We start from the raw sequence: 72089 nt of genomic DNA, 5'->3' as shown, positions 1-72089 counted from the left end.
ATTGCTAAAGAAATTTTGAAGAAAAATTTATCTGAGAGGCAACTAATGAAAAAGTACAACACAAGTAAAGGAACAATATCAAGAATAAAACGAAATATTGTACCTTTCTTGCAACACGGCAATACTATTTCTGAGGAATATGACACATTTAAAGCCGATAAAGATAAATTTGATGATCAAGTCTTTGAAATATTTCAAAGACTACGCGTAGATAAAATTCCGATTTCAGGCCCTATTTGAAAAAAATTGCCTTAGTTACAGCTTCAAAAATTGGATTTACTTCTTTTAAAGCTTCCAATGGGTGGCTTGATAGATTTAAATTGCGGCATGAACTTCAATTCAAGTCAATATGTGGTGAAAAAGCTTCATGTGATTTATCTTATGTGAAAAATTATTTTGAAAAATATGACCAGAAAGTATTAAAATATGGACCTGAGAATATATTTAATTGTGATGAAACTGCGCTTTTTAAAAAAGAACTCCTCAAAAATCATTTGTTGAACAAGGCGAACCGTGTTTTGGTTATAAACAAGGGAAAGAAAGACTCACTGTTCTTCTATGCTGCAGTTTAATCGGGAAAAACTTAATCCATTGATTATTGGAAAATATAAAAACCTCGGTGTCTAAAAAATTTTGATGTTCAAGATTTTGGTTATTGTATTCATCTTCTCAAAATGCATGGATGACTGGAAAGACTTTTATGAGTTGGCTTACACTTATAATGAATCGTTTTGCAAAAACAACAGAAAAATATTATTAATACTTGACAATGCGGGATGCCATAAAACTGCCGAATGTTCGAACATCGAATTTTTATTTTTGCCGAAAAATACAACGCCCTATTTACAACCTTTGGATATGGGAATAATCAAGATTTTTAAAGATTATTATTCCTCTTTCTTAATGGAATTTTTATGTTTTCAAGATTTCGAAAACGATTTTACACATTCTATTGGTAAATTAAATTTGCGTCAGGTTATGATGCTAATTTCAAAAGGATGGGAGAAAATAGATGCTAAAAGTATTGTTAATTGTTGGAAGAAAATCGACAGGAACCGTGATTCTTATGCAACAAAAAACTGTCTAACAGATGAACATTTAGATCAAGTTGTTAACGAAACAATTGATGGAGAATGCGAAGACATGAACAATAATGTTTATGATACATATTCAGAAACCGAAAATAGTGAAAATGTCGTAGCAAAAACAAAAGATCTGCTTAACAATTTAGAAGAAAAAATTTCTAATGTTGCACCAAGTATGCTCCGAGATTTTTTTGATTTTCGGCTGAAATTGACGAACAATATCAGACAAAACTCTACAAATAAAAAGAAAATAACTGAATATTTTAGTAAAAATGTTTTTTGATGTTTATTAATGGTTTAATTTTTAAAAAATAACAAACCCTGTTTTTGGGGCACCCCCGCATTTGGGGCACTTGGTGCCCCATTTGGGGGTCGGACTGTAACTTGTAAGTTAATCCGTAAACAAAAAATTGAGGCATACAATTTGATCAGTGACAATCAATTGGAGAGGAGGAGAATGTGCCTGTTTTTATGGACGACCTAAAAGTGTTTGCTCGGAAGAAAAACACTGTAATAAGATGATGGTCGAAGTTGATGAATTCTTTAAGCTGCCGGATTAGAGCAAAGTGCTGAAAAGTCCGTAAATTTTTTTGAAAATAGTCATACAATAAATTAGACCATGTTTAAATAATTTCCAAAGCTGTTTCTGATTTTATTATACACAAAACCAACATACCCTTCAAAAGTGCTTTTTAAATTTTAAATAACTAATTTTATATGATTTGTGTATAAAATATTAAAAAAAACATTATATTTTTATTTAATTAAAAATCAAATCTTGAAATAACTGGTCAATAAAAAACTTTCCTAACCCAAAATTTTAAAGGACTACTCACAAAATACAAAAATCAACAGAAATGGGCAAATATATTTACTGCTGATTGTAGAAGGAATGATGATGGTCTTATTGCATCATATAATATTGCTTTACCCATCGCTAAATCTGGTAAACCTCACACAATTGGCGAACTTCTAATTCCATCAATTCGCGAAGTACTGACAACGGTTATGCACCAACCACATCAGAATATCATTAAGTCGATTCCACTAAGTACCAACACGGTACAGAGACGTATCGATGACATGGCATTCGATGTAGAAAACAATTTGTGTTCGATATTGAAAAATACGCATTTTAGTCTACAGTTAGATGAGTCAATACTTCCTGGAAATGACTCTTTGTTACTTGCACATTTACGTTTTGTCAAAGATGGCCGGGTTATGCAGGAATTACTTTTTGCACAAATGCTAGAAACCGATAATAAAGGGAAATCAATGTTCTACACAGTTAACGAATTTTTGATTCTTAAAAATATACCAATAACGAATATAGTTGCCTGTGCAACTGATAGGGCACCTTCCATGATCGGTTGCTATCGTGGTTTTATGGTGTTCCCAAAACAACAAGTACCAACTGTACTGACTTTTCATTGTGTGATCCATCCGCAGCATTTAGTTGCTAAAAACACAACTGCTCAATTATATTCTTTTCTTAATACAGTTATTTCTTCTATTAACAAAATTAAATCAAATTCGCTAAATTCACGTTTTTTTACCAGCTTTGTGTCGATAATGAAGATTTTGTACGACTTTTAATGCATACAGAAGTAAAGTGGTTATCAAAGGGTGACAATTTGGGACGTATATTCTCTTTCTTCGACACTGTGGTTGAATTCTTCAAATCTTTGAACTCTCACTTTGGTCTAGAACTAGAATCTGTTAAACATGATGTTGCTTATTTAGCAGACATTTTTTGCTAAGTTTAATTTACTTAACGCACAACTACAATTCGCCGATACTAACTTAATAAAGGTATTCGTTAATTTTTCTCATATTATTCTAATTTATGCAAAGTCACTCATTACTGCTTTTATTTCAATATTATCCTTGTTTTGTAGAAATATTGGTAGAAATGAGTTAAGCAAATTCCCACGTCTTACAATCTTAAAAACCTACTTTCTGAAGACGATCTCGAAAATTATGTTGAACATTTAATCACTCTTGAAAATGATGTGAAGCAGCGTTTCAAAGATTTATGCAAACTAGAAGTTCCGGACTGGATCATAGATTTTTTTCAAGATATCGACGACGTCGAATCTTGTTGTCAACTGGAACTAATTGTATTGAAAAATGATTGGGAATTGAAACCAACATTTTAACAAGGGTTAGATTTAGGGTTTTTGGCTCCAGGCGGATATTCCTGGAAAATCCTGTATTATGGGAGAAAGCTAAATTATTTTTTTATTGCTTTTCCTGCTTCTTACTTGGTCGAGAGAAGCTTTAGAGTTGTATCTTAACTTGTTACCAAAAGTCGAAACGCTTAGACGTTACTGAGAGAGGAGATTTACGGCTTCGTCTTACGAACATAAAGCCAAATGCAGAAGAACTTGTTTCTAAATTCATAAAACGTTATTGTTCTCATTGATTGTTGTTATAAATTTATTTTTTTCTTTTTTTCCATGTAAATTTTCATGGTGGGCGATATTGTTAAAAAGTTTATTAAAGGGGGCAACAAAAAGAAAAAGTTTGGGAAACACTGGTCTACATTTTGGTCAAATTTCCTCTTTTTTGAATCAATTTTGTTGACTTTTGCTTGTTTAGGTCAACTTTGTGGTTGTCCTAGTTGTATGTATGTTGAATAGGGAATCAATGTGCGAATTTAGCGCTGCGAAGGATTCATCAATGTCAGTGATTGTCAAAATGATTCCTTTATTCTTCGATCGTAAACTCCGACAAAACGGAGTTTACGAACAAAAACTATCTCGAAAATACTGTAGAAGTTTGTTGAGACTGTAGTCGAGTGTTTGAATATTCTCAGAAAAAAAGTTTAGATCGTCCACATAAATTTCATAAGTGTTGCCAACGAGAGCACTAAACTCAATTAGTGCGCTTCAATAATAGATTTTTAAGATTGAAAACGGTGTCTTTACCCTTCCGAGTTTTTGTAATGGTATTAGCCATCTTTTTCAGATCCACTGAAGTGTCTTTCCGGAGAGACCGATTGAAAATATTGCAGCTAGCTCCTCTATGGCATGTTTTAAGAGTTCTGCTGGTATATTTTCTAGCCTTGCAGATTTTCCGGTGTTCAGTTTTATAATGGCTTACAGAATTTCCGAGACACTTATTGGGTTTGTTAATGTGGATTTGTCAGGTATCAAAGGTTTCAGTTTTTGGTCGATTTCAGTATGTATGTTGAATAGGGAATCAATGTGCGAATTTAGCATACTAGCTTTTTTGACGTTCTCAGTAACGGCCAAGATTATAGTGGAGTTCGGAGTTTTTTGATTTTTTAGGTAAACTTATTTTTTACATTGTAGTCTGGGCTTTTTTTATTAGAGATAGTAGACCAATTTTCTGGCTACTTTTTTGTGTTTCGATTTGTATGTGGAACGCATGCTGAGGGTCATTAATTCAAAAAAACACATATGGCTAATATCGCATAATTCTTATCTCGAAAGTACAATACTGGAAATCTAAATAAATTGACATTACCGAATTTGCTGAGCAGCAAGGGAAAGTATAAATCATCCCTTTCATTATGACCTGCAACGGAATTTTATCAAAATTCTGGAAGCGCTTGATGTGAAGAATAAGATGAATGCATATATCCGAACACTCGTGTTGCAAAAAACCTTAGTGAGCATGCAAGTTGAGACGAGGCACGGGTTATCGATGCATGTTAAGAGGAAGACTCCTGAATCTAGATCTACCTCCTCACCCGTGCAGTGAACGTACTGCTTAAGAAAAAAAATGATGTAACAAAATGCATCAAATTACAAAAACAGAAACTAAAAATAATTTATTTGGTATATTTTGAATCAATAAAATCTAGAATAAGGGGAAGTTAATATTAATATATATAATGCATATTCCGAGCCATATCAGCATACTTTAAAACAAGCCGACAAGATTTCATACAAAATAGCCTCATCATTGGAAATCTCAATAAATAACTCAACAATATATGATCCTGATCTTAAAAAAACAAGTTGACAAGTAAAATCCTCATGGGACTTTGTGCCATTTATTTCCTACAGATAGGTCAGAAATCCAAATACCAGATTAAGAGGCTTAGTCAATGACCCAATACATATAAAATCAGCCTTAAAGTCATCCGAAGAACTAATTGGTGTGACTATGAGCTTCCACATAGCCGAATATACTACAGCGGGAAATGATATGTCAAAAATATGAGCATCCGTGAAAAATATGTCATCAACAGGCATCACTAATTCCGAATCTATGAAGTATGGACCAACAAATTCACATCCTGGTGAATAAACTATAAAAACAAACTTAAATCACGAAATGGACGATAATAAGCTCCACTTAATTGTTTACTTGTCCACGGAAGCTCAAATATGTTATAAGGAATAGAGACACCATCAATTATAAAGTAGATAGCTAACTGAGACTGCAAATAAGCAATAACTGCTTTATTAGCCTCGCTCTCCTTCCAAGGCATTTCCATATAGTTCAAGCATTCGACTTTAACTACAAAACTGTAATCAAAGAGTTAAAATAAAACTTTTTATGTACATGCTTATCAAGCTCTACAGCAGAATCATTTTGAATAGAAATATTCACTTTTTCAACTGTGGTTACAACAGTAAAGAATACACATGAGTGTGAACTAATTTAATAACAACAAATGAAAACAAAGGTGGGCCACATGTTCGAATAAAATATTCTCGAACAAAGAAAGGAACACGCTTTTCCAACTCAATTTCCAACCGCAACAGTCGATAATATTCCATATTAGAAGAATACATAATTGAATGTTCAATTATGTGATGTGTAGAATGAGATACAGGACAGGAAACCGAAAATTCAACATGGAAGTTAGAATGTGGAATTATAGGTGGATTATTCACAGATGACATCTCAAATTTGAATTCACCAGGACTGAATGGTCTGGTGGTGTGTTCAATATATGTTATTGGGACATTCGAAGCATTGCTAAGACATATTGACATGTTGGTACTATTTGTTAAAGAAAGAACAAACGATGAAACAAGATCTAAATGTATTCGTCCAATATGATTTTCAAAATCGAATGAGACACTTTTGCTAGGAACCTCAAAATCTTGGATAAGAAATAAAATAGGAAGTTCGTCTACAACTTCCACAGCTGAGAATTGGTGAACTTTCAAAGTAACATCAATGCCAAAAATTAAAAAATTCAATCCTAAATTTGAGTTAAAATAAGGTATAACCATCAATCTGTAGCAAGCCTGTAGAAAGGGGAAGGACCCTTAGAGGAACAGAGTAATGAGAGTGGCCAATGATAGAAAATGACACGGATGGAATGAATACCTCTGGTCCACTGAAAGAAGGAATCTAAAAACTATAAAAATGCGTAATACCAAATTTGAAATATCAACAGTGAATGGACATGGGTTATATAACTCGACATTCACAACATTAACACATTGCTTCACCCACAACACATTAGACTTAACGTTGGGAGTATAAATAAAAGGAGATTGACCTATTTCTCTCTTGAAAGGATGAGGAGTTAAATTTGAAGGCAATTGATGGCAGTTTATGTTGCTTTTATAGACATTAAATTTTTACCGTATTTCTATGACGTGCTCAAGTGTAAGTGGGGAAATTGGATATCCCATAAAAATCTCAGACAATTCTTCACACTGTGATTGTGCTGGAAGCAGTTCAACAAATGTATTAAAGCATTCATTCGACTGGATTGCCCTGTGGTAAAAGAAATGGCACAATCCATTCTGAATATATCGTAATCTAGCCATTGAGGCCAATTGCGGACTAAGAAAACTGGAATGTTCAAGTTTATCAACAGATTGTATTAGCATGTCAGTTATATCCGCTGTAATTAGTGGCCAAACTATCATCACTACATATAGGTTTACCAATTTGAGTTTTTTCAAACATTCCAAACACATTCGCGGTCTTTAAAATCAAAAAATGTGCTCTTTCTGCATCCTCTTCATTAGAAATCATATGCAACATGTTCATTCTGTGGAAGAATGCTTCTTTTCGCCTACATTTCGCTAGTAGATAAAATTTTGCATGTTGTTGATAAAAATGGGTCTTTATAAATGAAGAAATATAAAAAAAACCTTGTCGACCCCTTTTGTTGATGTCAATATCCTGGCTGACCGACTTGCAAAATAAAGAGCCTTTTCAATATTCTGAAGCGGATAAACTATATTAATCTACTTTGGAAGAAATTGCGTAATTAAATCCAACAATCGCCGCCTCACATTCGACAATATATGACCATTCAGTCTGTATTATAATCAAATATTTGTACTTTCTCGTAAGCATCCAAAACTTGAATCAAATTGTCGAGAAAATTTCCTGTCAGCTGCAATTTTTTCGTAAGAACATTTCTATAATTTTGTTAAAATTGAAAAACTTTTTGGAAGAATAATTAGAAGCTACTACAATTCCCTCAAGAATTCCTATAGATTCAATATTTATTAGAAACCAGCAATCCAGTATATGAAATCAAAATCTTTTATCAGATCATAGGCAACTTGATATAAAAGCATTGCCCTGTCATAAGATCCAATCAATAGACTTAAATCAGCCACATATTTACGATTTCTAACCAATGTATATTTTTTTAGTTCTCTTGGTATAAAATTAGTATTTTAAAACTTTTTTGACAGATTAGACAAACACTCGGTATCAATTTCAAATGGAGTTGGTGAAAACGCTGTTTCACTGTCCAAGTCCATCCAATTGAACACTTTTTTGTACAAAACACAGCCAATTTGATAGCAAAATTGATCAACAAATAATTTGAGATCGTCTTCATATTTCATTGACAGCAATGACATAGTAGACTTTCTGTCTTTCAACGCTTCACAAAACCAAGTTTTGGAAAGATCTGGAATTGCCATGTCGTCCACAATTGGAGCAAAAGACATGTTTGTTGTACTATCTGTTGATTTGGCTCTTCTAAATAATGTTGTACTGCCTATTTTATTCTCAGAGTTCTCCAATGTGACAAAAAACAGATGATAGTTGATTAAGGTTTCAGAAAATTGTTTTTTAAGTTTGTTGAATTCACCGACAAATTTATTTAATTCGTGACTGGTTTTAGGTACCGACGCGAAACAAAGCAATCCAAAAATCTTTAAAATTACAAAGAAATTCAACTTGTCTGTGTGCTTGGAATCCTCCCCATAAAACACTGTCTTCGTTGCAATAACGGATGTAACAAGGTTGACAATGACCGACTTTAAGTTCGTAAGGTTTACTAAGTGAGAACACATGTTTATATAAAAGTCGATATTTTTTAGAACCAATAGATGAACCTTATATTAAGCTGAACAGCGTATACATATATTTTTAACAAGTATTTTTAAAGATATGTAGTCTTCTAGAGAAGCTTCAGAATTGGTTTTTATTTTATTTTCCTTTATAGAATTCATATACGGCGGTCTATTCAAAATAAATTACAAATTAGACTTTAGCTATAATTTCTTGCGGTATTTCACAGTAAAACACCACTAACTGGAATTCAAGATTGACTAATTTATTTTTATTGTTTAAAATATGAAAATTAATGATTAGTTATAAATTAAATCAAAATAAAATCTTAACAAGTCACATCAATAAAAAAGCTATTCAAAAAATTTGCTACTCTTTTAACATCGGATTTTGCTTCAGACTCACAAACTAGAAATTAGAGACCGTAATTTCTTTGATTTCGAATCAATGTGAATTCACGAGCTTTAGGAAAAAGATATCTAGATCTTGTGGACATGGTTAGCGAAGGCCATTTTATTTATTTAACCCCATTCCACTCTGAAATTGGGAGGAATGCGGCACAAAGAAAACTGAAAGACCTCTTAGGGTCACACCATAAGCGACGGCCATCTTCACTTTATCGTCGTGGCTGAGCATCGGTGCTAAATATTATACAAAATTTTGATTATATTAACTAAGTGAGTCTTGGCATTATTTCCAAAAAAGAAACGTGATTCTCGCGAGACTTCGTTGCGGACATCACCCCTGTTTTGGACACAATTACATGAGAATAAAAAACCAGAATGATGGCTAGATAAAAATTTCATCTTTATGAGCTTATTTCCTGACCTGTTCTTATCACTGATGATCTTAATATTGCAACGTGGAATGTAAGATGATTTAGTACCGGTAAATTGGATATTATTAAATCTGATAAGTAGAGATGGTGGTTGTGTCTTGGAAATCAATAAACGGTCGACCATGTGCAGAAGTACGATAATAAAATCTAATCGGATCTGAAGTAAAAAAGATGTCTGTCTCAGGACAAAGATAAGACTTGTCCACGCAATTGTACTCCGTCTTCTTTGATCGTTGTTAATTGTTGACATTGTTCTAGGACTGGATTCATTGAAATTATAGAGCTGGCGCAAACTTTTGAAAATAAATTGGTACGATAAAGTATCAAATAACAAAGTTCTTGTAAAAAATAAACCATCATTGTCGCTTGTGGCGAAAATATGGAAAAAACAATTTTCATACATGGGACACGTACTTTGGAGTGGGTGATATAAAAAGAAAATTTTGGTATCTGCGTTTACTGGAAAAAAACAAAGAAGACCATGATTAATTTGCTTATCACAAGTCGTTAAAATAGCCGGAAATCGTTTTTTGGAGATTGTAGAGCTGGTTAGGGACAGGGATTCGTGGATGAATTTGATCAATGGAATCGCCAATAGCCGGAATCAGCTAAATATGGCTTATGATCAAAATTCTCTTAATTAGACATTGGCGTTTCCACGGTCATGTGTCTATTCGTGTTGGGTCCCAAACCAGACACATTTTCTTATTGAACGGATAAGTAGTCATTTTATTCGATCTTCTGTATTCTACGATATATGCTCCAACTGAAGCCTGCTATTTTTAGAGACCGGAGGATGATCTGGCTTAGGCCGTCGTGACGTGAAAATACCCAGTTCCAATTTGGAATGATAGGGATAGCAATATATTTGATCATATGTACATCGAAAAGGATATCTGTTTATGGACAACAGCGGATGACAAAGTCAAAGGAAGACCCGAAGTCTGACATAAGCTTTTCGTTTAGTGTATGAAATCCCACGAGTTTCTTGTAATTGGCAGTGTAATAACATATAGACTTTTTTTGTTACTTGAAAAAAATATCTATGTTTAAGCTTACAAACATAAACGTCAACAAAAACAACGTCTGGGAGCTTGCCATCGCTCTGAAAAAGGTCAACTGGCTCTAGAGTGTAAGGGAAACCAGCCGACTCTAGAGCCATCCGACATAGTCATTGAGTTGAGTGTGGGAAGGGATTCTACCACCGCTCTTCTTATACGACAAAACGTGCAAGCAGTTTGACGAAATTGTAAACACTCACCGGCAAGGGTGGGGCTGACAGATGTTTAAACCCAGACGTAAGCACATATCAATCCAGTAGTAATCCCATGGTGGTGATTGTGAGTGGTTTGAGCCAGTCTTCCGTATGCGGCTGACATACGCAGTTTAGTAAGACCAGTTAAAGTTGCTTCAACTCTGAACGGAGTTTGCGTAAATTATTTAATCAGAAGATCTCGTCCCACCCCCTGTGGACTGAAGGAATCGCAGGGAAATCAAGGCCAAGTGAACAGCAAGCACGGCAGGCAGAGGAGTATTCCAAGAGCTCGTTAAGTTGGAGAAAGAAATGTAGAACTGAGCAAACGGAATTTCTGGAAGCCGACGTGGAATAAAGATACAAGGCAAAGCCAGGTTGCACAAGAGCGAATCCCAATCTCCCCGAAACGTGTAGGTAGGCTGGTACGGGTAAAACCGTTACCAGTGATCCTTGAATCGAGATGGAATGTTAAGGATTTGTGGACGAAATTGTCGATTCTGGATAATAAATCAGCGGCAACGAAATATGAGGGATCTGAAGAATGTAAGTCAGTCTTGGCACCAAAAGGAAATTTTTCAATAAGAAAAACGTCAGATGTGAGTCAAGCCCACTAATCCGATCAGTAAGCAGTTTAGTTTTGTTTCATTCAGACAATAAGGTTTTGCTATAGCATGGTCGGAAATTGGCGACTCCAGTATAATTAGATCGCTGTTAACAGTAAGCCTCAACCCATCAATTGGCCTGGAAAGAAAAGAAAATGTATTGGCGAGAGGACCAGGGGCGAGCGAAATATTGACAAGTTCACATTTGCCGCCGTTTAGAGATTGTTTGATCTTGGAGAAACTAAAAGTGATTCTGTTTACGTTCTCTATAACGACCTCTGTGTGTCCATGTATCGTCACGTCATCCAAATACCAGAAGTTAACATTGAACAGGGTTACGTGCAATATAGTCAACAGAAAGGGCAAACAGCAATTGGCCCAGTCAGTCACCCTGCTGAATACCGCATTCGGACATGATAATTTTGTCATAGATCAAAAGGAACCTAAAGAAAAAATACGCCAGCTTTACGATTTGAAAAAGCTTTGAGCAATTCACCAAGACCACATCGAGCAGATGGTCCCGACGAACGCAGTTGAAAGTGTTACTAACGTCTAGTTTTACAATGAACTTCCGTATTCGGGCTTTGACTAACACAATGGCAAGTCCTATGCTACGCTGACAACATATTGAAAAGGAAGGAACTACAGACTCAGAAAGGGGACCGCCCTGTGGGACATTATTTTTGCCAAGAGTTTCCTGAAAACGTTACCGACCGCAATGGGCCACACGCCACTCTCGGTCTTCGACAAGACAATGAGCCCAGCAGAGAAATGATCTCTGTCGACGGCTGAAACTGCGCCCGAGACAATGTGCGAATAAAGACGAGTGACGGAAGATGGCAAGTCCCTCCCGGGTTCTTGGGTTAGTGAGGATAGGAGATCGCGGAGATGGATAAATTTAAGGCGTTTATCCTGCCGCTGCTGTTAAACGCAAAAGACCTCAGAACGGCCAAGACCTCAGGTGATCTGGGTGGACGCAACCGGATCTAACGACGGTTAAAAATTCTAATTATTTTGATAATTATGAGAGCTATTAGAATATGAATAAAAAATATCGGTCAGAAAGAAATGATTAATGAAACCGCATTAAACAAACTAAATAAAACTTAACTAATCTTGTTATACCAAGTTGCAGAATTTTCGATTCTTCAGAGTACCTTTAATTCTTCCTTAAGCAATGCATATTCCTCAGTCAAAACGTCGCACTGTGCTCTTAAATCATCAAATTCAATCTTTTTAGCTCTCCTCTCTAACATAAAATAAAATATCTCCAAGCCTTCATTAATAATCTCCAACTCATTGCCCGATCTATTTTCTTTATCTGCCTCGTCACACAACAGATTAGCAGCGAATTCTGATGCATTCTTAGCTTGATTTATGAGAGCTTCATGATTGATTGACATGGTAGTGTATTGAGAAAGAATGCTAGAAAGTCGGCAGATGACCCTAAAAAAACATCACAATCAAATGACAACCAAAGAAGAAACATTGAGAAGAACAAAATATAGAGATTTCGTTGAGCACGAAATAATTTCATTTGCCCTATTGCATTAGCAACCAGGGAAGTTTTATTGTTTTCTTTGCTGTTTCTGGCAATTTGAAAAATCGAGTCAGAGAATTATGAAATAAAAATACCGGTCATAAGAATCAATAAGATGAAAAAAATTATTGACATATAATATTGCAGATAACTCAGTGGTTTTTGGACTATTTTACTCTTTACTATTTTTCTCCATCTAAATTGAGTGGTAACAAATACTAACCTAGCAGCGGATATTAAGTGAGATAATTGTAGAAAAACTATAATCATTTCAGTGTAGAGTAGACCAGTAATGCACATCCATTCCAAACTCCAACGAGAAGACATAACAAGATAAGTCAATAAGTTAAACTATTAATTATTAAAAATTATCAGTTCAAAAAGCTTATTATTTTAAATATTAAATAATATTCTTCTATGCAAATTTTTAAAGTTAATTAAGAATGTGGATATATCCTGTGCCTGTTTATAACTCAAAAAACTGGTATTTACGGAATCTTTGTTATTTCTAAGGGCTACTGTAGTTATAAATTCTTTTGTCGCAGTTGAAAAAAACTTGAAAATAAGTCTAATTCATAGAAAGTGTTACAAAAACAGCTTATTCATGTCGTATAGACATCCAGAATACAGAATTTTAATAAAAATCGGAGAATCCTTTTATGGTTTGCTTTATTGTGCCTATTTCTTGTAATCTGTAAAGAGAATTGCGAGTTAAAAACTGTCGAATCTTTGTTGTGGTTAGAAAACAGCATTTGTCGTGAAATGAGTCATTTTTTAATTTAAGTACTTTTTAGTAACAATTTCCGACCACACAAAATTATTCCAATTTATTTTTAACAAACTTAAAAATATGGTCCATCTAGAACCTTCACGATGTATGGTGCTTATTAATTTTATTTTTATTAATTGGACATAATGCCATTAATTAAATTTCCATTTTTATTTAAAAAATATAATTTAAATTATTGTTTTATTTTTAGCAAGCACGGTATACCGGAAAAAAGATTTGGACTATGTTATACGAAGTATTTTAAAAATACTATAAATAATAATTAGGCCATTCAGCCTTATTATGGGACAAATGCATGCCCATTGGAGGAACAGCATATCTTATGCTGACGTCGTTTGGATATATTTCAGATGACGAACATTTCCAGATTTTTATTCCTTGGATTGCAATTAATGTAATCAAAATAGTATTCAATTTATTAGAATGTTCAATTCGTTATGGATAAAAAACTTCCTTATGTTATCTCTTTTGAGTTCAATAGACAAACTGTAACATTTCTGAATATTATCGGCAGTACCGTTTTTCTATCCTTACTGATCGACGCGATTTTCGGGATATTGCATATTTTATGTTAAAATGGTAAGATTTGTAAGATTTTGATTTTCAGCGGAGAAAATACCATATCAGAAGAAGGACTTAATTCCCTGTTTTATTGGCAGGAAAATAGGTAATTATAAAATGGATAGTTGACAGGCGGTCTTTACATTTACCAGATGATGAAGAGCTGCTATCTAAGACTAACTGCTGTATCAGTAAGGACCTTAGAGGCGAGTTGTTGGTTACAGAAAATTTTTTGATATTTGATGGAAACGTACTATTTTAGAATTTTTTTTAATTTTATATAGGAATCAGAAGTCACTTTTGTCATACCTACTAAAATTATTAAACGGGTTATCTATAAAGGAAATAATTTTTTCACTTTGACATACAAGAATGATACGGTTCTTCATGATTGTAAATATTGTTAGCTTGAACTACATTTTTGGCTTGAAAGTGATCATATCATGTCATTTCTGAACCTCAGTGACGACATTACGATAAAAGTTGATTCCAACAAAGGATTCCTTCAAGATTTAGAAGGAAAATACTACAGATTTTTCGATACTGAGACAACGCACATAATGTCTAATCGCGAACTTACTAATCAATTATTCTGTCATTTCTACGTTTTAAGTTGGTCTGATCATCTTTCAAAAAATAAATTGTCATATATTATTAATATTGCTTAGATGTCATAATTACCTGTACATTCTGCCAGAAACACGTAATATGGCACTTGACGGAGTTCCTGACATTCACAGAGAAAATGTTTGGATGGTCTATTCCGGGGCTGTCAACAGATTTGCTGTCAGCAATGGATATTACCGAATGGCTGTCGACAGAGCTAAACAGCATGTCTCCTCGTATGTAGTCGAAGAAATTGAGAAAGATTTAATAAGGCTAATTGTTGATTACGTTAGTTATTTCTAGGACTCTGCCCGAGTTTCACATATTTTCAGCGGACGGTCCTGGAATCCAATCGCTGAGAAGAATTTTGTTGGCATATGCCTACCACAACCCGTCTATTGGCTACTGTCAGTCTATGAACTCTCTTGCGGCTATGCTTTTGATTTACTGTAGCGAGGAGAGTGCTTTTTGGCTATTTGTGCAGTTATGTGAGTTTTATGGCCTAAACGAATATTATAGCGAAAATGTCAGGGGCGCTGTCGTTGATTGTGGTTATTTTTGAATGTTTCATATCTAGAGGTTCTAAAGGATTTAATTTACTCACATATTCCAGAATTAGAAAATTTTGGTTGTACAACTACAATTGTTGCAATATCTTTGTCTTGGTTCCTTACACTTTTTTTAAGCGTTTTTCCTCCAAAATTGGCAGCTTTGATCTTAGATTATTATTTTTGCCTGGACGGCCCACTAGTGAGTGTTAAGTAATTATTAAATAGATATTATTCCGTGTGGCTCTTCAGATTTATAAAAGTTGTGCACATGATCTTGCTAATGCTACTGAGATCCCTGAAATGTTTTCTATTGTGTCTTTGTACATTGGAACAATTTCAACATATGATACAAACTTTAATGTAACCAATGTTTTTAATTATTTAGTCGATGTCAATACGTAGATTTCTAGAATCAGCTTTTGTGAATTATAGATCTGTTTCTATGGACCTCATAATTTTTCTTCGTGCTAAATATTCACGACAAATGATGATTGTAAGACAAACTTTTAACATTTAAGGAAAATTATAAAGCAAACCATCAAAATTTGCTACAAAACACGCTGTACGTTCCATATCAGAAAATGCCTGAAAATATCTTGTCAAAAATATTAATTTTGTTCAAACACGAAACGCTAAAAATGCAGTCATACACTTGCTGTGGAATAGATCAATGTGACCTCAACTCAATTCTAAGCTATCCTGAAGATGTGTTTCGTCTAGACTATCTTTCATTTCAAAATTTATCTTATCGTCTCTCAGTTTGGTATAAAGGAAAGTCGCCTGAATCATTGTGTTTCTTTCTGTTTTCATTGATATCTGAGAATAACTATGTTTCTTTTGTGGATTTTGTTATGTGTCTAAATATTATATATGGAGAATCATTGAATGATAAATTAGTTCTTTTGTATCAGGTACATCTCATCTTTGCACCTTTTAATAAATCTGGGGAACTTTCTGAAAGAGACTATACAGAATTAGGTATATTTATACTTATATTTAGACAACGCAACTAGAGAGGACTTCAAGTTGTGGAACCGATTGCGAGATGACACTATTATTAAAGAAATCAACCAAGTCTTACCATTTTTTAATTTTAGAACCAATTAAATGCAATGATGAACAGTTTGATGGACCTTATTGCTGAAAGTCCAATAGAGGATGCATGTCAATTGGAACTTCAGAATGTAATTATGCTCATTTTAAAAAAATCGTTTATATCTGATTCTCAAAATGATTGGAAAGTGAGCTGCTGTGATGTAATTGAACATCTTCTTGGTTGCAATATGCTTTCAGAATACTTTAATACTTCCTTCTTTCAGTTTGATGAGTTGCTAGACGTTGCCATTGAATTTCTAACATGATTTTTAATATTATACATTGAAACAAAAACTATTTTTCAAGTAAATTCTTATTGATGGCTGCTATTTTAAATTAATCGATTTTTGTTGGTAAGTTGTACTTAAGCTATTATAAGAATAGGGAAATAAACGTTCGAGTTTCAGTGTTATGTCCGAAATAGATTTAAACATTCAATAGGCAAACTATGCCATTTTAAAATTCGAGTAAACAGCATTAGTTTTCTTTTGAATTGACACGTGGTTTTTAATATTTTTGAGTGGCTAAAATGTCCGAAAGCATTTTTCTCGTTGCCAAAAATCTAGTAACACGTGCCAGTATTAGGAGAGTTCATTGTCACCTAGAAAAATGTTTAAAAGGAACAGCACGCTGACAAAATTTATCAATTTATAATAGTCACCTTTTCATTTTATTGTGGCTGATCTCCAACTCAAACTGCAAATGTGAACCTGCTATCATTAGTATGTAAATGTGAACCTGCTATCATTTAGGAGAAAAAAACTGATGAAAAGCATATACCCTCTGAACAGAAAAAGGTCAAAAGACAGAATTTTTCATAAAACATAAACCATTGTAAAAGCAAACTAACATAGAATTTGACCCCAGCGAAATCAATGACATCGTGCAGTTTGGGAAGAAAGGTGCCATTTTTGTTGTTGAAAAAGCGCATGGTGCACACCTATGGATCATAAAAAGTTATGTGTTGCTTAACTATGATTTATATGCTACCCAAATTGATGTGAAGGAGTTGATCAAACTTTAAAGGGAATCCCTAGTTAAAAAGATAAACTCAAAAGTCCTTCACAAGACTCTCATTGGCAGTCTGGATAATCCGCGCATACGTATCCTCGTCATCACGTGACTAAAACAGTGAAATAACTCTCCCGATATTTACAAAATAGAAATTTTTTAATGGTCAACAAAAACAGTATAGCTACTGTAAGAGTAAGGCGATGACCGCTGACCATTTACCCACAAAGTGGGGGAAAATGCTTTACCATGATTACATATGCAGACATAACGATATAGTGAAATCCCTCTATCTCCCATAACTTGAGGCGGTCCAGGAAGTTTCGAACCCACCAAGTCTAATCGGTGTGAGAACTCGAGGTTGGGCATAAAGCTGGATACTCCAGTAAGCACCTTGATTGTTGTCCAGCACAACAAACCAGACATTGTGGTCCACGACAAAGTCACTAGAGAGATTGTTATTGTAAAGGTTGGTATCATGTGCCTTTATCGTTATTCAATATATTTTAATATTCAATAATTCCTTCGTGAAACGTAAAACGTACATAACGTGAATTATATTAAAAAGAGTGCATTACATTCTCACATTTTCAGACTAATTTGCGAAGAATTTGACAGGGAAAGAAAAACTGCTATTCCACACTAAAGTGAGATGACTATTTGAGGAAACATCCTTGCCAAAGTTTTTTTTGAAAAATGAATTATCTGAATATTTTAATCCCAAACAATCCCAAATCATTAGAATTTATTTAGAAATTGATGGATATCTCATAGCTTGTCTACTTGAGATGTTTTTTTCTTGTATAAATTCACTTAACAAATCCCTTCAGGGGAGACGTGAAACTATAGTTGATTTTGTGGATTGAACTAAGTTTTTTAACTGTTTAATGTTAAAAATTAGTGTATTTGTTATGAAGTTACAACTGTGAAAAGAAAAAGTTAAACTGAATGATTTTACTATGCTTGAATCTTTTGAAGAAGAGTGCAAAAATAGATGCATTTGAAACCAAAAAAATAATTGACCTTATTTATGCACATTTAACATATTTTCAGAAAGAAGTAAGTAAATACTTTCCAGAACTGGGCAATATTGATTTGAAATTAATTTGTACACTGTTTGATCTTGATCCACGTTTAGTCGATGAAAATATTCAAGAGGCTTTTATTGATATGGTCAATAATTCGAATGCTAAAAATTCGTTGTCAAGATTTTGGTGCGAAATGGGTTATTTTTATTGTTCCGTAAGCGGAAATGCATTAAATTTGTTGTCTTTTCCGACAACGTATTGGAGAGATTATACTTATCTAGCGGGCAGCTAGGACGTGGACTGAGTAACATCATACACTTAAGTGAGTGACTTCTTGCTAAGATGCACGACACATTGTGGAATGGGTCGAGTGTATGCTGTTGAAAAAGCGCGCTGTATACACCTTGGAACTAGAAAAGGCTACGTGTCCGCTAAATATGGTCTGGGTGACTACCCAATTTAATGTGAGGGAGTTGATCAAACTTCAAAGGTAATAAGTTAAGTTAAGCCATATTCAGCCGATTCCGGCCATTGGCGATTCTGTAAGACAAGTCCCTCCACGAAACTCTATCCCCCACCAGCTCTGCTATTTCCGACAAATGATGTCCGGTAAGTTTCACTACTTCAGATGTCCAGTTTAGTTTCGGTCTACCATGCTTCCTTTTTCCAACGAACGAAGACAGCAGGATTTCTTTTCCTATACCATTCTCCCGAAGCACGTGCCCCAAATATGATAATTAGGGCAATTTTGTTCTAGCACTTAAAAAAAAATTTTTTGCGCTAAATCTAGCATTTATAATTTAAAAAATTAGCACTTAAAATGATCAAATCTAGCATTTAAAATTGTAAAATCTATAACTTAAAATAATAAAAATTTATTTATTTAAAAACCAAGAGCACCGTCAGGCCAGAAAACAAGATTAATTAGGTGACCCCGACATTCCCAATCAGACTACGCATCCTCTCTCTGTGTTCGATATGATCCCCAGGCGCCAAAATAATAAAAATAACATTTAAATTTTATCTCCGTTAATTTCAACTTAATATCGGGATTATTTACATGATGTTTAGCATTTGATACTAAAACTCCATCTGACTGAAATGCGTTAACAATTTCACAAATTTTTTCAAAATTCGTAAAATAATATTTCGCTGCTTTAAACCAACTTCCCCATCTGCATAAATTAAGAAAAAGAATACCTAGTAATTACGATATCAGGTGGGTATCCAACATCCTTGAACAAATTACGACGTCTTCAGTGAATGAATTTGGGTTAAGATTGATGTTCACCACTTCGGATTTGTTGTCGTTTATAGAAAGGCCAATGGCCGAGAGGGAAGGAATAATAAAACCGAGACGAAAGAGGCGAAGCAAAACAGCTTAAGCCAATCGGAATGGCCATCAGATGCCAAGCATTATCGATTGCGGTGAACAAGGAGGAGGCTGCAAAGATACGCGCAGCTTTTGGGATTCTGAATGGGATTTTCCGGAGACGGCAGAAGAGCTTGATAGATTTGAGAACTTCCTCGGCAGACGGGGATGTTGCGAATGGCACTTTTTCGGGGAATTCTTGCGGGCTGGAACACTAAACCGGCTGGCAAGTGCGGCAGGAAGGACAGTCCCAAATTAAGAGAGAGGCAGAAACGCGCCTAGAAAGACGCACGCAAGAAGGTGGAGAATCTGTCGCAACTAGAACAGACTTTCCCTTTCTTGCGTTTGTTACTAACTTCGCAAGTAGAGCATAGAACAGAAGTGGGTTGGAAACAGAAAGACATAAAAAGAGAGCAAGATAAAAACAATGAAAAAATGGATGACAAAAAGAAATGGAAAAAGAGAGAGAATTATTGAATTGAATAACAAATAGCAAATGAACAAATGAATAGAAAAAGTGCACCACAACAACAACGCGCGTGTTAGCTCAATAGGAAAACTTATCAAAAGTAAAAACTCATCTTTGAATTCTGAGACTATACGCTTGGCTTTCTTAAGCAACAACACTTGGGTTTGGCATCACTCAAATACTATATAGCGTGTTAAATTATTTTATTTAATATGGGTGGCATTAAAAAATTTTAAATGCAATTTAAATTAGCATTAAAAAAAAAATTAGCATTTAAAATTACAAATAGCATTTATAGCATTTATAATGTATGTTTTTTTTTAACAAAATTAAAAAATAATTATTCCAAATTCAATTTTATATTAAAAAAATATAAAAAGTAAAATAGCATTTTAGCACTTAAATTGCCCTAATGATAATTGTTGCTTCCAAACTTTCGCCACAAGCGACAGTGTAGGTTTAATCGTTGTTCTCAAAGGTAATAGCTAATAAAAAAGATCAACTTAAGAGTTCTTTACAAGACATCTTCAGCAGCCTAGACAGCCCGCACATTGACGTATTGTCGTCATCAACGTGACTGAAATATGAAAATAACTCTCCCCGATCAAAACAATTATTCTCATATTTGCAGGATAGAAACGTTTTTAATGGTCAACAGAATACAGTGTAACCACTGTAGAGATGACCGTTGACCATTTAGCCACGAAGTGTGGGAGTATGCTTTACCATAATTATGAATGGAGCCATAACGAGGTGGCGAGGTCTCTTCATCTTTTGTTATGCAATAAGTATGACTTGACGCAGTCCAGAAAGTTGCAAACTCATCGAATTCAATCGGTGCGTGAGAATTCAAACGTGTGCATTAAGGTGGTCTACGATAAAGTTGCCGAGGCGATCGTTATCGTGAAAGTATGCATCATGTACCTAGATCGTTTGAAGACTGTGGAAGTGGAGAAGCGGAAGAACTATGACCTTCTTCCAAACGAGCTATGACTGATACACCAGCTTAAAGTCCATGTCATTCCGTGAGTTATGACATGGGATAGAATGATCACCAAATACCACAAAAGTATTTAAAACAGTCGGATGTAGATAAATCTTTATAGGCTTACTAGCTCAGCAGCTCGCTTCGCTCACCGCGACCTAGCTCCTGCGGAGGGCCTGTTTCATCAAACAACTATAAGTTTATGTAGATGTATAAAACTACCTGGTTTAATGTAACCCTATTCTATCGCCTGTTGATAAACGATGTTTGTCGTCCGTCCTTCCTTGGCATATATGAATAAATTTTCTCTTCTGCCTACCCTCGAGCATCCCACATACAGCTGTCCATGTGAAAAGCACTCACTCTCTAAAAATAACCCAACTACCTTTAATGACTGTCCTTGGGCCTTGTTTATTGTCATTGCAAACTTTTTTTTTCATTTTTTGTGGTCTATTTTTTTTTATATTTAATTTTTTCATTTTTCCTTTGTAATTTCCTTTTTTTTCTTTTTTTATTTTTTTGTTTTTTACTGGCGGAAATGGGGCAGGGGGAGATGCGGCAGGCAAGAAAGCGACACACAAAAAAGATTTAATTAATTACCTTATTAAGCTGACCGTTTTTTCTTCAGCTTCGTTTTTCCTCCTTCGGTTATCTATTTAAAAAATTATTTTGAATAATAAAAAAGTTTAGGAAAAGAGGCATACCGAAAATAAATTCTATCTTTACGAAAAACTCAAGTAAATAGTTAATATTTTTACGCAAATTCTTCTGATTGCGCTGTCAATTGGTGGTAAATTGTGTTAATGGTTGTGCTAATGTGGTTTCAACTATCAAAGTGTTTTTCAAAATCTGTTAATTGCACACTCTATTCAAGGTCGTGCGTCAATTGGTGGTAAATTGTGTTAATGATTGTGCTAATGTGGTTTCAACTATCAAAGTGGTTTTTCAAAATCTGTTAATTGCACACTCTATTCAAAGTCGTGCAATCTGTGATTGCACATTCTGTCAAAGTCAAATATGATAATAGCTTTAATTTTGATTCATGGTCGATAATGATATATGCATTTAATTTAAAAAGAAAAACATAGGATGAATTGAATTTCTTTATCGCGAATAATTGGGAGTTCATCATTGTTAATATTCTCGCTGTCGTTTTCATCAAGGATATTCTTAATACGTGAGATTTTTGCCTTGAAGGTTTAATGGACCTCATCATGAATGTCGAGGACATTCGCGTTGTTCATTTTAATCAAAATGCAGAAAATAATTTTTTGATTTTTTGGGGGGAAGGTTTTAAGGACTTCATCATGTAAGTCGAGGACATTGTAGTTGTTCATTTTAACCAAAATGCAGAAAATTTTTTTTTAATTTTTTTGGGGGGAAGGTTTTAAGGACTTCATCATGTAAGTCGAGGACATTGTAGTTGTTCATTTTAACCAAAATGCAGAAAATTTTTTTTTAATTTTTTTGGGGGGGAAGGTTTTAAGGACTTCATCATGTAAGTCGAGGACATTGTAGTTGTTCATTTTAACCAAAATGCAGAAAATTTTTTTTTAATTTTTTTTGGGGGGGAAGGTTTTAAGGACTTCATCATGTAAGTCGAGGACATTGTAGTTGTTCATTTTAACCAAAATGCAGAAAATTTTTTTTTAATTTTTTTGGGGGGGAGGTTTTAAGGACTTCATCATGTAAGTCGAGGACATTGTAGTTGTTCATTTTAACCAAAATGCAGAAAATTTTTTTTTAATTTTTTTTGGGGGGGAAGGTTTTAAAAACTTCATCATGTAAGTCGAGGACATTGTAGTTGTTCATTTTAACCAAAATGCAGAAAATTTTTTTTTAATTTTTTTTGGGGGGAAGGTTTTAAGGACTTCATCATGTAAGTCGAGGACATTGTAGTTGTTCATTTTAACCAAAATGCAGAAATTTTTTTTTTAATTTTTTTTGGGGGGAAGGTTTTAAGGACTTCATCATGTAAGTCGAGGACACTGTAGTTGTTCATTTTAACCAAAATGCAGAAAATTTTTTTTAATTTTTTTTGGGGGGAAGGTTTTAAGGACTTCATCATGTAAGTCGAGGACATTGTAGTTGTTCATTTTAACCAAAATGCAGAAAATTTTTTTTTAATTTTTTTTGGGGGGGAAGGTTTTAAGGACTTCATCATGTAAGTCGAGGACATTGTAGTTGTTCATTTTAACCAAAATGCAGAAAATTTTTTTAAATTTTTTTGGGGGGAAGGTTTTAAGGACTTCATCATGTAAGTCGAGGACATTGTAGTTGTTCATTTTAACCAAAATGCAGAAAATTTTTTTTTAATTTTTTTTGGGGGGAAGGTTTTAAGGACTTCATCATGTAAGTCGAGGACATTGTAGTTGTTGATTTTAACCAAAATGCAGAAAATTTTTTTTTAATTTTTTTGGGGGGAATGTTTTAAGGACTTCATCATGTAAGTCGAGGACATTGTAGTTGTTCATTTTAACCAAAATGCAGAAAATTTTTTTTTAATTTTTTTGGGGGGAAGGTTTTAAGGACCTCATCATGTAAGTCGAGGACATCGTATTGCCAATTTGAAGTTGGTGTGCACACACAGACAGACAGACAGACAGACACACAGACAGACACACAGACAGACAGACAGACAGACACACACCATACCATTTTATTATTAAGATATGCAGTCAACTGTTTTTAAGAGGACTCTGGAGAGTATCTCGTTCGATGCTCTTCAATCCAGTTTTTTTATGACATTTAATTAACGAAAGACGCTGGACTGCACCTTCTCAAAAATCTACAGAACCAGAGAAGATGAAGAAGAGGAGGAAATGTGTGGAGTGGGACCCCTTGTTCACTTCGAAGGCTCAAAACTTAGTTAGGCAATTAATTAGTTGATTAATTTTTTTATTAATAAATGTGTGGCCTAGCTAAGTACTGAGCTTCCTTTCGAGCCTAACGTAGTAATTATCGAGAATTGACTTTGTTGTTTCATGACCGACTTTTTCTCATAGTAAACTAAAAGTCAAAATCCATTTCTTTTGAAAGTGTCTTGTTAAGTAGATTCCTATTTTGTAGAAAAAGCAAACATATTCATTTTAAATGACAACTTTTAGAGGCTTCCAATTACAGAACAATAAAGGAAAAATTTGAGTATTTAAATATATGTACTTTCAATGTTTTTTTTACAAAATGTTAGAGTATTTCTTAGAAATTTTATCACTATTGAAAATTATAACGTAAAAACTTCAAAATTTTTTCATTTATTTCACTGTTGAAGCCGTTTGAAACAAAAATATAATCCAAAGGTCAGCATTAGTACTAATGAATTAACTTGTCTTTTTTTTCTGCGTATGAGCGAATAAAATTTGCGCCACTATATATAATTATAGAAAAAATTTAATTTAATGTTTGGAATTAACCTTTCAAATTCGCTATTGGAAGTCGAATTTGGAGTAGATACCATTTCGTTTACTAAATCAGGAATTTATTCTTTAAAATTCGAGATTTGTCGCACACATGGGCCAAATCCACCAGGAATTTACGTTTATTCAAAATTATCCGATCCGAATTACTTAGTTCGAAGACAGAATTTTGTAGAAATTGATAATTCCGTTTACGAACAGTATGTCGAAACTCCGCTATTACACTATTTTAAATTTTTACTACCACGCGGTAACAAATTTGTAATAATAACTGGCTTTATTGGAACTGAGGCGTGGAATGACCAATTTATCACCGTTTCTATTTTCGAAAAAATAGACCAAAAAGGAAAAAATTTGATGGCAGCATGTATCATCCCAGTTTGGCCAACATGGAAGCCTGAATATATTTCATCTTGCTTAGGTCATACGCATGATATATATATTTATTCTGGTATCTAGAATACAGAGTAATTTTTAAGGTAACACAAATATCCTCGAAATTAACGACAACATGAAATGCTTTGGTAGATTAAAGTATTTAATGGCACTGAAAGAAGTAAAATATGGAATGTGGAATGGGTATCGTATTCAGGAAGATGCATTTCTGACTTTAAATAAAGATTAGAATTACTAGTTCACTCATGATTAACGAATTTATTAAATTTTATAAATATATTGTAGTTTTTTGTAAAATATATTTTTTCATTTGGACAACCAAATGGAATATTAAGCTAGCGAGTCATTTATTTGAAATTAGTTGCCGTATGTTACTGTTTATGTGTACATTATTAGAAACATAGCGATTTTCTCTCCGATTTAATGGATGACGGAAACGATTATGACATTCTCCAAGAATTAAACGTTTCCCAAAATGAAAACGTAATAAGACGTCATTTAACGTCATAGAATAATTGCGAATTCATACCAACAAAGTCTTTTAACGTAGCATACAAATAAAACAAATAATTAAATAGACCGAGAAAAGACAAATGAGCTCTCAAATCACCCGCGGATTGGTGAACCTAGGTAATACGGTAAATCGATGTATGATGTAATTTAAGTGCTACATGAACTCCGTTCTGCAGTGTTTGGTCAACACTCCTAGAGTTGCTAAAGACTGCCTTCTACGACCTGAATTGTCTGAAATACAGTTTAACGGATCTCTTGAGGAATGTAGTATATTTTACTCATCTCTAGCATTTTGTGAACTTGTGAAAGAAATGTGGTCTTCTTCTACATCAGGTCCTTGTTGTCCGCGAGATTTTAAAATGGAAATAAACATGAAGCTTCGAAAGTTTATTGGCTATAGGTCTTTTTCGTGTATTTAGTTTAGACAGCACGATTCTCACGAGTTTTTGACCTCCCTTTTGGTGAACTTGTCAGATAAAACTGAGAGGTAAGACTTGTGCGAATATTATGGACATTCCAATGGAAATGAGTTTTCTCCGCCAATCGGAGTGTTTAGGGACTTCTTTGGACAAGTGACTCGTTTTATGAAGTGCATGGTCTGTGGAAATGTTCTTACGATGAACGAGGAAATCTGGTCGTTCACAATTCCGTTAATCAAGGTCTTATTCTTTTCAGTTTTCATTTGATAGGCGGGAGAACGTAATGATATTGTGGATTTACTCAAACAGGAAATGTCCCCGGAAACAATGACAGCTGAGAATTTGCCGGTTTAATATCTTCGTTATATTTTCTCAGTTTTGTAAAAAGTGCGGAAAGAAGACTGATTCAGAGTTTTCATGGATTATAAAACACCCTCCAAAATACTTCATATTCCGTTCAATTTTAAATTAATTTGTATTCAGATTTACTTCGTTTTACGGGCCCTCCCCTGAACAAGAAAATTAATCATAAAGTCAACTTTAAATTAGATAACCTTGATTTATCTCAATTTGTAGGTTTTGTATACTTTTTCTAATGTAAGAGGGAAATAATACTCTCCGTTATAACTTGTATGGAGTCATAAATCATTACGGAAGTCTCAATTCTGGCCATTATACAGCCTTTTGTCGATCCTGCAATAGTTCGGATATTTGGTTTCTTTTGAATGATTCGAGGTTTTATTAAATCGCCATTTGCAGTGTTTCTAATTGCCTGCCATCAGATGTCGTCTCGAATGCGGCCTATCTCCTTTTCTATGAAAGAATCGAATGAGGAGATGTTTATCTAATACTTGATTGATCAATAAATGGTTTTATTATTTTGTATGTAAATTAACTAACAATTTGCTGTCGTTGTCTTGCTGAACGAATGCTGATTTAAATTTTAAAAGAATTTATCTTTCACATGCTTGTCGCGTTTGACAATATTTTAATCTCTATTTGGTGAAATTTTTCCTTTTAATCAAAAAGTGTTAATTAATCTCCATTATAAAGAAAAAAAAGACAGAAATTATTTTGAACTGCCGGCGGATTAGATGGCCTAGCAGATCTATGACTATTGACAACATGGTCTCAGTCAAAAAACAGTCATCATGGTCTTAGTCAACTTATATTAATTCTTTTCATGAAGGTTTAAACTTCAACAAGACAATTTTCTTGTTGAATAGTAAAGAAATACTAACCATTATTTCTACATCGATTAATTAAAGTGAAACACGCAGTAAAAGTCAATTAAACCAACGCAATCAAGAATAAGCAATATCAATAAGTTTATTGTAATCTCGAACTCTGATTGAGTTTAATCTTTCAAATTCTTTCACTTTCTCCCATCCAGTTTGAGTAATTATTTTTAATCCCTCTAATTTATGTTTAATGGCAGGCAAGTCAATTCCTGGCTTGTTTTGTTCAAAGAGAATAGGAAACTCAGTTCTTAGCGCATTTGTAAGTGAGGTCGCATCGACAAGAGTGTCGTGAATTGTTCCAGCCGAACCAGTCCGTGCCCACCCACAAGGAAACACATTATCAACATTTGATTCAATATCAGAATATGAACCCAAACTAGTGACTATCTAATTATAAAATATGAACTATTCTTCTTACTTGATCACATTCATAGTACTCTTTTCGATCAGATTCTCTTATCTCGGAGTAATTATTTTGTGAAATTTCCTAATTTATAATCACGACTGATCACACATTAATGCCGAGAGTCAATATTCCCTTCGAGTAGTTAAGAGGACGGCGTAGATACGAGATTATCATTTTTTTTGATGCACTACCTGCCTCCCCCGCACATTTCATAATCAATTCAAACTTCCGTCTATCAACACGGGAAAGATCTAACAGATATATTTTCGGTTTAATATAAACTGGAAGGTACAAATTGAGGAAATAAATTTTCTATTTGTACTTTAAACAGGCGAGTGCAATGACGTAATTCGCGTGTTGAGAATGCTGAATTGATTGCGTGCCGTCGAGCAAAAAGTTTAACTGAGTGGATATTCAGTGAGCTTAAAGAAGTCATAACATCTTGAGGAATATGTTCGCTGAATTGATCCAAGTAGCCAGTTCCACCCATTAGAAGTACTCGTGCTACATCTAAAGCAGCATTTCCAACTCCAATAACCGCGACACTTCGAGAATTCTTGAGCGAATTCAAGAACTGCCAATAACACCGAATTGATATACGCTTAAGTCAGAAGAGGGGTGTCCATTCACCAAACCCATCACCTCGTGAGCTGTCACTTCTCTCTAGACTTGACTAGCAAATCAATAGTACTTCAGTCAAATTCAATTTAGCTGGTTTATTTGCACCTGTAGCCAAAATAACTACATGATAAGCGAGACTGAGATCATCAAGGGAAATATCACTTCCCAGTGCCACGTTCCCACGAAATGAAAATCTTGAATTTTTCATAGTTTTTTCAAATGTTTGGATTATGTTCTGTTAAGAAAAATGAATAAACAGGATACCCGGACGTCGCTGTTGTCGGGGGCAACTCCGTAGCGAACAAGGCCATATGGGACGGGCATTTTTTCAAACATATCAACAAATACATTATTACCCCACTTTAAAACGTAGTAATTAATATTTTAACTTTAAGAATGTTTCCGGTAGCAAAAAAACCTGCAGGACCGGAACCTATCACAGCAACTCGTACAGATGTTAGAGCTCGCAGCATTATACTTAAATGAAATTTTTGTAATGATTAATATTTTTTTAATATTTTGTGATATTATTTTAATAAATATTATAATTTCAGGCATTGCTGTTGTTACCCTGATGGTCAACGATACTGCGATAAAAAGGATTAAAAAAGTGAGTTAAGTAACTTAAATATTATTATAGGAGATGGAATCGATGAATACAGATCCTCCAGATATGTGCAGTGCCGGACCAATTGGTGACGATAGTATATTAGTTTTAAATAAGGTCATAGTTTTCCACTGGCAAGGATTCGTCGCCGGACCAGTAAGATATTTAATTCGACTTTTTTAGCCTGACACTCCGTACGAGGGTGGTGGATTTGTTCTGGACATTCTTATACCTAGCGAATATCCGTTCAAAGCTGTAAAAGTATGATTATGTAATACAATCATAATAAGGTGACATTCAAAACGAGAATTTATCATCCAAATATTGGGACGAACGGCGCGGTGTGTCTCGACATTCTCCAAAACAAGTGGTCAGCGGCAATGACTATATCGAAAGTTCTACTGTCCATTAGCCTTCTGTTGGGAAATCCTAATCCTGACGACCCGATGGTCAATAGCATTGCTAAGGAATACAAAACTGATCACGAGCTTTTTGAAAAAACTGCTCGCGATTGGACTACTAAGTATGCTACATGATTAACCAACTAATTGTTGTTCTGGATTTCATTTAATTGGTTTTTAATTGTTTATTTACTTATTTAGGACTATTTACTTTGTAGGTTTTAATACTTAATGTTATGATTTATTAACTTAGAAAATAGGCCAGCTATTAGACTTATAACATTAATAATAAGAATTGATGAACTAACTCTAAAATATGATTAGTATGAAAATGTCTTAGAGTGCTAATAATCATTGATTTGACTATTCACGTAAAACGCTTACGTTAGTGATCTTAATGTTGTGAGCTATTCGCGTTGCACATTTTATCGTGTTACTTTTTAGACCTATTGACTTATATTTAGACCTTGACATTTAGATGTTTCCGTTTTTTCAAAAATTCTTCTTAAAATTTAGTACTAACTATTGTAAGGAACAAAAATTGTTGTGTAAGAAAGCATCTGGTTGGGAAAAAATCAACGAAAACGCAAAAAAGCGAGACAATTAGGCAGATAGATTGTGGTTCGAGCCAAATTGTAGAACTATTATCACGAACAAATCGAAACTTATGGAGAAAACCGCACCGGAATCAATGGGCACAATTCTCTCAACTGATTTTGAACATTAAGTACCCTCTAAGTTATTATCGCGTCCCTAAACTGGAACTCGCTAGGATTTGAAATCCCGGACCTTCCACAAAGGCAATTTGATTGGGACGAAATTCACTTCCAATCCCGTATTAAGTCGTTCCCCACATCCCTCGATCAACATTGTTTGGCCTGCATTAAGACGGCCTATCGTCTCCACAGCGGTGCCTGGTTGAATGCCACTCCACTGCCAAGTATTGGGAACTTTCTGACTCCGTTAGTCCTTATCAACAGAGCCTTTAACAGAGAGAAGTCACTCACATGGGAGGCCACATCCGTGGACTCATTATCGCCTCAGAACCTGGTGATATCCGCATCCGCCCCTGGATCAATCGCCACAACTGCTGAATGTAAAAAGATGGAGAAGTACTCTTCACTTGTGTAGAGGTACCAATTCCTCCCATTCGTGGTTGAGACTTCCGGTTCGTTGGGAGGAAGAACAATTTAGCTTTGTTCAAGAGATCGGTTCTCAGATGTTTACATTCACAGGAGACGCTCGATGGTTTTTTGAGCGGATATCCTTTGACATAGTAGGGTCCAACTTCTTAAATTCCCGAAGAAATATCATACAAAACATAATCTCAGAATTTCTTATTTTAAGGGATTCTTTTTTTCTAAGCTTCTATATTTTACACGAATCTCTGACCAAAGAAAACTCCGGAAAGCGGAATATGGTTGAAAGTTATTTTTTCTCCATTACTAAGGACTTTTCTGAATGAGACTTCCTGTGACTAGTCTGGGTCTATATTTCTTTACTCAAAAATTACACTTATACTCTCTCCCAAAAAGATTTCTTACGAGTCTTCACTGCCAAGGAAATCCTTAATATGTTTGCTAATCACTCGGGTATCACTTAAGAGGTTAATTCAACGATTTTTTGAACGACTGTTTGTTCGCAAAAATAATTCCAACACTATAATCGAGTCTTTAGCTGTTGATTGCCATTCTATTTTAATTTCTGAAGTTTTTTGGGAGGTGCGTTGTTTTATCCGAAGTTAAAAAAAATCGCCTACTTTTCTGGACAAGTTGATAGGCAGCCAGAATGTTCCGATCTTTAGAAGCAACAACAATTTCGTCAGTGTAGGAAATCAAGATGTTTTTTTCATTGCCCGATAGAAGCCGATCAGCAATGAAGAAGTTAAACAGGGCGGGAAAGAGCAAGGAACCTTGCGGAACTCCTTTTTTAGAAGGCTTGACTTTGAAATCGACTGTCCCATACAAACATGTACTCTCCAACTACTGAGGAAATTTTATAGTCACAGCTTGAGATTGGCATGGATTTTTGATTATTTATTTATTATTATTTATTATTTAAAGACCAAACACGGGCAAAGCCAGTTAATTATAGTTATTCCCGTGATCGCCGATCCAAACGAGGGAGATCCTTCTGAAAGGTTCAATCCTTCCCGCAAGATCGGCCTGAGACGACGATGTCCCAGGGTCTGAGAAGCTAAGAGTCCTTTTTCGGTAGGCATTAAGTGCCTCCTGAGCGTTGCCATATCCGGAGGAATTTCCAACTGACATGGTGGACCCCGTAACGCCACGCTAAGCCCGGAAGGTAAGAGATCCCCATTTCCAACTGTGTCGTGCCAGAAGTACTCGTTGCCTCACGGGCAGGGGAACGATAACGAGAATTTGCCCCAGGATGAAAACTGGCCTCCTTCGGAATCGAACTCACGACCGTCCAAATCCATTATCATAGCTTAGTCTTCAGCCAAGGGGCATGGATTTTTGATGTGAATAAGGAACTTTCTTGATTTTGTGTCAAAGACCTTTTCCATTTACGTTTTATTAAATTTGAAAATAATAAATAAAAAAAACCTTGTTTATATTTTAGTTGAATAGTACTGAATAACAGCTGATGGTTTGTGGTAAAATTTATTAAAAATTTTAGTCGCTATTAAAACTATCACTAAAGGGCATCATTCGACGTTCTCTGTCCGCTTCCTTTGGCCAATACAAAGTGATTGACCACAAATACGACGCAGTTGTTGTCGGCGCTGGCGGCTCTGGGCTTCGTGCAGCCTTTGGTTTAGCCAGCAAAGGGTACAAAGTGGCATGTGTTACCAAACTTTTTCCGACACGTTCTCATACGGTTGCTGCCCAGGGAGGCATCAACGCGGCTTTGAGTAACATGGAAGAGGATGATTGGAGATGGCATTTTTACGACACTGTAAAAGGCTCTGACTGGCTGGGTGACCAGGACGCGATTTCATACATGACCAGAGAGGCCCCAAAAGTGGTCATAGAATTAGAAAACTACGGAATGCCCTTCAGCCGACTCGAAAACGGGAAAATCTACCAGCGAGCCTTTGGAGGCCAAAGTTTAAAATTCGGAAAAGGAGGACAGGCTCATCGATGCTGTGCCGTGGCCGATAGAACAGGACATTCTATGCTCCATACCCTTTACGGCAGAGTTCAATTTGTTTGTTATAATTTAGTCTTTATATTACAATACTGAATATTTTGTTGAATATTTTGCGCTTGACTTGCTCATGGACGGGCGGACATGTCGAGGAGTGATTGCTATGAATCTCGAAGATGGCACATTCCATAGATTCAACTCCCTTAACACAGTACTTGCCACTGGGTTCTGTCTCTGTAATTGAATCCAGGGGATATGGAAGATCATATTTTTCCTGCACGGGAGCCCACGCATGTACAGGCGACGGACTTGGAATCGCAGCTCGGGCAGGAGTTCCTAACCAAGACATGGAGTTTGTTCAGTTCCATCCGACTGGTGAGGACTATTCAAGTGATTAAGAGGGATTTATGGGGCTGGATGTTTAATCACTGAAGGAGTTCGTGGAGAGGGAGGATTCCTGGTTAACTCTGAGGGAGAAAGATTTATGCCAAAATATGCTCCCACCGCGAAAGATTTGGCTTCCAGAGATGTTGTTTCTAGGTCGGCAACCCTAGAAATTATGGCGGGAAGGTTTATTTAGGTAAGAATTATTATGGCAGAGGTTGTGGTCCTGAAAAAGATCATGTTTATCTTCAGTTGAGTCATTTGGATAAAAAGATGATCGAGGAGCGTTTGCCTGGCATTTCCGAGACAGCCATGATTTTTGCTGGAGTGGATGTGAGCAAAGACCCGATACCGGTGATCCCAACTGTCCACTACAACATGGGAGGAACTCCGACCAATTGGAAAGGACAAGTCGTCGACCATGTCGATGGCCAGGACGTTGTTATTCCGGGACTTTATGCCTGCGGTGAAGGGGCGTGTGCCAATGTTCACGGAGCCAACCGTCTTGGGGCCAATTCCTTGCTTGATTTAGTTGTTTTTGGGCGAGCTTGTGCAAATACAATAGCAGAAAACACGGAACCTAATTCAAACTTTTCGAACTTGCCCGATGTCGATTAATTTCTCTTACTAATAGGATGCAGGAAGAAGTTCAATAGAACACGTGGATAACCTTTTGAATGCTAATGGGTCGAGTAGTGCTGCCACACTTCGTCTGAAAATGCAAAAGGCAAATCAAGAGCATGCGGCCGTTTTTCGTGATGGACCTACACTTCAGGGAGGAATTACAAAATTGAAGGCTATCCACGATGAACTAAAAAATGATATCCGAGTTATTTTATAATTGAGATTTTTAGGTCGTCGACAAGTCTTTGATTTGGAATACGGATTTAATTGAGACATTGGAACTTGAGAATTTAATGTGTTGCTCTCTTCAAACTGTAGTAGGAGCAGAGGCAAGAAAGGAAAGTCGTGGAGCACATTCTAGAGAAGACTTTCCTGTCAGAAATAACCTAAATCATAGTTCTTTAGACTAGAATTGATGAAATTGATTATTCTATTGATTCTGAAGGCCAATCTCGAAGGGAATTTAAGGATCATTGGAGGAAGCATACTCTTTCATATTACAATCAGAATAGTGGAGAGGTGGGTTTTATATTGTGTATTTTAGATATCATTACGGTATCGTCCTGTTATTGATCATACCTTGTATGAGGATTGTCCCACTTTACCTCCATTTGTTCGGAAATATTAATTTCTTATTTCTTTCTTACTAACACTGTTTCCGTGTCTTTTTCTTATTATCAGCTAAGCTGAAAAAGTGGCTAGTATTTTGGGACTACCAAAATAGTTATTTCAGACTTTTCTTTTAAAAATCGAAAAGGGCTTCGATAAAAATTTACAAGCAGTCGGTACGCACTTTGCATCTCGTAATGATCAATTTTTAAGTCACAGCGGGTTGAAATTTAAAATAAATTTTGCACGAAAATTCAGATACTAGTACAACGAAAAGCATCCGTAACTTTGATTAAAAAAGTACTACTTCCTTTCAACCAGAATATTTCAATAAACTCTATTGTTCAATCAGTCCGACCGAGGCCACTCTCAATAGATAATTACTACGTTTACTTTCACAAATCTGTTAAAGACATAACACAATCTTAGACTTTTTGCACCTTTAAACTCATTTCTTGTTAAAACTATCCAGATAGGGTGTCGTGGATAATTGAGTTAAAGAATTTAACTATCCATTTAGAAATGGTGCAATGCAGTTTACTAGTTCTACATGGAAATCCATGTATTTTATAAAAGATATTTAGTTTGCCATTTTTAATTTGTGATTAAATCGATTTGTCGCTAATAGCTCTTATTATTAGCACATCCACCAAATAAAAGATTCATAATTCTCTCGTCGCTCGTGCCACACTCTGGAAAATTTTGTCTGTTAGACACCTCCAAGCTCTTCTTGAGATTGCGATTTTCTATGCTGTCTAGATAGTAACAACCTGGATTCTGCGAAATTTATTACAAATTTTTTGGAGTTGTACCAAGGATAAAGAAAATGGTTCTAAATTGTACTTGTAGTCATTGCAGTCTTCACGGCAATGCTCTGACATCGGAGAATATTTCATTTTCTTTGCGTCAAGTTTTGGAAGATGCTGTCAAAATTATTAATTATGTAAAAAAGACCTCTTCGATCTTGTCTATTTAAAATATTGTGCGATGAAAGGGGATGCAATCATACATCATTACTTTATATGGTGAAGATGTTTTTCACGTGAAAGGGTATTGTAACGCTTGTTCGAATTAAGCAGCGAGCTTGTCTTTTTCGAGAATTAAAATTTTCCAATTTACACAAATTTGAGAAACAATCTTTGGTTAGAAAGAATTCCATATTTAGTTTCTACTTTTTTTAATACAAAGCTTTCTGTAGAAAAAAGAGAAGTCGCAGCCCCTGCGTCACAACCTGGCAAGCGGGCAAAGCAGTCCAAACCTCCCAAGTCCGCTTGGATGCCGAGGCCTGTGAAGCCTGCAAGCCACATTGCGAGCGGGTCGGTACCACCTTCGCCGACAAAATCCGCTACGCCGCGAATTCCTTCAAGTGAGGATTCGCAAAGGTAACTTTACATTTTACCTAGGGGCGATGTATTCGAAGAACTTTACGGCGTGTTCCTGGCACGTACGGGAGTTCTTTGGAAAGCATCCGAAGGCGATAATTATTTGGAACCTGAATGCCAAGCACATAGCCAAACACATAGAGCTTGGTCGCTGGCTGTCGGGGTTCCTTGAATCTCGCGGACAGGTTATGCGACATCAGGGGGTCTTTTCTAAAGTCACAACAGTCCTTCGCGGGGTCCCTCAGGATTCTGTGCTGAGTCCCACGCTTTTTAATATTTTTATGGCTTCTGCGCCCATGCCAGTCAACGCTCGTACTGAAATGGTGATCTATGCAGACGACATCATCCTCTGGGATCACTCGATGAAACCTGAGTGTGCGTGTCGTAGGCTACAGGTTGCTGTGGATAGACTTGTAAACTAGTGTGGGAGTAGGGATCTAAAGATGCGTTCGGACAAGTGCGAAGTTTTCAAAGTCTGTAAAAGGACGAGGGGTTATACTAATTACGTCCCTAGGTTATTGCTGAACGGGTCAGCAATCGGATGACTTATTTGGGGGTTCTCTTCAAGCCTTCCGGTGAGTTTGCCGATCACATTGTACGTACAAAAATGTGTGCAATGCAGCGACTAGGCGCGTTGCGTGTTTTCCCCCTGCGGAGAGGTGCCTGGATAAGCGTGTTTAACGCCATGGTGTTACCCGTGTTGACCTATGGCGTACATGCCTGGCACTTTGCAAGGACAGGGAGAGGTACGTTGACACGCTCGAGAAAGTCACAAGACGAGTCATCCGGCTAGCCCATGGCTTAGGATGGCGAGAGGAGCTCTCGGACACCCAGGAATTGTCTTTCAAAGGCCTCCCTGAGGTCCTAGAGAAGATAATGTCTGGGTGGCAGGTAAGCCGGTAAGTCTTCGTTTGCGGCTGAGAGGTGAGCGTGTATGCGGGACTGAAAAGGCAAGAATGCCAAAGGTCCTCTACCAATACAGAAACCCATGAAGTAAACGAATTTGTATTCAGAAAAAAGGTCCACTGCAGACTTCGCATGGACATGACATAAATATATGCCATGACGCAAAAATTCCACAAAGCTGTTCACATACTACAGGGGTGACCAACTTTTTTCACTGGTGAGCTAGTTTTCATATTGCGATTTTTTGGCGATCGAATTATATATTTTAATAACAAAATTTTCATTTTATAATTAAAAGTTAATGGGATTTTTGGCATTGTAATTCTCTTGTTTAGAGGTCTGGCTTGTATGAGCTTATTGCTATTCTCATGCAATCCTTAAGATAGTCATTCGTTAAACAGGTCCTGTATTGAAACTTTATCATTTTTATCCTTGAAAATGATGTTTCAGATAAATATGTGTTTCCAAAGCATGAAAGAATTCACACCAATCAAAATTGGATATTTTTATGAAGGGGTAAATCTCCACATGTTGACATTTGAGTATGATTTTAAAATGCGGTCATTTTTGGATTTATAATTTCTATTTCATTTTTTGGTTCAACGTAAAAAATTTTTCCAAATTCTTCTGAAAGATTTTCAAAGTCTTTCTCCATGAGCAGAAAAGCAAAGAAACTGGATAGTATTGTAGTAATATTCTTGAAAATACACATAGTTGGGCAATTGACAGATGAAAATGGAGCAGAAAAAAAAACTCGGATCATTATTTGACGACTAGGAAGATATTCAGCGAAGAAAAATACTCTCAATTCTTGCGCTCAAAAAATTAAAGTCAATTTTTTTTTAAATATTTATTTTGTATTCCATAAAAAAGTAATCCGAACCTAAACTTCATGGACAGGAAGCCGACGCGATCGAGAAAGAAATAGAGCGTACTATCGCAAGGGATATCCGCTCGAAAAACCATCTTGATTCGCGGGCGTCGCCTGTAAAAGCAGACATGCGAGACCCGATCTTCTGAACAAAGCTGATTGCCTTATCGCCCAAGGAACCGGAAGTCTCAACCGCGAATGGAAGAAATTGGAACTTCTCCGTAAGTGAGGAGTACTTCCGCATCTTTTTGCATTCCGCGGTTGTGACAATAGATCCAGGGGCGGATGCGGACATCAGCAGGTTCTGAGGCGAGAAAGAGTCCACACACGTGGCATCCCAGGTAAGAGGCTTCCCCCTGTTGAAGGGAAACACAGTGATCCCGTCAGGCCTTTATCCGTCCCCCCGATCGATCCCAGTGGGTTCAAGCAGGGGGGGGATTCCGGCGATTTCCAGCCGATTATCCGCCATCCGTCAATCTGAATACTTTGGGATCAACATCTAAAACGTTCAAATAATCAATCTTAAATGCAATTATTTTCAGCGCAATACAAATAATGACTACTCTAATACTTATAATTGAAACTTGTAAAAAAAGTTATTTTTATGAATATAAGGCAATGTATCCGAACCTGAATATTACACGTAGACAAAAATTAAGTCGAAAATAATCAAAATATCAACAAAAACATCAACAAGCTGTACTCTTAAGAGCATCTAATTCCATCCCAATATTATTTATTTTATTTTTAAGTGCAGAAATGGCACTGAACACAATATTAGTCGCTTTGAGAGCCCCAGAAGACTCCACATTGAAATAAAACATATCCGCGTGCTTATTGTAGTCATATTTACCCTCAGCTAGACATAAACTAGATACATAACCTTCATTATCTGCTAGATCACTGAACTCACTCCGAGGCCTATAATTCATAAATGCCCATAAAAACCATTCTGTTGGATTTGGAAAGGTCGTATGCCTTAAAATGTTGTCTGGGTCATATTCAAAAGCCACTGATGCACAGGCGTCCCATTTTGCATGCTCCTTGGCAATACCCTTCCTTGCGTATGCGTGAAATTTGAGTTCCTGTCCAGCCCGCATCTTTACTATCAAAATATCATCTTCTGGTTTTTTATAAAGCGTTGATTCCACATTCCCACGAATCGGCATCTTCGACGTTAACATAATTTTTTACAGTTTTTACGGTTTCATTTTTAGAAATCAAGTCGCTAGAAGTCACATTTACTGTCCCGGAACCAGTTACTTTTACATTCAATGAGAACTCGATCGCACAATTAGGACAAAAGTGAGTGCATGTACAATCCTGATTTTAAGAAATTAAAATACTCTAAAATGGCGGATAGAATCAATGATCCCATCAGAGCCGATTGGAATAAGACCTACGCGGTGAGCGATCATTTCGTCATTAAGAACGGTTGTGTTTGTTTCTATTTGTATCCAGTCAATAGCTAAAGTTGGCACTTCAGAAAGACAGACACGGCGGAGAGCATTTGCGACACTAAAAATTCGCATTTATTAAAACCTCAAATCTGTGTTTTTTATACAAAATTTCACATGAGTATCGGCAATTTCTAATATATTCACTGACGGCTGGTTTGCGTAAGGCATCACAAAATTAAATATTAAAATAATTTTTATTAAAATTTAAACAAATAATATAAATAGAATATTTTTTATTGTTCAAGAAAACCAAAATCCAAAAAAACAAGGAACGATCATTAACGGGGTGATAGAAACAAGATACCGAAGTGTCTCTTTCTATGCTAACCATAATTATAATTACTCAACATAACTTTTCTCCAGTACTATCCGGATCAGAGGATTTTGCGAGTCTTCTAGCCTCCCGTCAAGCTGTACTCCATAAGCCAGTGTCAATGCAAAATGTCTTGTCTTTTCCACTGTTCGATAAGGTAGTCACTTTCCTCCCTACCAAACCATCCCTTTTAGCCATATGTACACACATTCTGTACAGTTAGATTTACGTTTCCGGACCCAGATGGAACCGGGTTAGGTTTTAAAGGATCCTCACACTCCTTTTCCTCTGGTTTGCTACGTGGTCGCCGTAAGAGCCACGACAGTTGACAATTACTCTAAGATAGAGTAAATTCAAGCTCTTGGAGAGATCCATAGCATAACCGCCCATAGTATAAGCCCACGACTCCGCAAAACAATTCTCTCTCCGCATCCATGAAATGGTGTTTTTCTCAGGTGCTATGATCAAGCCCTTTTCTGCTGTCTACTTCTTTAGCATGGGAATGTGTGACTTGAGTCGTCTCCACGACTGGGAAATCTTTTTTGAGGCATCCATTACCAAGATGTCATCAGCATATATGATGAGTTTGCCAATACGTACGGACGGAGGGGAATGTCCATCAGAATTATGTTAAAAAAAAGTGGACTCAAAACCGATCCCAGCGGGACTTCCCTTCTAAGTTCTAAACACCCTGATAGATAGTTCCCGCAGCGAAAAAAAGATTTCTTTCAAGACAAATAGCTCTCCAGCAATCGATAGATCTTTATTCCGGCGCCGGTTTCATAAACTCTCGCAACTAGGTCCAGGTGCCACACGTTATCGACAGCTTTTGCGAGATCCAAACACACCACAGATACCCAGGCATTTTTTCTGTAAGCACGGAATAGCTAGTGCTCTAGCTTCTTAAAACAGTCCCCTGTGCACCTTCCTTCGCGAAATCCCCATTGAACGAGTGAAATCAAATTTTGTGATTCCACATAACCAGAGAGCCTGTTAAAGAAATCTTTTCCATTGTTTTAGAGAAAGCACAGATGAGGGTAATTTCCGATAGTTTGCTGCTAGCAGTGTCGATTTAGCCTGTTTCGGTATCATTCGAACGATCGTATGTTTCCACGCTGCCGGAACGTGTCCAAACGTACAGTTAACGTCAAACATCATAAACAGTGCTTGTATCAGAAGTTCAGGGGCATTCTTTACAATATCTGAAGGATGTAGTAAAAACCAGGTAGCTTATTCTTCAACCCAGCAATTGCCTTTTCGGCCTTTCCTGTGTTATCGCACCACATAACAACTACAAATAGTCAAGTTTCTTTACGATCCTGTTGTTTGTCCTTCGTGAAACAATACATTCGACCTCTTAAACCTGACTGAGATGGTTTCTGAGTGCATCCATGACATTATCAGAAAAGATGTATTTTCAATCTGGTTCTTTGAGTGAAACTCCTTTGGAATCATTTCTGCTAAGACGTTGTTATGCTTTCCAGAAGTTAGGATTTCGCTTATCCAGTTTTCTGCATTCCGACATCCATATACTTTCGACCTCAGCTTTGGCCATTTTTGTAATAATGGATTTGATCTTGCCAATCTCAACTTTCAGTCTGTATTTAATTAACTCAACCCGACATCTTCTGCGATTCTCTAAAGTATTTTTCGTTCTGATCAGAGTGACAAGTTTCGGATTCATTTGATTTTTATATGTTCCTTTAAGTTTCCATACATTCTTATCAGCATAAGCATTCAGGAATTTTATGATTGATGATCTAAGGTGGTCCTCAGAGGCTGGACCACGACTGTTTGAACAGACTCCCGCATAAACTCCAGTTCATATTTACGAGGTTGTAACCAGTGAATAAGTCCTCCTGAACATTCATAGTTATCTTTATCCACTTAGTTTGCGGCACATGGTCAGAGGCAATATCCGCTTCCAACCTCGGTATGCAGTATAAGAGACTAACTGACGCCGACCATGGAAACCCAAACAATCAGCCCTGTCTCTGTCTGCGTAATGATTCAGCTCTTCCAAAGTGAAAACCGAAAACCCCAGGTTAATAGTCGCTAAGTCTTCAAGGGCGGCTGCATCCATGTTCGTATTTTCACATCCATAACTCACATTTTTTGCATTAAAGTCTCCTGCTATGATTGCCAGACAATTTTCCTTAAAAAACGTCTCAACAACATTTAAATAGTGCCTTAAAGACTTTGAGTACACTCATCCGACGGTTAGCCAGCCAGCAGTCGTGTGCAGCTCGACCACAATAAAATCACAGAGTGACTCCTCCACAACTCTGATGTTCCTCACCTTGAGGTTCGCCGTGTAATACACTGAGTTTACTTCCCATAATAAATTTATACCCTACAAATTCAACTTTTATTGCTTCCTCCAGCTTTGCCTTGTTGATAACAAAATGTGAGACTTCGTTGTGGCCCGGAAGAGCCTCAGCTCCAATGCCCGTCTCGCAAGCGAGTGGGCATTCGTGATCGTTAACACGATAAAACCTTCCGCCTTCGGCTACTAACCTCTTTTGGGAGCACCGCCACCTTGGCCAATAAGGACGCAGCAATGATAGGTTTTCCAGGCATTTCAAGAGCTTGTTCCTCGTGCTGAGTTTCATTCTGACCGTTTTCCGTACTGAGGCGTCCTTCACTGTGCTCACTTTCTGTGACACACAGATCGGAAACAAGTAATTAAACTTGAGCCGCTCAAAAACAACTACTATTGCTAAAATAGTATTTTTATTGGAGAACCTCAAAGTTTGGAAATTTTTTGATTATAATTAAAAAGAATTAATAGATATTTTTATAAAATAAAATAGACATAGGCAGATTATTGCATTAATTTTTTGTAGTGCCGCATTAATGACGGAGCAGGATCTCGAAAAAGAGGTTAAATTAATGAAAGAAATGCGAAATGAACTCGCCAAAGTCACCACTGTTCGGGATAAATTGTCAAATCAGCTTAATGAAACAAATATGGTTATGAGTGAATTAAAGCTGCTTACTCATGATTCGACTGTTTATAAAATGGTCGGTCCAGCTTTAATCAAACAATCGACAAAGGATTCTCAGGAGAACGTGAAAAGAAGAGGCGAATATTTGACTGCAGAAATTGAACGACATGAAAAAATTATCAAATCACATGACGAAAAACTCACCAATCATACGAAAAAAATTAACGAACTTCAGGCTAAACTAAAATCTTAATTTTTTGTTTCCTCTCAACGTTTTTTCGAATTTTCCTTTAAAATAAATTTTGATGGTTTTTTAATGTTGATATAAAACAGAATTCTTTAGCTTGTCATGTTCTCTTTCTGTCTTGATCTTTACAAATAAAAAAAAGTGTAATCGGCGAGATGTCAAAATGTCGTTTACATCTTGCGGCAGAGCTATTTACGATTTTTAATTCTTTAGCTGCGGTAGTGTCCTTCCTGGCCTGTCTCGAAAAGGCTCAGAGGATTGAAAGTATGTTTCCATGATGTCATAAACAGAGGGATCCGATCCATTCGTAGTATGTGGCCGAAAAGTCCCCATCGGGTCATAGTAATAGTTGTCTCTAGGTGTTCTGCTTTGGAAACGGAGTATAAGTCTTGTTTCTTGATCTCATCGGTTAGTGTATTCCCAGTAGTGACCTGAGTTATTTTCTGTGAAAAGCACTAATTTTTGATTTAGTCTTTATGTTACTGAGTTGTACAGTAAGATAGACAGAATGAAAGCATTGTACAGACGTATTTTTACGGGGTTTGAGAGATGCGCGTAACTTAGCCATGCCGATTTTAGCCTCTTTAGTTTCAATTTCGACAACATTTTTTTTCGTTGGACATCTTATTAGTCACCAAGCAGTGACCCGAAATGAAATTTAAATTAAGAGACAACAGTTTTATGCCCAATCGATAGGAGTGTGCCTCTGTAAGATTGTGAGTCCATCAGCACGTATATGAGATTAAGTTTACAGATGATGTAATTAATTTGATTGTAAATCGGTAAAATCTCCCTATCCTGGTTCTGTCTTTATCCCTTCCACGTTGTCATATGTCTTGTGGAATGCTTAAATACCGTGTTACTTCAAAAAAGATCAACTAAACCAGTGGTGTAAAACATGCGGCCCTCTAAATTTATAGGTGCAGCCCGCAAGCTTCATGTGCAACAGTATATTTAGTGGAGTGTAGTTAATATCACTACACAGTCAAATTTTTAAAAAAGCGAAATGGAGAGAAATATTATGCCAGTTCGAAATATCAAATACTAAAATGGCTAGAAATAGCATCACAGTTGAAAATATCAAGTATCCAAGTGACGATAAATATCGTCCCACTTCGAAAACATAAGTACAAAAATAGAGTAAATATTAAGCCACATCAAAAGCTTAAAAGTTAGAATCTTCCTGAAAAAGTTTAAAAACTTTAAAAATTGTGCAACTAAAATAATTGCAATGTTTGGTTTGACATATGTGTGTAAACATTTTTTTTCATTTATGAAATTAAGAAAAACTGTTAATAGAAGACGACTTACAGATAAAAATTTGTCGGCTTTAATTAAAAATAATTGAACCCAAAATACTAAAATTTGCATCTGGAAAAGATTCAATCATCCGAAAGTAGCTCTAAGCACGATCAAAAGATGGTGATTACATATTTAGATTTCCTTATTTTTGGTTTTGAATTAAAATAAATAAATAATTTTTCCTTGACGAAAAATTATTATAAATGCGGCCTCAACGGGAAATTATTTTAAAATACCAGCTTAGGGATTTAAACGGGTTGTTGGACGGGTTGTTGTGGTGTATATGTCAGTTTTCAAGAGTGAAAATAAGGCAACAATAAAGACAGAAAACGAGCATTTATCATATGAAAACAAGTTTGGAGGCAACATTACTGTTGTGCTTAAAGTCAATAACCCCTCGATGGGATCTATTAATATTTTTAACACGCTATGCAACATGAAATCGATCAAGAAGGCACGAGTTTCTCGCCGACAGTCAGGAGAGTTTCTACTGAATTTCAAAGTCGAAAAAGATGTGGAAAACTTTCAAATTGAATTAGAAGAAAGCAAACCTTTTGGAGAGGGAGGCCACTCTCTCAAAAATAAGAAATTCGGGCCAGTGGCAATAATTCTAAAAAATGTCCCAACTTGGATCGAAATTGAGGAACTCGAAGACTTCCTGAAGGGCAAAGTGAAAGGAAAAATGACTCTCGAACGCTTTGAGAAAAGGGGAGTGAGACTCCCTATTATTAAATTGGTAACTTCTGATCATGGAGAAGCTCAATCGCTTGTACGATTTGGGCTAAAGATTGGCTTTTCGAATGTAAAGGCCGAGTGGTACAGAAAACCGGAAGTCCAGTGCTATCGATGCCAAGGGTTTGGCCACATAGCACGCTTATGTAAAAATCAGGAGAAATGTCTATTTTGTTCGGGTACACATGCTGGAACAGATTGCAAGGACTCTAACATGAAAAAATGTGTCAACTGCGGTTCTTCGAGCCACTTGGCAAATTATCGGGGCTGTAAGAAAGCTAAAGAAGCTTCAAAGCTGAAAAATGATAAAATTCTAGTTCAGAAACTGTTAAAAGAAGCTTCGGAGAATGCTAAAATCAACCAAACAGACATAAAAAATTTACCCTTGAAGCCATGGGCGGGATGGAACGTTCCAAGAGTTAGGAAAACAGTTGAAGCTGGAACACAGACATTGGAAACGACTATATCTCACTCTGCGGTGCAGACTTTGTCGACTTCAGGAGCTGGGTCAATGACGGGTCGACCTCGAGCTGACTTAATTAGTGAGCTCGAAAGATCTATTAAGGACGTGACCAGAACTAAAAAAGATGCCAAGCTTTTACTCGGTTTGGTGGCTCTCCTAAAAGAGGGAAGCAGCCACCAAATAAATCAAACGTGACCAGGATTACCTTGGTTAATGCCCGCTCTCTTCGAAAGCGGGCAGCAGAGCTGATAGCTCTTATCAGCACAGTTCAGATGGATGTATTTATCATTAACGAGACGAAAATGAAGAAGTCTGGAAGTATCACTATTCCTGGATACAGCTCGATTGATATTCCTTGGCATCCTGGTGCTAACGCCGGCACAGGAACATCAATATTTTACAAAAAGTCTATTGACATTCGGAATCCAAGAATAATTGAACAGAATGTATGTGAATTAGCATCCATTGATTTAAAAACTTCTATTGGATGGATAACCGTTGGAGGTATATACTCCAAAAGGTTGAAAGATTATTCGTCGATTGTCAAAAATTTTATGGAAGGAAATGAGAATCCAATTCTTGTTGGAGACTTAAATGCGAAGCATACTGCATATGGGTGCGTGAAGTCAAATCAGGATGGAAATTGTTTACTTAAGATCAAAAAAACCTCAAATTTTCAAATTTTAACGTCTGAAGAGCTTAACCACTTTCAGCAGCAAGGTGGTGATCGATTAGGATTGTTTATTGTTGCAAATGCCTTAAGTGGTTTGTGTGACCGGCCTTATGTTGAAAATGATGTTGGGAGTGACCATCTTCCGCAAACGATGAAACTACGAACGGGAGCAGTTCTCACTGAGGATGTATTTCTTGGTTATAATATCAGCAACATTAATTGGAATCATTTTAACTTTTATATGTCTATGAAATTTGCAAATACTCAAGAATTGAAAATACTAAATCTTGACGAGATCAATTATTTGGATGAAAGAATAAGGAACATTATTCGAAATTATCTGGAGGACTATGGAAAAAAGAGGTTTCTCTTCTCGTACAAAAATCGATTGATAAATGAAGAGCAATCCAAACTACTTCGTGAAAAAAGGAACTTGGAAAGTAAACTAAAGCGGTGTTGGGACCCGCAAGACCCTATCTTCCTCAAACAAAGAATAAAATCGATTAAAAACTTATCAGAGGAATTATCTAAGGATATAGTAGAGGAGAGCTGGAAAAAAGAATGCTCTAAACTCTCTCATAAAAATCCGAATTTTTGGAAACTTTTCTCAAAGATGAGTTCTGATAAAAAGGGTGGAGAGATAAAACTCAAGTCCAGTGATGGCAATCTGATTCCAAGAGAGGAGGTACCTGAGAAGTTAAAAGAGCAGCTAGCTAAGATTCAAGAAGTGGACCCTTTGTCTATAATTTCTCAGACTATACAAAATGAGACGTGTATTTGGGAGTTACTATCGCTTACGGAGGGGCCATTATGTGGAGCTATTTCTATGGAAGAAATCAAATCAGCAATACACGGATGTAAAAATAAATCCCCTGGTTGGGACTACATACCGATGATTATCTTCAAAAAGGCGGGAATGCCTTTGTTATATGAACTATGGAAGCTATTTAACTCTTCGTGGAGTATTGGACATGTTCCCCAAGCATGGAAGAGGACAATTGTTCGCATGATCCCGAAGAAAGGAAAACCGAGTTCGGATCCTGCAAATTACAGACCAATCAGCCTCATATGTTCTATCTCAAAAATCATGGAAAAAATTGTCTTTAAAAGACTATCAACTTATATTGAAGATAAACAGTATCTCTTGAAAGAGCAATGGGGTTTTCGGCGGAACAAGGGCACTGGAAATTGCTTTTCACTGTTAAAGGAGGCCATATCTACAGCACAAAGGAAAAAAGAGTATCTTACGGCTGCATGTCTAGACATATCAAAAGCATTTGATAGCGTCTGGCATGCCGGGCTATTACGAACTTTATACAATTTTAGCGTTGGAAAGACAGCCCTAGTTTGGATGAAGAGTTTCCTCTCGGAAAGAGAATCGTTTGTACGGGTCGGTAACCAATTATCGAAGAGAATTTTGCTTAAGAGAGGAGTTCCGCAGGGATCTGTCATCAGTCCACTTTTATTTAACTGTGTGATGTGCGACATCCCTCAAGTGGATCTCCCTAGCATGGAGATGGTCATCTACGCAGATGATATTTTAATTATGGATTTCTCTATGAGCAAGTCAATATCGTGGAAAAGAACCCACAGTCATATCGAAAAAATTGGCAAATGGTGCCAGGATAAAGGCTTGTCTTTATCTTTTGAAAAAAGCACTGTTTGCTGGATTGGTAAAAGGAGAAGGAAACCTGATGTTTGTATTAACACCGGAGCGATAAAACCCGTGGATGATCTTAAATACCTCGGAATAGTTGTGGATGCAACTGGTTCATTCAAGATGTATATAAGGAAGAGAAAGAACAAGGCTACCCAAATGTTGAAAGCTCTGATGCGATTCCAGCTGAAACCGGAAACGTTCTTATACGTATACTCTGCGTGTATAGAACCCTTCCTGATCTATGGATCTCAAGGATGGTTCGGAAGCTGCGAAGGAAAGAAACATGTTGATCTTTTGGAGAAAACGCGGAGATATGCCATTAAACTGGCACATGGCTTGGACTTAAAATCCAAACTAACCCCAGAGCTGGAGAGATCGGTACGATCCATTGAAAAACTGTTGCATCACTTAAATAAATAGTGGTGCAAGGGGTCGTTATTTTTATCGAAGGGACATCTGGTGTCCCATTAGAATTGACCCCAATCACCAAACAAACTTGTTTCCTCCGTCTCCTTGGTTTCGTTTGGCTCTTCTCTCCCCTTTTAATCTAGTGACGAGTTTGTTACATAGAAAATAAACATTTCAATTCAATTCAAATTATTTTAAAATGCAACCCTCTAAGTGAAATGATTTTGACACCCCTGCTCTAGACCAATTTCTTCTAAGTATTTTTTATAATCTTATAATTGTTTATAAACTTTAATTAATTATAAAATTGATTTATATGATTGAACGACGTGGTCTTACTCGATTTATGACCAAAATAAGAGATTTACTTTACGGAGTATATTTATAATGCATTCTATCAAATAGTGGGAGTATACTGATCCACTCCGATATACTTATGAGCTATCCCCTCGGTAACTTTACTTAATATTATTAAGTTAGTGACTATCGCAGAAATTGTCTACCTCCCAGTGAGAATTCAGCAATATTCAATAATTACTATTATACCAGGGATCGCAGACGCGCTGTAATGCCCCCAATCCAACTCAGAATCATTTCAACTGATTTAACTCTCGATTCTGCTGATTCCAACATTCCAACTCCGGGACCAGTCTTTCTCAAATAAACAAAATAACTTTATTTTTAATTGAATAATCAATTTTCGTGGTGAATTTATTTGTCTTGCTTGCTGTCTAGATCAGGGTTTCTCAAGTTTTTTAACGTCGGGGCCAAATCGATAATTAACCATTGTCTTCGGGGCCGCAGAATAAATTAAATTAAAACTTTCATTAACTTTTAACTAATTTTTTTTTAGATTCATTTTTTATTCAGAAACCGAGATAGTTAGTCTTAATTAATTAAAGGAAAATGACTAAAACGAAAAATTGTTAACTAAAACGAAAAATTGTTAGCTATTTTAACTAATTGTTAACTAATTTGTCATAACACGGAATATAGGAGGCACATGTAGATCGCAAAAGCTGGCATAAGTGATTATCAGTCAATTTATTTCGATATTTATTTTTTATGTGAATCATTTTACTGAAAATTGACTCACATAAATAAGTGGATCCGAACATTGAAGCATATTTATAAGCATTTATGAGTATATTCGGATATTTTTCTTTGGGAAGTGAACTATAAAATTCCATTAAATTTTCAATCTTTTGCACTGAGGTAAATTGCACATCTGATTGAAGGTCTATCAATTCTAATTGGAGTGATGGCGGAGCATTCTTAGGATCTATATTGAATGGTGCTGCAAAAATTTTCATTGATGGCAAAATTTCATCAAAATTCTTAAAATAAACTAAATTTTAATAAACCTTAGAACGTTTTTCAAATTCAACAATAAGGTGACTGATAATGGTAGTATATTTTTCAAATGAACCGTTAGCTTTATTTTCACTCAAACAAGTAAAATGAATTGTATCTTTGAGCATTATTTGATCCCTCCAAAGTTTTAATTTTGATATAAAAGAAGCAATAGATCCATAGAGTTGATGGCAAAATTTATATTTCCCCTGTAATTCACAATTTAACGACGATAAATGAGAGGTTAGATCTACCCAAAAAGCTAAATCGGCAATCCACTCTTTACTGCTCAACAAATCATGGTATTTGTGGTCTTTAACAAATTCTCTTATTTGAGGGAGTAGTTCATAAAATCTAACTTCTATTCAAGCAAATATACCTTTTGAGGCACGCGGCACGACTCAACCATCGAACAGTGGTATGGTAAAGCACATCATTATGCACTGTGTCAATTTCCACTAACATTTTTTTAAATCTCCTGTGATTGAGAGATTTACCGCGTATCCAATTCACAATGGACAACACCGTACCGCGTATCCTATCTAGACTCTAGATAGACTGAAAGCTGTCATGAAAGTTTATGATTGGTCAATTGTTAATTACAACAATTAATCATAAAATATAGAATTGAATGTTGCTATGGACATTCAGATTGTGTGTTTCGTTAGGGCAAAATAAATCGAAAGAAAAAGACTCCAAGACGATCGAAACTCTTAAGATAGTGGAGAACGACTCTTCTGTTTATCATTGGTGTAATAAAATCAACACCATGAAATGTGGCGTTTGCAAATTAGGGAAATCTAAGAAAATATTCTAAACAGGCTTGGATCTCTGCGGCAAACTGCTTGTGCGATCTTATCACTGATGCGCTGAGCTCAGGGGAGGACCATTCTTGGATTGGATGTCTCTTGTATTGACTACGATTGTAAAGCGAGCAATTACCCAATGTGTATTGAAGAAAAATTAGGTTAGTGGTTCAATACCCAAGTCAGTCGTAAACTCATGGGTCGCGACATCCATCCGGCCGCTCAAGCCCTTTCGTTTCTGATTCACTTTGCTGAATCTACTTTCGAGACATTGGAACACTCCAAAAACAAACATCCGATGCCCCCAGATAACTTATGGAAGTTTCCCACACAAGACAATGATCATATATTGTCAATTTTGGAGGATAAAATCTTGGAAAGGATTCATTTCTTCAGACCGAGTAGTAGTGGAGGAATTGATGGTCTCCGGCCGAATCATATAAAGAACGGCTTGATTGACTATGGAAGCTGGAATCCGCCTGATCAAGTGTATTACTAAACTTTTCGAACGGATCGTCAACGCTGAGAACCCAGGCTTGGTTAGGGATCTCCTTTTCAGTTCACACTATATTGCTTTTCGAAAAAATGATGGAGGAGTACGCCATATTGCAGTCAGTAATATCTGCCGAAGGCTCGCATGCAAAATCGCGCCCCGAAGGGTATACTTATTGAGATTCTCTCCTTGCAATATACAAAACATTCAATCGATAATACGTTAAGAAGTGCCGAGTCGATCCTAAACATTTTGATAATGATGGGTAGACACAATTTGAACTACCACTTAATTCTAAGGAGATTGGTCTAAGATAGTGATTCTCAAGCTTCTTTAATCAGGGGCCGCAAATTAACAAAAATTACTGGGGCCGCAAATAATTTTTAACAATTATTTATTAAATAAATAATCAAAATTAGGTTTAATTTTACTAGTTAAAGTACGTAGCAAATCACTTAGATGACTATTAGTCAACCTGCTGCGAAACTTTGTTTTAATTTGAACAAGTTTACTAAATGTCGATTCGCAGACATATGTTGATCCAAACGTCGATAAATTTTTCTTTGCATTATAGACTAGATTCGGAAATCGGTTCTCTGGAATTCTCGAATACAAGTTAATTATTGAAATGTTGCTGAACAAACTTTTCAGTTCAACATCATTTTGCAAATCAATCAATTCCATTTGGTAAATGCCGGAACCCGTGAAAGTCAAAAATGCTAATTAATAAATCACTAATTTGGGTTTAATATCAAATATAATTGCGAAAACACCTTGAAAAAAGGCCGCGTGGCGCAATGGATAACGCACCCGACTACGGATCGGGAGATTCTGGGTTCGAGTCCCAGCGTGGTCGTTTTTTAAGATTTAGTTTTTCTATTTAAACCTGAAAGATCGAATTTTATTAATGTGAAAATCGACTGTGGATCTTCCGGTTATAAAACCACTTTAGCCCAATGACAGATATTTTTTTATTTTTTTTTGTTTTGAAAGAAAAGAAAATGAGAGAACAAGAATCCGAACTAATTAAGAAGATCATTGTCTCCAGAAAACCCTTTCCATTGAAGATCCAACAGGGAATGTGCACAAGTCTGAGTCGTCGCCGTTATGTTCGGAAAGGGGAGTAGAACCGACTCCGTTACAACAGACATATGCATACATCTGAAGGAAATCCTTAGATTAAGTGATTCTGGTGGCCAACGCAACACACTAATAGAAACCAACAGATATTATGTGACATGGTTTGCGCGATACCTATGGGCCGCGCGATACCTGACGTGACCTTGAAATGTACAATTATGACATTGATGGGATTAAATTTTTTTTTTATATGTAATTAACAAATAGTTATTAACTAACTAAATTCCCGGCATCGTAAATGGAAACACAGTTTCCACGTACTATGGCCAAGGAAATCCTTTCGAAAAGCCACTTGGACTCGCGTGGTCTCCCCGTTTATGGGAGATCATGCGGCCAAGCTTTTTTAGAAAGGAAAGAGACTTTTCGCCGATGACGCCGGAAGTCTCGACGGCGATGGGAGTGAACAGATACCGTTCAGAGAGCTCCTTGTACTTTCCAATCTTCATCTTCTCGGTTTTGCGAGAGACTGAGCCAGGCTCGACAGCTGAAGAAGGAAGGTTGAGCTCCGAGATTATAAATCTTTTAATTAGACCGCGACTCATTCTTATCATTTAATAATTTACTAAATTAGCTAAAGACTCTCTCATTTTGACAAAAAATTATATTTGTAGGAATTTAATTATCAGAAATTAATTTTTTTGGTGGAAAACCTAAATTTCTTGAGTTATTTCTAGCGTGCAAGTATATTTTGCAGCAATGTCCTCGTACAAAGGTTATGTAAAGAATAGTTTGGAATATCAAATTTTAAAAGATGTTTTACAGGATAAATTTCCTGAACATCTTACAAAGCAAAAAAAATATAGACTAGTTAAGAAAATTGAAAATTTTACTGTAATTAATGAAAGGTATCATACAAATTGTAAATGTATAGATTGTATCTTAAATGTGCGAATTCAGATCACAAGCTAGTGATTTGTCTAGACCAGGTGTTCTCAACCGTGGGCGAATCGCCCCCCTAGGGGCGATAATTTTGTACAGGGGGGCGATAATTTTGTACAAGGGGGCGATAATATATTTAGTAAAATATTCGAATTTTAATATAATACAAGTATTTATACATGTTAATTTTAATAATGTTTCAGATTTATTAATATTTTTCTATAGTGTTTATCCTTAAATTTTATATTTAAAGATGTTTTATTTTATATTTATTCTAAAGATGTCTTCTCGCTCAAATAAGAAAAGTCGTCATTATCAAAACGAATATTTAAAATATGGGTTTATTCAAAGTACTGAAGATACAAAACAGCCTTATTGTCTTATTTGTCAATGTTCTTTCTCAAATGAGGCGATGAAGCCATCACGATTACAGGATCATCTAAAACGCAAGCACCCGGATAAAATGTCAAAGCCGATTGAATATTTTCAAAATTTAAAATACAATTTTGAAAATAAGAAAACGATCAAATCGTTATTCACAAAGCCAGTACATGATGGTTTATTACATTTGATTTATTATTTTATATTTTGATTTTTGAGTTATATACAAAAAACAACCAATTAAGGGACAATGCCCAAAAATTTTTAAATTGTATGTGGACAAGGGGGCGATAAAATTTCAAAGGGGGGCGATAAAATATCTAAGGGGGCGATGAACAAAAAAAGGTTGAGAATGCCTGGTCTAGACAATGAACCCGAAATGGAGATCGTTGCTAAAAGTTTGCATGACTTCTTGCATGGAGGAGTTAACAAAATTGAATATGAATGTCGACAACGATATTTCACAGTTAAAAATGAGATTATTAGAAAAGTCATTCGAAACTGTGAAATTTGTAAATTTGCGCGACCCTTAAAAGTTTTAACTTTTTTAAATCCTAGATTGGAGATATAAATAACCATGTCTTTGCATCTAGCCCAAATGAAAGATTTCAGATAGATCTTATAGATCTGAAAAGTTTTTCTACCATAAATAAAAATTTTAAATGGATTTTAACGGCATTGACGTATATAGCAGGTTAGTTTTTTTAACAATTTTTATAGATTTGCATTTGCGAGGCCGCTCTACACTAAGTCCTCAAATGAAGTTTGTGAAAACCTTATTTTTCTTAAATGGTCCGTGTCAATTTCTTCAGTCCGATAATGGGACTGAATTCAAGAATCGTGAAATGACCAATCTATGTGAGGAATTCAATATCAAACGAATTCACGGAAGGCCAAACAATCCCCGCTCACAAGGGATTGTCGAACGCTTCAACCAGTCAATTACAAGAAAAATGGCAAAAATGATCGACAATGATAATAAAAAGTGGCTGGAAAAATTAGAAAATGCAGTGTACAGTTATAACATTTCTGTCCACTCATCTTCTAATGAGAGCCCTTTTGAAAAATACCGGGGAATAAGTGGAATAAATACAATATTTTATGGTTGTAATTATAAAATTATTCCTTAGATAATTCAGGTAATGATTTGTTGAGTCCTGATCAAGTCGATGATGCAAACAATTGTCCGAGTCCAATTGAAAATTCATGTAATTTGAATTTCTATATGTAGATGATTGTAATTATTCGTTTACAAGTCCGAAAAGATTGCGACTGAATAAGTTTGAATCTCCATATTATCCATCTGCAGAAATTATCAGTATTTTATCAAACAATCGCGTTGAGGTAGTTTAAACATTCAAATTTAATAGATAAAAAATTCGATGAGCGAAATTTCGATTGTGCCAATGTCCAAACTTAAAAAATAATTAACAAGTTATTATTCTTTGAAGTTTAATATTAATTACAATATTGACATTAAGTTAAGCTGCAAGGTCACGTCAGGTATCGCGCGGCCCATAGGTATCACGCAAACCATGTCACATATTACTTTACGTATTTTGATATTCTGCCAAGTGCAATAATTGACAGACATTTCATTGTAGTAGTCAGCAGAACTATCTGCCTCAAGTTTCTCAGGTCACCCCTTTGTTTTCCCGGCTTTTAGATATGGATTAATAATGGGATTTTTGGTCGGTCCCAAAATCGGCGGATTCGAGAGGCAATTTAAATAATATTTTATAGTTGAAACATGAACTTACAATATAGATTAAGTATTTCTTTTTATATACAAATGACTGAATACATAAAATTATTTATATTCAAAAAAATCAGAAATTTTATTTTTTAATTAATTTTCTTAACATTTCCCCAATTCGCATAATATTTTCATGATCATCTATATCTGCATTTACCTGAGAAGCATAAGTTTGAATAATCTCTAGAGTTCTGAAAGCTTCTGAGGGATCAACTCTTTTCTCATTTGATTCCTCTTCAATAATTGTTTCCTAAGTATAATTATTAAATAAAATCACTAACTGATTGAACTTTTTTTGGCTGTAATGTACCAGCTTGTTCAGATTTTTCTAAAAATTCCATTAGCTCTTCATTTTCAGTATATCCGTAATCAACAAATTCACTATAAGATATTGGATCGTCAATTTGAAATTTCTTAATTATTTCTTCATAATTATTTTCGTAGTTCTTAGATTCACTGTTGATTGTGATTGTTTCACATTTTATCCATTGTGCATGACGGAAACAATTTTTGATGGTCGTAGGAGTAACTTTATTCCAAGCGAAGAATGTTAATGTCGCAGCAGTTTTAAGGGTGATTCCATTAATTGCATTCTGACAATTTTCCCCTGCCTCAACCTTTTCGATTATATCATTTATTTTCAAATTGGTAAATTCGGCTTTAAAGCATTTTATAATTCATTGATCCATTGTTTGCAAGAGCGAGTAAGTTCTAGGAGGCAAAAAAAGAATTTCAATTGAGTTTAACGTAACAATAATTTGATGAGATAGACCAGGCATTCTCAACCTTTTTTTGTTTATCGCCCCCCTTTGAAATTTTATCGCCCCCTTGTCCACATACAATTTAAAAATTTTTGGGCATTGTCCCTTAATTGGTTGTTTTTTGTATATAACTCAAAAATCAAAATATAAAATAATAAATCAAATGTAATAAACCATCATGTACTGGCTTTGTGAATAACGATTTGATCGTTTTCTTATTTTCAAAATTGTATTTTAAATTTTGAAAATATTCAATCGGCTTTGACATTTTATCCGGGTGCTTGCGTTTTAGATGATCCTGTAATCGTGATGGCTTCATCGCCTCATTTGAGAAAGAACATTGACAAATAAGACAATAAGGCTGTTTTGTATCTTCAGTACTTTGAATAAACCCATATTTTAAATATTCGTTTTGATAATGACGACTTTTCTTATTTGAGCGAGAAGACATCTTTAGAATAAATATAAAATAAAACATCTTTAAATATAAAATTAAGGATAAACACTATAGAAAAATATTAATAAATCTGAAACATTATTAAAATTAACATGTATAAATACTTGTATTATATTAAAATTCGAATATTTTACTAAATATATTATCGCCCCCTTGTACAAAATTATCGCCCCCCTGTACAAAATTATCGCCCCTAGGGGGGCGATTCGCCCACGGTTGAGAACACCTGAGATAGACATTGATCTATTACAAGTAGAATTTTTCTTTTTTTCTTCGCAAGTTCACAATCAAAATCACTGAGCCACTTGTTAAAAATTTCACGGTTCATCCATGCCTTATTGGAATGGGTGTAGGTAACATATTTTCCAATGTTAAAATTTTTAAAACACCTTGGACTTTTGAATCTTCCTATCATTACAGGCCTTCTTTTATCGGAACCAGAACAATTTGCGCATAGTAGTAAAGAAAATCGATCCTTCGACAACTTTATTCTAGGCCGTGATTTAGTGCACACACTTTTAGAAGGAATCGCCTTGTAAAAAACACCAGTTTCATCTGCATTATAAACATTGTCCAATACATATTGTTCAATTTTTAAACTCATTGTTTCATTAAAATCAGTAATAGATTTTTCATCATGATTTACTGATCCACTGTCTCCGTGAAATTTTCTTAACTTGATACCATTTCGTAATTTAAACTTTTCTAACCACCCACGACTTGCTTTAAATTCTGGAAAATTTTTTCCAAATTTAAGAGCTTTTGCAATTAACATCGAATCTGATAGAATTGCTCCACTAAATTCCATTAGGTTAATCCATGTTATCATCGCTACATCAATTTCATTAAATTTGAGTTTTGGAATTCTCGTTATGTTTAATTTTTTGATGTCAGTCCTATTCAACAGGTCCGATTTTGATTTAAGGTCGTTTATAGTTCTCGGAGAAATTTTCTTTTTTAACCGTGAAGAAAAAATCCTGGAAATTTGAGGTCCAGAAACGAATGGGTTGTCACAAATATAACGTAGTATAGAAATTTTTTTGTTGATAGAAAGTCTAACACAGCAACGTATCACAAAAATACAATTTAACGTGTAATGAGAATTTTAAAATGTTAATTAATTTAACTTACAATTAGATAAAAAAATTATTTTTCATAATACTTGAGGAGCGGATTCGAGAAACAAGCGGATTCAAGAATCATTCATAGGAAATTTCAAATTTTTGATTAAAACAAGCGGATTCGAGAAGCGGCGGATTCGAGAGGTTTCACTGTAGTTTTAACAAGTCACTGTTTTCGCATTACGCCACCACCCCGGATTGACGAGTGACGCCGTCATCAGTGATTCCACTGCGGAACCGGATGTCTACATCAGCCACACCATAAAAGAAAAATAGATGGAGCAGAAACACATGTCTTCGTTTGGATTAGTTAGTTTCTTAATAACATGTTCTCTTTCTGTCTTGATCTTATGTGGCTGGTCCAAGCGAGATGTCAACATTTCGTTCTCATCTTGCGGCAGGGCTATTGTTGTTGTTATAACAAGTCACTTCAAACAGCTCATCAAGGATGATTATGCTGCCTTTTTTGATAATTCGATTCAGTAATCGTAAGGCTTTGTGCATTTTACATAGTTAGTTGGAAGCTCTTTCGTGTCGCTCTAGAAGTGTTTTACTTGAGCCATGCTTAGAGGCATCCTCCCCGCCATCTTCGCCAGATTGTTTGAAGTGACTTGTTTTAACGCCAGTATATAAAATTTCCTCTGTAAGAAGTAATTCGAATAACAACCAGTTTGTGGTCACTATATGTCGTACATCCTCTATATGAATAAGTAGCTGTTTATTCAATCATGTTGTATATTGGAGCTAGATTTCCATTTTCAATATTTCTTGAACCCGTCCACGTCGTTTGTGCCTCACAGAATGTTAAAAAAATCAGTTTTACAAAAAATCCAATTCACTGCAGAATTCCAGAAATATATCACTGGGGAAATATTCTCACTCCTTTACCATGATCTCGGAGTTTCTTTTTCTCCCAACCTTAGAATGCAAATTCCCGGCAATGAATATAGCGTAGAGTGTGTAATTCAAAGCATACAGATTGGAGGGCGCAATAGATAAATAAACAGCGAAGCCTAAACTGTAGTGCCTACGCAACGAGTTCAAAATGAGGAATTTATAATTTCCATTTACGTAATTTTTCATCAAACAGGTTTTCGTTTTTGTATGCAGCAAATCTCAACTCGGTAAAATTCGCAACGCGGTCTTTAGAGAGTGAATTTACTTTGACTTCAGCATTTAATCCTCTTATGTTAAAAGTTCCTAGTGAAAAGCTTTGAGAAGATGTCAAAGAAGATGTTTTAGAGATTATTATTGTAAGAGGCACCTCACCACCTCAACCAAAAATTAATTTTTTGACAAAATTAGATGCCGTCGCAGCCACTTGCTTTGCAGTCAGGGGTCCACTTGATGATATTCAGAACAAACTTTTGTAGAGTCTTAGTCTCAAAATCAGTTGTTCATCGATTCCACCGAATTCAAAGATTCCACCCTAAAAGTTTTTCCAAAAACTCATGCATTCGAAGTTCTAAAGTTTTATTTTAGCAACATTATTTTTCAATAGATTACATGTAACCGTTTATTTTGAAGAATTGAAGCATTTGTTATGCGTTTATTTTGAAGCATTGTTATTCTTTCATAATTTTTTCATCTTGTGAAAAGACATTCTTTATAATCCGTATTAAGTCTTCAATTAATGAGTGGATTCTAAATAGTTCTCTCTCCTTACACATATATCAAGTTCAGAAATTCTTAAATTGAATTAAAAATTATATCCAAAGTAAATCACTTTATATTACAAAAGCAACAATTAAAATAAAAGTTATAGTATTCATTTAACACAATGCCTTTTTTTCTTGGATTTGTCCTTATTTCTACTGATCCGTCGTTTTCTAACATTAAATCACCAACATATAAACTCGCTATTGATTATAAAAGATGGAAGTAAACTCCCTGATTTAATTATTTTAGAAATGCTGAAACAATAAAAAATATAAAATACTGCTCTAGACCATTCTCCATATCTTCCTGAGTATAGTATGTCACTGCTTCACCGCTTCTACCAGCACGACCAGTTCTGCCTAAAAGTGGGGAATACAGCACCAACCAATGCGGTGAATATAATCAATCGAAGACTTTGGCATATCATAATTTATTACTAAATTAACAGCACTAAAGTCCATTCCCCGTGATACCAAATCAGTACAAATTAGAACCGAAATATCCCCTAATCTAAATTTCTCGACAATACGATCTCTCTGAAAATAAAGTAGTAAAAAATACTTCTTTAACATTTCTCCCAGAATGAAGTACATCAACTGATATTTCATCAAACAGCAATTCCTTGTAAAGACCGTCAGCATTTTCTCTGGAATCAACAAATACGAGGGCGGGAGTCCTAATTCCAGAGCGAATAAGATCGCGAATGGCAAATAATTTACCCACGTGGTCACTTACAAAAACCATTTTTTGTCGAACTGTTGGATTACTAAACTAAACAATATTGCCATACCAATTCCCCACATAAAGAAAAACTGCATCATCCACGTTGAGTCTACACCATTCCTCCACTTCTGATCCAAATGTTGCACTGAAGAATCCACGTTTCAATCGAATATTATCACAAAGAACATAAACATCGGAAAACTATTATAAAAAAGAAGAAAGACTTGTTTTCTGAAGGAGTTCGGCTCAAAAAGTTTATCGCACTCATCTGCAACCAGCCAGCGGACACTGGGAGTTATGATTTCCTTGTTGTATAGAATACGTTTTGGGGTGGACACAACAATGTCTGTCATGTCAGTATTTATTTCAACCACAAGATATGTCATTCCCCACTCTTAGGGATATGCCTGTACAGACTGCTTTTATGTCGCCGAAAACTTGCCGCGATAATTCCCGAGTAGGAAGTAATATTAGAGCTCTCGGTCCCACATTTTTATGATGACGTAAATCATTTAAAATAGGCAAAATATAAGCCAATGTTTTTCCAGATCCAGTGGGGGCACAAACCAGAACGTCGTTGGTCTAGAAATGGTTTGAGGAAAATTTACCATCATAACAGGGATACATTGCATTTGAACGGGAGTTGGTTTTTTAAATCCCAATTTTTGGACGTTTTCAACTAATTGAGATGAAAATCCCAAAAGCAGTAAATCATTAAAATCAGTAATTGGGCCGCAAACGTTATCTCCAATTACTGATATTTGGTGTTTTTGTCTCAGTTCTTCAATACACTCGGGTTTATCATTTTCTACAACTTCTGAAGGTTCAGTTTGTGACAACTTTTTATAGTTTACTTAATCTAACCTGAAATCGCTTGGCATCATCCGAAAATCTTGTAGTATCAAATTTTGCACCTTTAGACAAAAGACGAAATATATTCATAACAAGAACATGCTCAGATTTTAATATAATTTATAGAAAAATTATTCAATTATATAAAATAATATTTTCGATTATTTAAAGGATAGGTAGACGAACTGTATTGATCTTAATCACAATACTCAATTCTTAAATCTACCGTGAAGTTTTTTAGACTGCCTATGGAGAGTTCGTAAATGGCTGAATCCCTTTCAATAACAGACTGTTCGTTGATATCAAAATAAACGTTTTAGGAAAGAGACTGCAGTTGTGATCAGTTTGCTGACTTTTGATCAATAATTTGATTAATCGTCATTTTTTACTAATCCACATTATTTATGAACTAGCATCAAATTTCCTTATTCTCAAAAATCCATATGGCCTAAAACTTTTTTTAAAAAAACATTCAGACAACGACCATACAATTTTTAGGATCAATAGTATTTGTGAATTGAATTCCAAAAGGTCTATTTGAAATTTTTTTATGAATATCACTATTTATTTTAAATACCGTGCCAAATAGTCGTGTTGAAATAAGAGTAGACACGACGTTGCAAACCAGATATTTTTGTTATTGATTAATCAAAAATTGAAATAACGATTATCAAAGTCGATTAAAAAAATAACAATCAGGAAACGCTAGAGACACAAACATGAAGGACGACAACTATCAAATTGTGAAAGCAACGAATAGTCTCATTGAAAGTGAAGAATTAAAGGTGTTAATTGATTTTACAAAGGAAAGAGTTTCCCTACACAAAGAGGAAAAATATAAAGACATGATCGGTTAACAATTTACTTGTTTGAAACAAAAAAATTAATTAGAATGTCAATTTTTGTAATGATAAGTATTCTGACTAAAATACTAAAATATAAGGTTTTGAAATTGAAATAAAATAATGTATTTTTTAATCCATTACATCTTTGTTGGTCAAGAAATATAAGTTACTGATTTATAGTAAATGAATATCAATTTATGAAAATAGCTAATGTCGTCCATGAATATAGACTTGGACATGTTTTACGATGCCGAAGGTTCAAAATCAAGTTTTACTAGCGAAGAAAATACAACTCAAAACCATCAAATATGCATCAAAAAGTCAAGTTACTGCACAGCCGAGACTCCACTGACATTTTCGGAGAATAATCTGTCTCCAATCAAATCAAGTCGAGATGCTTCCTCGCTCCCAGTATCAACCATAATAACAACTAGACTCCGTTTTCCCCAACCTGTCTTTGTGCAGCCTGTTCTATGCAATTCTCTAGCGAAAATGCCTTCGTCACCAAAAATCACCAAAAATCCCCTGAGCTTTGTCATCATAAGAGTTTAGCAGAAATAAGTATGGAAGAAGAATTTCTATTAAACATCAAACGTAAAAAAGAGAAAGAGTAAGTTTGCTCCGATTTTATAATTAAAAATGATGAATTAAATATATTTATTGTGTAGAAGACTGCAAGAAGACGCTGAACTAAACAGAAGATTGTTTTTGGTTCAACGAATGAAGGCTTATCTTGATTAATTAAATTCTTCAGAACGAAGAAATGCTTAGAAATTTGAACATTGCAGAAAATTTGACCGATCAGTTTTCTAAAATGAGTGATACATTTAGACACAGTCCTGAAGAAAAAGTGACTGTCCCAGAGCATAGGAGAAGTACTTTGGTCATTGTTTTGTTTATAATTTTAGTTTTGTGAAGAGAGCTGTGTTAATACGCAATCTTTGCAAGTCGATCAAACTGATTTAATTGTATTCTATTTCAACGAAATACTTTAATTTTTGATAAATAATTATTTTATAGTGTGATGACTCAAATCGATGGAGCAAGGAATTAGTTTCTAGCTCGGTGACAGCAATCCACAATTCGAGACCGACTTTTGGAAACCCTTTAAAAGAAAGACTCGAACTGAAAAATCGAGAAATAGAAGAATTAAACAAGTACTCTTTACTTGTATTCAAATAATTTAATAGTTTACCGAGGTTAACTGAGAAACGATCAATTTTTAAAAACGCGGCACAACTTATTAAAAAACAGAGGTTTCCTTAAAGAATATTTACTTTAGTACTCGAATTGTTGCTCTTGTGGGGAAAGCTGCTCAGAAAGGTTGTTTACACTACTATCCTGTTTTAGTAGTCAAAAGTGATGATTCTATAATCAGCGAAGACGACAGCACCTGTTCCGATCATATAAAAGTAATAAATCTATTAATACAAAAAGTATAAAGCAAAGAAGAAACACAGCATGTCCTCATATTTCCATAATACAAAATGCATTCAGCTGATTGAAGGCAGGCATTTGGTTCGTTTTCAAACTAGTTATTTTAAGGGTGCCATTTGGGCTTTGGAGTTCTCGCGTTGTGGGATGTTTTTGGTTTTGATTGTTTGACTTATCGCAGGCGAGTGGTGGGCAAGATGGAGTTGTCAATGTTTGGGTGGCGAAAGAGTGTTCTGAAGAAATGGGGAAAAATAAAATTTGTTCAAAGGAACTTAGTTCTGATGGTTTTCGTGATTTCATATTATCTTAGATTTTAGAAATCGTCTTTCCTATTCCTCACTGATGACTGATTCCTACTCGATTGCATCATCTTATAATTTCTCCGACTATTCAAACGTATTTGAACATAGTCTATCAGTAGAATGACGGACAGAAAAGTATCTACTCAATTTATACATCCAATACAAACGAAAGGTCTCCAGTGAACGCAAATTCGTTCGTAAATGAACCATTTATATCATTTAATGCTCACGAGTCTGACATTCTTTCGATATCGTGGTCTAAAGTATGTTTGATTTGTTTAATATATCATTTATATTTATCATTTTTGACATATGCGGAAATTTAATTTAGAAACATTTTTTGGTTTCTTCTTCGATGGACATGACGGTGAAGCTCTTTAATGTGTTCCACGACACTTGTTTGTGCTGTTTTCGGCATGGAGACTGCGTCCCTTCTGTTGCTTTTCACCCACAAGTTATATTCTATTTATTATTTAAGGACGAGAGATATTTTGTAAGTGGCTCACTTGATGGAATTGTCCGGATATGGAATATTCCTGACAAAAAAGTGTCCGTTTGGAACAAACTGGACGGAAATTCCACCAAGCTCATCACTGCAGTCAACTTCTGTCGAAATGGCCGTTTTGTGGCGATTGGAACTTTTTCAGGAACTTGTTTGTTCTATCACAGTTCGGTTACTTTCAAGTCGGTGATTTTAAAGCAACTCCGCTACTACACGCAAATACAAATCAAGGGGTCAGGGAAGAACACAAATCCCAAAATAACGGGAATCGTCCAAATGCCTCATTGTTCGAATAAAGTTGTTTTTTTATTTTATTTTTGGTGCTTATTTCATGTAATGATTCCCGGATCCGACTGTACGATCTAAGAGACCTTTCCTTAACATGCAAGTACAAAGGCACATGTAACTTGAACAGTCAGATTAAAGCATCTTTTAAGTTTAATTGCCATTTTAATGTTCTAGTCATTCTGGCAAGTATATTATTTCTGGATCAGATAACAGCAGAGTATTTCTTTGGAAGACCAATAGAAATGTTTCGTCAACAAAATTTTCCAGAAGAGACAAGAATAATAATTATGAGAGTATTCGAGGTTTGGTTATTCAACATCATTTATAGCACATTCTGTCACTGTTTCCTGTGCAGTTTTTGCTCCTCGTCTTGAATATTTTGCAAAGGCGATAAATAACTTTGGTGAAGTGTTTGTCACGGCTGATATTATTGGCAATATCAAGATTTTTCGAGTTCGCTGGCCTAGAAAATTTGTGATTTAAAAATTATATTATAATTTTTTATATATAAACACGATTTTTTAAAAGATATTTTCAAACTAACATTTTCAGGGAGAGTGACTTGAAACTGTAGAAGAAAACAAACACCTACGAGAACAAAAACTTATCCGCCAGTAAATTATCCAGCTGTGCTGATTTCCCGAAATTACTGAAGGAAATGAAGATCGAATTTAAAAATACCTTGGATCCACAACAAGCTTAAACACTAACAAAAGCTAGTACAGAGGGAAATAAAATTTATAAAAACAGCACTATAATAATTGACTACATAAAAGGAGGTCGAATCACTGAAAACAGTTAGGGAAATCAATTAGGGAAACCTGTTTTATGACTAAGACGGAAAATTAAATAAAAATCGTACTGGACAAGCAGAGTTCGTCGCAAAATAATCGATCTCTGCGATCTAACAACATCCGCTTCGAGCTGCTAAACTTTAGCAGGTAAAGCATAGCCTATCAGAACTTGCAGAGAAACTCTCAGGATTTTCTAATAACATTGTGAATAGGAACTTTAACAACTAACCAAACGCCTGTAGATGATTAAGGTTTTGCTTGCGCCAGCCACAAAAAAAGAACTTAAAAGAGAACAACAAAATTAATTTTTCTAATTAATTTCGAATTATGAGTCATTATCTTATAAGTTTTCTTTTTTGTTGTTGTATGCCTGTTACGACGCTAGGAAACTCGTGGCGTCTGGAGTTCTGCTTAATCAGATCCTCCAGAGGAGTCGGCCAGGAATTTTTGTTACCATAAACTAACGTTCGGTTAATCTGTCTGCTCTTAATTGGACCTCCTCGATTCTCCTCATCCGATTTGTTTGTTTTCGACAAGATAATGAATCAAATTTTGTTGGTAGAAGTTGAGATAACATCTTCCCAAAACTTACGGCAAGTGGAAATCGAAAAAATGAGGAAATATGACCTCCTATCCAAAGAGCTGGAATTAATCTATCATGCGAGAGTGAGAATAGTACCCAGTGTATTAACATGGGATATGCTGGTTACTCAAAGATTTCTACAATATGCACGTTCGCTTAACATCAGTGAGAGAAGGCACGCATACATTCAATCACTCACTATAAAGAAAACCCTTGAGAGCATGATTTTTTCTTATAAAAACAGAGTTAAACCGTGGGAAAGAACTGGAAAAATGAATGAATAAACGAGATTTGTCACCAAATAAGTGTGTCTTAAACATTCCCAGTGTCTGTCAGTACCTTGAAGGAAAAAAGGCGGGCTTGCTTACCTGAATCACTTTGCGAATACAGGATGTAGCGACCAGAAGGAGAAGTTTAATTGATTAATATCTGAATTTTTAATTATCGATAGTTAATTAATATATTAATTTAAAAACGAAATAAATTATAAACTACAACTTTGTACAACTCTTCTGATGTTGGTAACTTTAGAAAGTTTACAGATTGAAAATGAAAGAATATACAATGAAATAAAGCAATGCTCAGAATGCACAATAAATAAGTATTCATTATATTAAAAATTAAAAGAATATTTACACACTATAAAACTCAACAGAAAATATTTGAAAAAATTCAAGAGATATCCAACAAGCAACTACAGCCAATTGAAATCAAAAAAGAAATAACACAAAATAATTCAACAAATAACGACAGTCATAGTTTAAAAGCTAAAGCAACTGTGCTCTTCGATCGTTACTCGAATTATTCTAAAAAAGTAAAAAAACAAACTTATAAAAGTCTCAAAACCAGGATAAATCAACTCAAGTGGATTCAAATCAAACCAATAAATCTAATGAGATGCCAATTCAACATAAAGTTGAGGTCCCATCTTGGATCCAAGATTTGAAGTTGGAAGTTAGCAAGGTTTTTTATTTAAAATGAACAAACAGCATTTGGAATCCGAGGAGAATTCAAATGAAGTGTTCTTTCCTGAGTTGCCGATTTTAGGTAAATTCAAAAGTCTCAGTTTGTAGTAAAGGATAAGAGAAGCGACATTGGGAAGATAAATGACGACTCTTTGAATTTTTATGGAAATTATTTGAAGTCTCTGTACGCGAATTACTTTTTAATTTTTTGTTAGTACTGGTCTTGTAAAGAACGCGGAATCGCTTTTTGCTAATGTTGAACCACAATTTTTTAAAATGGAGAACAGTGTTGTCATAAAGACGACCGAATTCACAGATATTACAAGTTGATTCTTTTTTCTTACTTTAAAGAGAATATTCAAACTAGTTCGGCAAAAGGTTTCTTCGCGGAAGTTAATCCTTCCGTGAATAAAGAAACTTTGACACCAAAAAAGGAAAATACTGTTTTCTCGTCGCCGTTCTTAACGGAATCGGCATATCCTACTGTAAATACCAATTTTGGCATTTTTCCAAAATCAGCAGAAACAATTCTCGACACAAATACGAATCCGTTTTTTGAGAAACCTGTTCCGAGCATAACGGGAATTCCAATTACCAATAAGAATACATCGGATATCAGTACTTTCACTTCCCTGGCTACTCAAATTCCTATTTCGGTGAAAATGGAAGATTCTCCTGCTTCACCAGCTATTCCGTCTATATTTGGAAAGTCTCCTGTAGTCTCAACTGGATTTTCTGAAAGAAGTATTTTCGACTCATCGCATCACGGAAACACTCCCACATCAGAAACATCTTTATCGGGGGTACATCAAGTGAGTAGTGCACCAGGATCTTTTTGGGGGAACACTCCCATGTCAGAGAGATCCTTGTCGGGGTTCCGTCAAGAGAGTAGTGCAGGAGGATCATTTTGGGGGAACACTCCCATATCTGCGACATCCTCCCCTGGGGCCCGTCAAGAGAGTAGTACAGCAGGATCATTTTGGGGGAACACACCCATATCAGAGACATCCTTGTCGGGGGCCCATAAAGAGAGTAATACTCAGGGGTCATTTTGGGGGAACACTCCCATATCAGGGACAAACTTATCGGGGCCCCGTCAAGAGAGTAGTACTCAGGGGTCATTTTGGGGGAATACTCCCATAAAAGAGAGTTCGAATTGGTGGTGTACGAGTCAGGATGCTAATAAAAACGAGTCCTCTACTTTTGAAAAGTCTGGAAATAATTTTTTTGCAAAGAGTACGCAGGGATCCATCTGGGGTAATACAAGTACTCCATCTGTTCCTGTTTCTACGAATTTTTCGTTTTTGCAGCCAGGCGAAACCAAATCTGGAAATGCTACTCAAGCTAGTTTTTTTAATAAATCGGACATGTCGTGGATGTCGTCTAAGCCTAAAGAATCTGACTCCTTTGGACAAGGGATGATTTCATCGTTTTCTTCATTTGCCAAATCAGAGTCCAGTATATTTGGAGGGGAGTCACTTCCTCAATCTTTGAAAACGTTCAATGAGTTGTTGGATGCTCCAAAATCATCTTTTCAAGTAAACCAGTCGACATTTCAGCCATCATTTGGTGGAATGTCTTCAAGTGTAAATGTGGTGTTCTCTTCTCCTGGAAAAATTTATTTTTTCGAACAGGCGACATCAAGCTATAAGTCTTTGGGTAACGGAGACATGTCAATTTATACGGAATCGGGTCGCTCTTTTTTGAAGCTCAGCAAAAACGTGTTAATAATTTGATTATTGTTCTGTAGGACGAGAAAATACTCCTTTTTCCTATTACGCGAAATTGGAATGGATCTAAAAAGGATCATAATGCTTTTACTTTTCGGTCCCTTGAGCCTGACAGATATCCTTTACTTGATACTGTTTTTTGTGCACGTTTTCAAGAAGGATCTACTCGGGATCAATTTTCTAATTGCATTGATCGTATGCTTGGGATGATTTAACATGAATTTGTTCTTAATGTTTATTCGAGTATTAAATCGGCTTTTTTATTTTATAAACTGACACTTATTTTGGGATTAAAACCGTTTTTGAATGTTAATCTTTGTGAATAATATTTAAAACTAACTGCCTATGCCCTGAATTTAACCAGTGTTCTGGGCAAGCTAGCTTCAGCTTACTCCAATCTTTTAAAGGATTGAAACTAGGATTCATCTAGAATAAGACATCTCATACAGGACTGATTTAAGAAGATATGGAAAATGATTTTAAATTTTTAAAATGTTAATAAGTGGCTAGGAAATGACCATTTTTAAATTTATTAGTGTTATTTAATGTGCAACAAGTGTTAATACGGTATGTCATTAATATTTTATTGCATGACCTTTCGCAACGATTACTGCCTCTAATTTTTTTGTACGTTTCTATTAATTTAAAGCATTCGCTCGTGGAAATTTTATCCCATTCCTTATGACAGAATACTTTTAACGTCATTACACGTTCATAACAACAAGCCCGACACTTTCGTGTGGGATAAAATTAAGAATACGATTACACTAATCGAAATTGGAATAACTTTGCAGCAAATTCTTAAAAAAGTCGAAATCGAAAAATCCCACAAGTATGATCTCTTAGCAAGTGAATTGGCTTTAATCCACAAAGCAAAAGTGAATATAGTACCCATAGTATTAACGTGGGATGCCATTGTCAGTAAATACTACAAACAATACCAGAATGGTCTGAAAATTGAGTACCCTGTAAGAGCATACATCCAAACTATTATCATGAAGAAGACTCTTGAAAGTATGTGCATCGATTATAAACATGGAATGATGTCCCAAGAGGACGACGGTTTTGAAGAAAATATAACTTTCCTTGATAACAACATGTCACAGTCCAGACGTGCGTCACGTCGGACGTGAGTCACTTTTTAAAAATTTATAAAAATAAATAAAAAATAACTAAATAGATATACCTTACTCCAATTATACCATATTAGTGTTTTTTATGTCTTTTTTTGGATAAAAGTTCATATTATTCACCCACGTACGTCTTCTTGCATTCTATTCACTTCTTCGCTTTCTTGATACATAAAATTTACCTCTTCGTATTCATTTTCTCCTTATCGTAAAATAATTTCATAATTACCAGTAAAAGCAAATAAAGACTGCATAATCTGATCCGTTGAGCGACAACTCGCCTGTAGACGAGCGGGACCCCTATTCTTTGACCTTTGTTTGGCTCATGCGAGCTGATAAAAAATTGTTATCCAATGTTTCAGAGTTGTTGAATATCGGTCATATCAATTTTATTACTCAGAACGAGTTTCGAAGTGCGACCAAAAGCTTTAGTAAGATCGACCGAAACAAGTATACAGTGGACGCAAAAAAATTGGTTTTCTAATTTCTCAAATTTTTTATATTGTATGATATGTCAATTTTTTAAAATTTGTAATTCTCGTAAAGTAAACTCTTAATAATGAAGATTTGAATACATTATTACGCTTGTTTCGGAAAATCAGGAAAAATCTGCTTCTGACCCGTAAACGGATCTCAATTCTTTGACAGGAAAATTTTTTTCAAATCGGCAATTATCTGAGGGATAAAGAAATTTATTCAAGAGTGTGCCAAGATAAAAACTAATTAAAAAAGGCATAGAGTTTACGAGAATTACAAATTTTAAAAAATTGACGTATCATACAATATAAAAAAATCGAGAATTTAGAAAACCAGTTTTTTGCGCCCACTGTAGTTATTTAGGGAATTTTAAAATTGTTAAATCCGTCTGCGATAAATTGAGTTAATGTTAGATGAAAACTATTCTGTGATTTTGCAAATGGAAGAAAAGAATAGATCAATAGAAGAGGATAGGCCATGCCTGTAATTGTCTTTTTTATATCACGTGCTGATATTAATTCGATTTCAATCAAAATAGGGTTGTGATCAGGTGGGAAATATTAAACGATCTTCCAAAAAGTCCTAACAAAAATTTATGGGCAGCGCAAGGTAAGGTTGGGAGAGGTGGTTGGGTCACCAGGGCAACTCCCGTTTCGTGTATAGTACCGAGGATCGTTCATTATGACTAGGTCCTTTAGATCAAGAAATTCCTTGATCGCCTCTTTGATCCTAAGGTTGGTTAGAGAGACATAGTAGGTTCTTTAAATTGAGATCACCACAAAGAATGGGGTTTTTATTGCTAGCAATCTGGATAGGTTGAGACGATAACCAATTTTGCAGCAGGAGGAAAAAGAGATGTATATGTTCATCAGTGTGTAATGAGAGGCGTTAATATCCACTATGACTTATGTAAGTTCAATGTGCATGTTTTGGTATACTAGAGACAAATAGCAGCTGTTGAGTCCGTGAACGGAATTAAGTTTTTGACAAAAGTGAGGACACCGCTACATCACTGCCACAAAGTCAATCAGCTCGAACAGTCAAATATATCTGAATTTGGGAGAGTCAATGAGGGGGGTTGGCCTCTTCTCCTGTATAAGCCCAAGCTAATCTGATTTGTTGACATGAAAAAGGAAAGTTTTGTGTTCAATTGCGTGATGGTAAGGAAATGTCCATGATCCTTTGGTCTTGGATTTGATTTAATGTCACCGAGAGCAGATGCAACGGGTAGGACTTTGTGCCCGCGCAATAGCTGCCAAGAGCGAATCAGATGACCAATTCACTGATGAGGAAGAAATTGGGGGGCTTTTTTGTTGTTACGTGAATAGTAACATTTAGACATCTCCACAAGAAAATGACCCACATCGACATCTCATAACTTTTAGAACTCACTGTATGTAAGAAAACTATAGATAATGTAGGTGCTGGAATGAATCATCAGCACAAACTCATCCCCTCTTCTTCAGACTTAGAAAAAACTACTACCACCGTGATAAAACCATCGAAGTTAGAATATTGCATCTGATTTTTTCAAAGGTGTTATTGCCGTCTCTTATGTCATTAATTACATTTTAAAAAACTTTCAGTCGCGACAAAAAGTTTGGAAAAGTTTGAAGTCACGATTTTCATATTGGCAAATATATGGAAACAACAATTATCATACTTGAAACTCGTGCTTCTGCGTGATGGTATAGAAAAGAAAATCTTGCCATCTCCGTTTACCGGAAAGAAGAAACAAGGAAGACGAAAATTAAGTTGATCATCAAAAGTCATTAAAATAGCCGGACATCGTTTTTTGGAGATTGAAGAGCTGGTTAAGGACAGGGACTCGTGGAGTAATTTTATCAATAAAACTAACAATAACCGAAATCGGCTGAATATGGCTTACTTAACTATCCTTAGGACGCTTTTGCGTTAATTCCTGTCGCACGTCATCTTGTTCACGTTTAATCCATGTTCTGTCGCCAACGCGTTGAATAGTTAAAAACTGATTTAATCATTAATCTGAACAAAGAAAAGGAAAGTTCGAATCGCCTTAGCCTTGCGGTAATAAGAAATGAAGCTATACTATCCTCTCTGCAGTTCGCTAGTTTGTATTATTCACCTATTAAATTTAAAACAATTTTCTTAGTTCACTTCCGAATTAAAAAACAAAATTTTGTATTGGTAAACAAAACTAATACATATAACGGACTAAATAGAACTCCTTCTTTCGACGGTTTTTCTCAAATTAAAAACACAATTATCAGTGCGTTTGTTGACAAAGCCAAAATGACTACGTCTCCGACGTTTGTGAACAACTGAATAATCATTTATCTGTTCAAATTCAAGAGCAAGAGGAGAAATGTTTAATTTCGAAAAAATATTTTCTGCCATAGTTCTGAAAGAATCAATAGGTGGGCATGTAGTGCTTATGTTAGTAAATTCAGTAATCAAAATTTCCCGCTTTGAATTCCATTGGAGGTTTAGAAAAAATAGAACATGTCCGATTACAATCTGCCTATCAAAAACGCCGATCTAAAATAAATAAAATCAAACTAACAGCACGTGGATGGAATGACAATTTAGTCCTCAATTTAGACTCGTCGGTGATTTGAATCGAAGCATTATCTTTCGCGACGACCAAATAAACGCCGTCAAACTCCTCACCAGGGCGACAAAAAGTAGGAAACTGATCAATCGAAATTGGATTCCGACAAGGAAGATCCTCTCTACTTAAAATATCGAGTTTTGTGTTTGAGTTAAATCTCAGTTCGAATCCTTCTTCATAAGAGACTACCTCTCCGTACATAAATCGAACATTCGAACCTTCAGCCAAATCAAATCTATTCAAGTTCGTTCGTGCAACTACATTAAATCACAAATATGTACGATACCTAGTTTTGAGTTGCAATTTCCAATTTCTGCAAGAAGAAACAATTCTTGCAAATCTCTCTGTGTTTTCCTTAACACGTTTGCTTTGATACAACCAAATTTTCCTTTTCTCAGACAACCAAATTGGACTGGAAATGGACCTTCTAAGTGCTGAAACCCCAATTTAGTATCAGGGGAACATGATTTAGTACAATTGTACGATAGAAACAATGTTATGCCATCACCAGCAACCTATATAACCAAATGTAAGTTTACTACCTTCTTAAACTCGCAAAAACAGCAAATAAATTTATTTCCCACAGTGAACTGACCATGCAAGACAGCCAAACCTAAACTGTCGTCCAATTCGGCCTTCACACTATTCCAACCATCACTCACTTCCACCAAAAGAGGTCGCTGTAATTAATAAATGTATGACAAACATCTTCGGCGTAACACAAAATAGAACATAAAATAAGCACAATTACACCCTCGCGTGGAATTCTCAAAACAGATCCAAGACTCAAAACAGATCTAAAAATTGACAGCCAAGAACTACTTTCTCTTATATAAAACTTCTCTCTGATATCTGACATAGAGTTGAATGAAAATATCAACCACTAGTCTGACTCTGAAAATGAACCAAC

At 35.5% G+C, this 72089-nt stretch overlaps 6 protein-coding genes and 1 non-coding gene across 7 annotated transcripts; 5 read left to right on the top strand and 2 right to left on the bottom strand.

Annotated features, from left to right (window-relative positions):
* Positions 1-12323: 12323 nt before the first annotated feature.
* LOC115228975 (B-cell receptor-associated protein 31-like) lies at positions 12324-12765 on the bottom strand (the record flags this gene model as incomplete). Its single annotated transcript, XM_029799416.2, has 2 exons — positions 12510-12765; positions 12324-12462 (listed from the first exon to the last, which is right to left on the bottom strand). Coding segments are annotated over exons 1-2 (204 nt in total), but the record flags the coding sequence as incomplete, so codon positions are not given.
* A 7976-nt stretch (positions 12766-20741) lies between these two features.
* On the top strand, positions 20742-21053 carry LOC115228974. Its single transcript, XM_029799415.1, has one exon. The coding sequence runs from the start codon at positions 20742-20744 to the stop codon at positions 21051-21053; it is 312 nt and encodes a 103-aa protein (XP_029655275.1).
* Positions 21054-25280: 4227 nt separating this feature from the next.
* Positions 25281-26582, top strand: LOC118761286 (ubiquitin carboxyl-terminal hydrolase 2-like). Its single transcript, XM_036499064.1, has 3 exons — positions 25281-25340; positions 25523-25763; positions 26392-26582. The coding sequence occupies exons 1-3, from the start codon at positions 25281-25283 to the stop codon at positions 26532-26534; spliced, it is 444 nt and encodes a 147-aa protein (XP_036354957.1). The 3' UTR covers positions 26535-26582.
* A 2118-nt stretch (positions 26583-28700) lies between these two features.
* LOC115228973 (succinate dehydrogenase [ubiquinone] flavoprotein subunit, mitochondrial-like) lies at positions 28701-32420 on the top strand. The gene is given in 4 exon segments (XM_029799413.2): positions 28701-28820; positions 30601-30786; positions 31730-32251; positions 32253-32420. Coding segments are annotated over 4 exon segments (996 nt in total).
* Positions 32421-37641: 5221 nt separating this feature from the next.
* LOC115228972 (DNA-directed RNA polymerase II subunit RPB3-like) lies at positions 37642-38121 on the bottom strand. The gene has a single exon (XM_036499063.1). The coding sequence runs from the start codon at positions 38119-38121 to the stop codon at positions 37642-37644; it is 480 nt and encodes a 159-aa protein (XP_036354956.1).
* Positions 38122-41581: 3460 nt separating this feature from the next.
* Positions 41582-41934, top strand: LOC115228968 (prefoldin subunit 6-like). Its single transcript, XM_036499061.1, has one exon. The coding sequence runs from the start codon at positions 41582-41584 to the stop codon at positions 41924-41926; it is 345 nt and encodes a 114-aa protein (XP_036354954.1). The 3' UTR covers positions 41927-41934.
* An 8659-nt stretch (positions 41935-50593) lies between these two features.
* Positions 50594-50666, top strand: Trnar-acg. The gene has a single exon. It is a non-coding gene; the product is annotated as a tRNA-Arg (tRNA).
* The last annotated feature ends 21423 nt before the right edge of the window (positions 50667-72089 follow it).

This window comes from Octopus sinensis, unplaced genomic scaffold, assembly GCF_006345805.1.
Source record: "Octopus sinensis unplaced genomic scaffold, ASM634580v1 Contig11541, whole genome shotgun sequence".
Lineage (NCBI taxonomy): Eukaryota > Metazoa > Mollusca > Cephalopoda > Octopoda > Octopodidae > Octopus > Octopus sinensis.
This window is presented reverse-complemented; position numbering and strand designations above follow the sequence as displayed.

Coding starts and splice junctions, on each gene's coding strand:
- LOC118761286 (XM_036499064.1), top strand. CDS start 25,281: ATGGATGACGGAAACGATTATGACATTCTCCAAGAATTAAACGTTTCC. Junction 25,341..25,522: donor ACGTTTCCCAAAATGAAAAC/GTAATAAGACGT, acceptor ATGTAATTTAAG/TGCTACATGAACTCCGTTCT. Junction 25,764..26,391: donor GAAGCTTCGAAAGTTTATTG/GCTATAGGTCTT, acceptor TTCTAATGTAAG/AGGGAAATAATACTCTCCGT.
- LOC115228972 (XM_036499063.1), bottom strand. CDS start 38,121: ATGCCGATTCGTGGGAATGTGGAATCAACGCTTTATAAAAAACCAGAA.
- LOC115228968 (XM_036499061.1), top strand. CDS start 41,582: ATGACGGAGCAGGATCTCGAAAAAGAGGTTAAATTAATGAAAGAAATG.
- LOC115228974 (XM_029799415.1), top strand. CDS start 20,742: ATGACCGTTGACCATTTAGCCACGAAGTGTGGGAGTATGCTTTACCAT.